This window comes from Zingiber officinale, chromosome 2A (genome assembly GCF_018446385.1).
Source record: "Zingiber officinale cultivar Zhangliang chromosome 2A, Zo_v1.1, whole genome shotgun sequence".
Lineage (NCBI taxonomy): Eukaryota > Viridiplantae > Streptophyta > Magnoliopsida > Zingiberales > Zingiberaceae > Zingiber > Zingiber officinale.
In genome coordinates, this window is record NC_055988.1 from 139575588 (window position 1) to 139633433 (window position 57846).

Here is a 57846-nt window from a genome sequence, read left to right on the forward strand (position 1 = left end):
TTAAGTTTACAAAATCATTTTTCCTTAATTTTGAAAATTGAATTTTTTTTGAAAAATAAATTTCAAAGTTTTAAAACTTATGTTTGAAAAGCGTTTCAAAGTTGAAACTTGTTTTGAAAATTTAAACTTGATCTTGAAATTTAGAACTTATACAATTATGTTTGAAAATCAGATTATCTAAACTTAGCTATTTTTCTAAACAGCTAATGCTTTAAACAAGTTTTCAAAAGTTTAACTCCCCTAGATTAACTTGACATTATTTCTTACTTTGTCTGAAGTCTATGTTGATGCTTACTTAATCCATGCTTATTTTTTGATGAATGCCAAAGGGGGAGGGTTAGGTGGTTAAGTTAGCTAAACCAATTTGACCAACTTGAAAATACAAACTAACTTTAAAACCACATAAATGCATGTTGTTTCTTGCATATGTTTTCACTAACTTAACCAGGTTGTCATTCCATCAAAAAAAGGGAGATTGTTGGTGCGGTTAGCACTAACGATTTAACCCAGGTTTTGATGAATGACAAATCAGGTTAAGTTAGTCTGTTGTTGTCTAAACACTCTGATCGAGTGTGCAGGAGAAGTCCAGACAGGTCGACGGGCTGACCGGATGTCTGGCACGAAGCCCAGCTAGGTCGACGGGTTGACCGGATAGCTGGCGAGAAGTCCAAGCGGGTCGACGGGCTGACCGGACGCTTGGCGAGAAGACCAGCTAGGTCGACGGGCTGACCGGATAGCTGGCGAGAAGTCCAGACGGGTCGACGTCTGGCAGGTAAGTCACTGGAGGGGAGTGACTGCGAGGACGTGTTCCCGGGAAGGGAACATTAGGCGTCGATCCGGCTTAGATCCATTTCGGATATCTAAGTCGAGATCGTGACTAGATTCCGGTCTCGGAAAGACGGAATCTAGGTCATACTCTGTTTTGCTAAGTCATACTTCTTATACTAAACTCATAAACTGTGCTAAACACTTTATTTCGAAGGGATCTATTTGTCTCGGACTAACCTTGTTTTGCAGGAAAGTTGTTCGCTGGAAAAAGGTGGTCCGAGCGCCCGGGAGGCACCCGAGCGCCCTGGAGGCAAATTTTATCCTGACCGCACGTCGCCACTTGGAGCTCACTGGTTGGACTTGCCACGTCTCACCAGGGCGCCTGGAAGGGATCCAGGGCGCCCCGAGCTTCATATAAAAGATGGGGCGGAGGCAGAGATCAAAATCAACTCAGAACTCTTAGACTGCTTGCTCTACTGCTCTGCGCTCCTGCGACGCTAACGAATATCCGACAATACGCTCTTTTCCTCGTCTTTAATTCTTGACGGTATTTGTTTTATTTTCATTAGCATTTCTGTACTTTAAATTGTAATAATATTTGAACTGCTAGTGATTGCCCAACAAAAGTACTCAAGGAGTACGGGCCTTCGAGTAGGAGTCGTCACAGGCTCCGAACGAAGTAAAAAACATCGTGTTCATCTGTCTAAGCTGTTTTATTTCCGCTGCGCTTAACTCTTTTATACTCGTTGTTTTTCGAATCGATATTCACCCCCCCTCTATCGACGTTTCACGATCCAACAGCTTTGATATCTAATAACTATGCTCACGACAAAATAGATATCCAGTCTCGTACACAGCATTGCATACATTAGGCTTCCCACAGCCGAAGCATAAGGAACTGCCTTCATGTCCTTTATCTCCTTTGATGTCTACGGAGACATTTCTTTAGATAAAGTTACTCCATGCTAAAAAGGTAAGAAACCTTTCTTGGAGTTTTACATGCTTAAAATGAGCAAGGAATTTTTTTCGATATATGAAGCTTGGGATAATTAAAATATTCTTTTCTTGCGATCCCTTATTACTTTGATCCCAAGAATATATTCATTCTCCCAAGTCCTTCATATCGAATTGTTTGGACAACCATACCCTTACTTCTGACAATATTTTGATATTGTTTCCAACTACCAAAAATGTTATCTACGTAAAGTATAAGAAATATCACCACGTTTCCATCACACCTTTTGTATACACAAGACTTATCCGGTTACTAAATAAATCCATAGGTCAGGATTCCTTTGATAAACCGGATGTTTCAAGACCTTGAAGCTTTGCCTCAGTCCATAGACTGATTGAGCTTGCACACAAAATGCTCTTTGCCCTTTGCAATGAACCCTTCTGGTTGTTTTTGTATGGATGCTTTCTTCAAGACTTCCATTAAGGAATGTTGTCTTGACATCCACTTGCTAAATAGATAAAATAATCCGGATAGACTTAAGCCTGACTACCAGTGAAAAAGTTTCCTTTTTCATCAAGCCTTGCTTTGAAAGTTTCCACCTTCCTGTCTATCCATCTTTTCCTATTGTAGACATATTTTTACCCAATGGCTTTTACACCATCTGGTGGTTCTACAAGCTTCCAGATTTGATTAGAATACTTATATTCTAATTCTGTATTCATTGCTTTTTGCCAAGATGTTGCATCTTTATTTTGGAGTGCTTCATCATATTTCCGGGATCAGACTCATGTTCATTTGGGATCAAGTCCAAAAACTTTCCCAAAACATGAATCCTTTTGGTTGTTTGACAACCCTCCCACTACGATGATGTACTGTCTATAATTGTCTATCAATTTTGATACGTGTTGCAATTTCTTGTGATATTTCATCTTGTACAGTTGGTACTAGATTAGACATGTCCTTTATAATTTCTTTAAGAACAAATTTACTTATGGGCTTGTGGTTTATTACATAATTCTTTTCTAAAAATCGATCATTGATGCTAACAATGACCTTCTGATTTTTAAGACTATAAACCTACTTTCATTTCTCTAGGATAACTTACAAACAAGTGAATTCCTGTCCAACTTATCATTGTCTCTCTTCAGCATATGTGCTGGACTACCCGAATCCGAATATGCTTCAAAATAGGCTTATGCCTATTTAACAATTCTATATAAGTAGAGAGTTCTGACTTTGGAAGGTACTATGTTCACTTCTGTTTCCAGAGTATATCCTTAAAATGAATTTGGTAATTTTCCAAATAACTCATCATCAATCTACTTATTTCCATAAGAGTCCTATACCTTCCTTTTTCTACACCATTCTGTAGGGGTGTACCAGGTGCAGTTAGTTTGGATTGAATCCCTACTTTTGATAAGTGACTCCTAAATTCTCCCAAGAGGTATTTGCCACTACGATCTCACCGTAGTGTCTTGATACTTTTACTTTGACGTTTCTCCGCATCAGCCTTGTACTCTCTAATCAAAGTACTTAGTCTTGTGGCACATTAAGTAAATGTATTTGTATCTTGAATAGTTATCTATAAAATAGATGAAATATTCGATACTACCTCTTGCCTGGATAGTCATAGGATCACACAAATTAGAATGAACCAATTCCAACATATCTTTGGCTCCATACCCCTTAGACTTAAAAGCTTCTTGGTTATTTTTCCTTCCAAGTAAGACTCGCAGGTTGGAAAGATTTCCACTACTAATGAACCCAAAAGTTCATCAGCTACCAATGAATCCTACTTAAGTTAATATAACCTAACTTTAGATGCCAAAGATATAATTGGTTCATTTCCGAAGGTTGCTTTCTCTTAAAGTTAGAAGATGTGTTACTAATTTCCATTTGTTGCATCGTGGGAGTTATTGGATTATAAATTGTCAACCAATATACCAGAATAGATAACTTCCCTATTTTTCTTGATAACAACTTTGTTGTCAAAATAGACACAATATCTATTCTATAATAGTTTAGAAACTGAAATCAGGTTCTTTCTAAACTTAGTATGTAAAGACAATTTCTAATAATCCATATTTTATTCCTATTAGAGAATAAACCTCTCCCACTGCTACTTTTGCAGTAATGCCCATGTGGACGGTGTTTTTATTTTCATTTAGTTGTCGGGTTTCCTGGAACCCTGCAATGAATTGCAGACATGATTAATGGCATCTGTATCTACACTCCAGGTTCTAGTAGATAACACCACTAGACATGTTTCAACTAATGAATTAAATACACCTAAATTGTTCTTAGTTCTAAGAAGACAGTCTACCTTAATGTCCAAGTCCTATTTCCAATCATTACAATTGGGACTACTAAGTCTTTTCTATAGTATAACAACTAGGGGATTGACAAACATTTTAAATCTTAAGAATCACAAAAATATTTGGTCAAGATCAATTCTTTTAAAATCCCTATGAATTTTGTATGCCACGATAGTGTGGACGTATACAAAATCAAAAGAAATTTTATCCATTAATTTTATTATCTCGTCAACTTTACTTTATGATGAATAAAATTAATAGTTGATCTGTCTTTGATCAAATATTTGGTCAAAACTTTTTGAATTTAAAATAACATTGATTCCTCAAACAATATTATTTAAATTCACCAACACCTCAAACACCGTGAATTTTGCATGCCACGATAGTATGGACGTATACAAAATTTAAACATTTGTAAGAGGAGGGTTTTACCCATTAATTATCTTGTCAATAAATCTTTATGACAAAATAAAATTACCTCAAACACCGTGAATTTTGTATGTCACGATAGTGTGGACGTATACAAAATCAAATATTTGTAAGAGGAGTTTTTAATTTTATTATCTTGTCAACCTATTTATTTGAAAAATTAATAGTTGGTTTTCTTCGGTCACACAAACAATAGCAGTGACTCCGATGGGGAGGATACTATTAGACGTGCCTAAGTGTATACCATTACTTGACACTAAGTCCATTAATAAGATTGTGCCCCTTCCGATGGGGAAGATCACACGCTCTTAATTAACTTCCTATAGTCATCCAAAATGGAAGTTTAAGCTAGTGATATGCAAACAAGCTCATCCGATATGGAGGAAGGCACTCAGAGCCAACGCGCAAGCTTGTTGCATCACTTATAAACCAGTAATGGAGACCGTGAAATTTATTTAAAAATAAATCCCTCTCCCACTTAGTTATTTAAAGTGAGGAATTTTGACTATGCTAGCCTACTTAGCATGCATACTAACAAGCACACACAACACAACATAAAAATCAATAAATAGAAAAATTAATTTTCAACTATTATGACTTTTATCTATTGCTGTCCTCCGTGTGTCGCCAACCCTAGCTGCTGTCATCTTTGGCCACTGCCACCGGGTCTAGTTGTCGCATCCATCTTGCTCCTTGTTCCACTACGCCTCTGGTCCTCAAAAGGTTCCACGCCTTGCAAGATTCGATCCGCGACATAAATAGAATTTTACATTTTTCGATCCTATATTCCTCGAAGGAATGTACATGTAAACTAGATCGAACATAAAATAAAATTTACATTCATCGATCCTATATTCCATAAAAGGATTGTACATGTAACTAGATCAAAAAATAAAATCCTAATAAAACTAAATACAGCTCCTGCTGTATTTTATAATACAATCATGCACACAGAATAAAATGCCCTTGACATGTCCAAGGGTCCAATCACACACATAATAACTATAAGCCATAATAGTTGGATCCTGCATCCACAAAGTTAGCACATCATACTATTAACTTGCCTAAATTATGTATGACATGTGCATAATTAAACTAATACCAAATACACAGAGGCAAAACCCTAGCTCTGATACCAATTGTTGGATGCTACTCGGAAAACCTAATGGTTCCACTGTACAAAAATTTTGTACAAAAATCTGAACCTTTTCCTAGCTACCATATGTTCTTTTAAATTAAACTTGGATCGCCTGCGGAACTTAACACGTTTGATCCAAAGTTTAATTTATTTGTTCTTTTAGGTGCAGACTTGGATCTCCTGCGGAACTTAACACTTTCGATCCAAATCACCTAGGTTATTAATTCTATTAAATATTAATTTCTAAAATTGGCTTCCAGTACTGACGTGGCGAGGCACATGACCTTCTTGGATATGGGAGCAACCACCACCGACTAGACAAAGCCTTTTAAGGAAAGCTAATATTTAATTTCCTTAAATAACTTTAGGTCAACCAAAAAAAAACAATCAAATCACAAGGAAAAAGAAAAACAAAAGAACATAACATCGAAAATAAATTCGAAATACTAGAATCGCATGCCTCTTGTATTTGGTATTTTTACAAAGAAATAAAACTAGCATGATGCGGAAAAACATTACTAGTTATACCTTTCTTTTGAAGACAAAGACCTCTTGATCTTCTACCGTATTCCTCTTCTAACCTCGGACGTTGTGTGGCCAACGATCTTCCGAGATGAGAACCACCTTTCCACCTTCCTTCTTTCTTCTAGATTTCGGCCACAATAAATTTCTTCAAGGATGAAGAATTTCGGCCACCACCAATGCTCCAAGAGATGCTAGAGACGAGGCTTGCTTTCTCTTCTTCTTCTCCTTCCTTGATCCGGCCACAAACAAGAGCTCCACCAAGAAGATAGGTTTCGGCCAACAAGAGGAGAGGAGAGAAATAGGGCCGGCCACCAAAACCAAGGAAGAGAGGGAGGAAAAGAATAGAGGTTGTTCACCCATGAAGGCTCCTCTACCTCCTCTTTTATAATCCTTGGTCTTGGCAAATAAAGAAATTTTAATAAAAACTTCCTTAATTCTTTTACCATGAAAAGGAAAAATTTATTTAATTAAAAATAATTTTTCTTCTCATTACTATAATGGTCGGCCACACCAAATCTCCAAGCAAATAAAAATTTTAAACACAAATTAAAACTTCCTTATTTGCTTCCGAAAATTTTATAAAAAATTTCTCCAATAATTTTTATCCCTTCATGATTGGTTAAAAGGAAATTTTATAAATTAAATCTTTCTTTAAACATGTGGATAATTTCCGGAAAGTTATCTCTAAAAATTAAAATCTCCTTTCAATCTACAAATAAGGAAAGATATCAAATCTTTTCTTAATCTTTTGTAGAAACTAATAAAAGAGAATTATTAATTTTTTAAACTTTCTTTTAAATCATGAACATGGTTAAAAGGAAAGTTTTTACCAAAATTAAAATCAACCTTTTAATCTACAAATAAGGAAAGAGATTTAGCTCTTCTCTTAATCTTTTGTAGAATCTTATAAAAGGAAAGATTTAAATTTTTAAACTCTCTTTTAAATCATGTTATCCACATAAGAAAATTGTTAGGACCAAAAGTAGCTAGAGGGGGGGGTGAATAGCTCGTCGCGTGCTCGTTGCTCGGTGTTGCTTGTTTCTTCAAGAATGCGCAGCGGAAAATACATAAACAAACACAAACACGCTAACACTAGGAGTTTACTTGGTATCCACCTCCAACGGAGATGACTAATCCAAGGATCCACACCACGCACGCACCCTCCACTATGAAAACACTCCTTTTCGGTAACTACCGAGGGCGGAGAAGCCCTACAAGACTCTCAGTACAAGAAGAAGAAAGGGTAGTAAAGAATAAGCAAAAGCTTACAAGAAATGCAGTAAAAACCCTAGCTTCTTCTTCTTCTCGTTGCAACTCGCCTCTTGACTTGGATGAACCTCCAAGAACCTTCAAGAACTGGCGGTGAGGAGCTTAGAGAGTCTTGGGAGGAGCTGTTGAATCTGGAATGAATCGGTGAAGGAATCGCACGCCAACAGCTATAAACGACGCTAACGGTGAATCCCAATCGATTGGATTGCTCCCAATCGATCGGGGGCTTTGGATCGATCCACGGATCGATCAGCTTTGCTACGAAACTTCCGGATCGATCCACGGATCGATCCGGCGCTTATCGCGCGGCGGCGTCCCAATCGATCCAGCGATCGATTGGGACCTGGATCGATCCACGGATCGATCCGGAGGGGTTGCGAGGACTCACCGGATCGATCGGCGGATCCATCCAATCTTCCGGATCGATCCACCGATCGATCGATCTTGATCGATCCACGGATCGATCCAAACCTGCTGGATCAATCACGGATCAATCCACGGATCAATCCACGGATCAATCCAAACCTGCTGGATCAATCCACGGATCAATCCAAACCTTGGTTTTTGCCCAAAACCAAGTCCAAAGCCCCCTAAACCAACATCTAGTCAACCATGACTTGTTGGTACATAAGACCTAGCATCCGGTCACCCTTGACCAGCTAGGACTCTCTCACCAAGTGTCTGGTCAATCCCTTTGACCCACTTGGACTTTTCTCTTCTTGCCAAGTATCCGGTCAGTCCCTCTGACCTACTTGGACTTTTCTTTCTCGTGCCAAGTATCCGGTCAATCCCTTTGACCTACTTGGACTCTCACCAGATGTCTGATCAACCTTGACCCATCTGGATTTCTCTTGCCTGGCTTCACTCACCAGGACTTTTCAAATTGCCTAGCTTCACTCACTAGGTCTTTCACCTGGCTTCACTCACCAGGATTTTCCTCCTGCCTAGCTTCACTCACTAGGACTTCCCAATTGCCTAGCTTCACTCACTAGGTCTTTCACCTGGCTTCACTCACCAGGATTTTCCTCATGCCTAGCTTCACTCACTAGGACTTCCCAGTCAAGTATCCGGTCATCCTTGACCTACTTGACTCTTCTTCAATCAACCTTGCATTGTCAAACATCGAAACCCAAACCAAGACTCAAACTTGGTCAACCAGGTCAACCTTGACTTGAGGGATGTTGCACCAACAATCTCCCCCTTTTTGATGTTTGACAATACCAACACTATCACTTACAATACCACATGTAAGTTAGGCTAATCCCATAGCCTAAACCTTCTTCATGCCACTAGGTAATGAATACATAAGTTAAGCCCTTCATTCTCCCCCTAAGAGGGCAAACTCCCTCTAGGTAATGAAAGCCTAACTTACTCCCTTTCATTCTCCCCCTATTGGCACACATCAAACCATCTTTGAGCACACATCAACCCGTGCCTCAATTTTGGGCACTCTTCAACAAATGCCCCATTGTTGAAAACTCTCCCCCTGAAGAGTTGCTCATCGTTGTTCACAACTTCACTCGTTGTGACCAACACGATAATGAATGCCCCATACCCTTCATTAACCTTAACCCTACATTCTCCCCCAATGTAGGCAAATGCCCATCCTTGAGCATTATCCACTTGAAGCCACTTGAACAATGAGGATATCCACTCCCCATTAAAGTTCAAACGCTCAACCTTGAGCATATTCTTAACGGAAGGTTGACCACCTTCCAAGGTTCATGAAAAATAATTTTCATGTCTTTAAAGAGTCCCTCCCCCTAAAAACATGGTGGTAACTTCTGTCATTGCACCAACAATGACTTGGAATCCCCAAAACTTTAGGAAACCCAATTTTAGAAGTTTTGAGGTTCAAATATTCAAAATTTGAAACAAACCTCAACCTAAACTTCAACTTAGCCTTCCTTAACCAATCCATCCTTGTTTTCACATGAAAACACCCTTTCTATGTATACACATGTATTTTTAGGGGTTTAGAAAGGTTATCTAGACTAAATTAGGTTTAAGGATGCTGAAATCAGGCTTTCCCAGCCAAAATCAGCAACTTGGATCGATTGGAGTTGGGTTCCAATCGATTGAACCTTTCTGAATCGATCCACTGATCGATTCAGTCTTCTTTGATCGATCGGCTGATCGATCCAGCGAGCTTCTGCTCGCGAGAAATGCCTTTTCAATCGATCGGCTGATCGATTGAGGCACTCCAATCGATCCACTGATCGATTGGAGGCCTGAAATTGCTGAAATTCAATTTCAGCCAATTTCAGAAACCCCTAGAGAATTCTACAAAATTCCAAAAATCGTAAAACTTTGTGTAGACATTATTTAGGGTATAATTTATCATGGAAAAATAGTTTTCTATGAAAATACATCATATTTTCAAAGATTGACACAAACTTGAGAACTTGCAAAAACTTTAGTGTTTTCTTCAAGTTTGTGTCTAACTATTCAATGGTGATTACTATCAAAAGATAGCCTTCACCAAGGTTTTCCAAAATTATTTTAAAAACATTTTCAAAACCAATATCCCACCATGTTCCTTGGGCTTAATGCACATGACTTGTACATTAGCTTTCCCAATGATGGGAAAACACATAACTATGTGTTTTGATTAACCTAAAACTCAGAAGAATGCACTAAATCAACATCTTGAGTTTTGTTCATCTTCCTAACATCTCACTTGTATCTAATGTGCACTTAAACACATACAAGTCACCTTATAGTCCTTGTGAGATGTGAGATTTTGGTTTTAACCTATTCTAGGGATCATGCATATCTATCTAGGCATTTTAAAGATATTAAACATCCACCTAGGATGTCACTTGTTAATAAGTGATGTTAAATGTCATTTGTCCTTAATTTACAAGGAATTAAACTTAATGCATGATTATGTTATGGCATACATCAAAAGGAAATAATTTTCAAAAGAAAATATCCTATAACTACATGATGTATGTATGGCATGACATGGTATTTTTGTATTTTTCATGATAAGTCATGAATGCAAAATACAAATAAGATAAAATATGATGTCATGGCATATTATGAGCAAACAATCATGGCAAGGTTTAGCATAAATAAAATATACCTAGATTACCTATCTAAGTATCGTTAATCTTAGCTAATCCTAAAACTTAAATCCTAGATTGCCCAAAGTGCTTCAAGAGAGTGCCAAAACCTAAATGGGCATTTCTAATTCTCTTGATTAATTTATGTCAATTGAAATTAAGCTTATCCTCAAATGTTGGCATATTCCATTTTTTCCTCAAGAGTAATCACATAAATCAAGGCCCGGAGTGCCTTAAAATTTCTAAGAGAATACCAAAATCCCAACTTGGTATTTCTCTAGGTTTTCCCAATTTATGTCTTTTTAAGATAAAATCAATTTTCCACCATTAGGCACATTTTACTCTTTCAAAGAGTAAATAATAATTCCATTTCATTTTCAAAGGTTAACAAAAACCTTGAAAATGCTCCTTGAGTGTCAATTTCCTCAAAGTTGGGTTAACTACCCTTCTAATCGGAGTTGACACTCTCTAACCCATCTATGGGGTAGAGAAGATGCTCCTAGGAACCCAACACCTATTGGTGCTCCTTGGATGCTCTAGGTATTCACTAGGGATAACTTCCCTAGATACCTTCCTAGTGACCTTGTTTGGCTTCTTGGAAGCCTTGGTCACATTTTCTAGGTCAACTCTAGGGATAGCCTCCCTTGTAACCTTGTTCGTGACTTTCTTAGACTTCTTAGAAGTCTTAGTCACTTTGGTTGCAAAGATACTTCTAGGGATATCTTCCCTTGTATCCTTGACTTGACCTCTAGACTTAGGATTCGTTCCATAACTATATGGAACCCTATGATAACTAGGCACATCCTTCTTAGCTTTTGGTTTGTATCCCAAACCTTTATGGCCATTGGATGGCTTTGATTTTCCTAAACCTAAGTTATGCTCACTTTGCCCTAATAGGATATTTTCCATCATTTTTAGGGTCTTCTCCATTTTATCAAGTCTTAACCTCAAGACTTGATTTTCTCTCACTAAGTCCTTAGTATTTGATCCATGAGCATTTTTGTTTCTAGGCTTGTATCTTAAATCCTTAGAGTTATCGCCTAGGTTTTTACCTACATTCCTAGCCTTAGGATAGTAGTTTTGGCATGTAGGCCACATGCTTTTCCTTAAAGCCCTCATGCTTCCTATTCTTATGGTAAATCGCATTAAAATGATAAAAATTTGACCTAGCATGCTTTTTACCATTTTGCAAGGGAATAGGCTCAATGAAAGTTACCTTCCTTTTTACCTTGGAGGCTCCCCCTTGACTAGTGCCTCCTTGAGCCTTGACCATCTTCTTCCCCTTGGGGCATTGACTTCGGTAATGCCCTTTTTGTTGACACAAGAAGCACACAATGTGCTCCTTGCTCTTCTTTGTCCCGGGGGTGGTCTCCTTGAGCTTCTCCTTGCCCTTTTTTGCCATTTGGCCCTTCTTCTTGGCTAATTTAGGGCACTTGCTCTTGTAGTGCCCATGTTCCCTACATTCAAAGCATATAATATGATTTTTATTATTAATTGAAATATTTATACCTTTGCTTGTAGGGGTGGCATCTTTTTCTTTGGATCCGGAGGTAGAAGCTTCCTCTTGATCGGACCTTGATTCTCCTCCATTTGATTTTTCTTGACTTGTGGAGGTAGAATCTACTTCCTCCTCTTCGTCTCTTGACCCGGATGTAGAAGCTTCTCCTTCTTCTTGATCCGGCGTCACCAAGGATTGCTCCCCCTCAATCCTAGAGGTGGAGGCTTCATCATCTTGAACATGAAACAAGGAGTATGCTCCCTCCTTGTTCCCTTCGTTGCATTCCCTTGAGGATGAAGCTTCTTGGATCTCCTCTTCTTCGGAGGTTGAGCATCTCTCAACCTCGGAGCCCTCCTCTTGGTCTTGCTCCAAAGAGTCACCCTCTCTGGATACTTCTTGCTCTTGTACAGTGGAGGGGATCTCTTCATGAAGCTTGGCCAATTTGCTCCATAGTTCCTTTGCATCTTCAAATTCTCCAATTTTGCAAAGGATGGTGCTTGGTAATAAATTGACCAAAAGCTTGGTCACTTTGTCATTGGCCTCGCACCTTTGGACTTGCTCTTGGCTCCACTTGCTCCTTTTGAGTACTTTGCCCTTGGAATTTGTGGGAGCTTCAAAACCTTCCATTAGAGCAAACCATTGCTCTATTTCCGTCATAAGAAAATTTTCGATTCTTGATTTCCAAGAATCGAAACTTGTAGAAGTGTATGGTGGAGCCACCCTTGTATCAAATCCAAGTCCATCTTGGAATTGCATCTTGAAGTTGAGCTTCTTGAATTCTTTGACTTTGATGAATTTGCTCCAACTTCTTCACCCTCTAGCTTTTCTTGATATGCTTGACCCTTCCGGCGATGATTCCGGTGAAGAGCGGCCTTGCTCTGATACCACTTGTTAGGACCAAAAGTAGCTAGAGGGGGGGGGTGAATAGCTCGTCGCGTGCTCGTTGCTCGGTGTTGCTTGTTTCTTCAAGAATGCGCAGCGGAAAATACATAAACAAACACAAACACGCTAACACTAGGAGTTTACTTGGTATCCACCTCCAACGGAGATGACTAATCCAAGGATCCACACCACGCACGCACCCTCCACTATGAAAACACTCCTTTTCGGTAACTACCGAGGCGGAGAAGCCCTACAAGACTCTCACAAGAAGAAGAAAGGGTAGTAAAGAATAAGCAAAAGCTTACAAGAAAGAAAACCCTAGCTTCTTCTTCTTCGTTGCAACTCGCCTCTTGACTTGGATGAACCTCCAAGAACCTTCAAGAACCGGTGAGGAGCTTAGGGAGGAGCTGTGTTGAATCTGGAATGAATCGGTGAAGTTCTGCGAAGGAATCGCCGCCAACAGCTATAAACGACGCTAACGGTCGAATCCCAATCGATTGGATTGCTCCCAATCGATCGGGAGGCTTTGGATCGATCCACGGATCGATCCGCAGCGCTGTGCTCGGAAACATGCCAGGATCGATCCACGGATCGATCCGGCGCTTTTCCCAGTATGTCCAATCGATCCAGCGATCGATTGGGACCTCTGATCGATCCACGGATCGATCCGAGGGGTTCGCGAGGACTCACCGGATCGATCGGCGGATCCATCCAAATCTTCGGATCGATCCACCGATCGATCCAGATCTCTGGATCGATCCACGGATCGATCAAACTCTGGATCAATCCACGGATCAATCCAAACTCTTGGATCAATCCACGGATCAATCCAAACTCTTGGATCAATCCACGGATCAATCCAAACCTTGGTTTTGCCCAAAACCAAGTCCAAAGCCCCTAAACCAACATCTAGTCAACCATGACTTGTTGGTACATAAGACCTAGCATCCGGTCACCCTTGACCAGCTAGGACTCTCTCACCAAGTGTCTGGTCCTTTGACCCACTTGGACTTTTCTCTTCTTGCCAAGTATCCGGTCAGTCCCTCGACCTACTTGGACTTTTCTTTCTCGTGCCAAGTATCCGGTCAATCCCTTTGACCTACTTGGACTCTCACCAGATGTCTGATCAACCTTGACCCATCTGGATTTCTCTTGCCTGGCTTCACTCACCAGGACTTTTCAAATTGCCTAGCTTCACTCACTAGGTCTTTCACCTGGCTTCACTCACCAGGATTTTCCTCCTGCCTAGCTTCACTCACTAGGACTTCCCAATTGCCTAGCTTCACTCACTAGGTCTTTCACCTGGCTTCACTCACCAGGATTTTCCTCCTGCCTAGCTTCACTCACTAGGACTTCCCAGTCAAGTATCCGGTCATCCTTGACCTACTTGACTCTTCTTCAATCAACCTTGCATTGTCAAACATCGAAACCCAAACCAAGACTCAAACTTGGTCAACCATGTCAACCTTGACTTGAGGGATGTTGCACCAACAAAAATTTTAAAAAATAAAAATCCTTTTATTTTAATTTGGGCCGACCACACCAAGCTTAAACCCAAGCTAGGGCTGGCCACCTTGAAGCACCCATGAACCAAACTTTGGCCGGCCCTAGCTTGGTCTCCAAGCTAGCTTGGCCGTTGGGATGGGTAAGAAGGTGGGTATAGGTGGGTATAGTACTCTATAATTAAGAGACTACGATAGGGACCGAGAGGAGGAATTGGTTTTGGTCTTCCGATAAAATTAAGCATCCCGTGTTCGCCCCGAATACACAACTTAATTTTATCAATAATAATTCATTCCACTAGAGAACTATTATTGAACTACCGCACCAATCCCAAATTACATTTTGGGCTCCTTCTTATTATGAGTGTGTTAGTCTCCCTGTGTTTAAGATAACAAATGTCCACTAATTAAGTAAGTTACTGACAACTCACTTAATTAATATCTAGCTCCAAGAGTAGTACCACTCAACTTCATCGTCATGTCGGACAAAATCCACCTGCAGGGTTTAACATGACAATCCTTATGAGCTCCTCTTGGGGACATTCTCAACCTAGATCACTAGGACACAGTTTCCTTCTATAATCAACAACACACACTATAAGTGATATCATTTCCCAACTTATCGGGCTTATTGATTTATCGAACTAAATCTCACCCATTGATAAATTAAAGAAATAAATATCAAATATATGTGCTTGTTATTATATTAGGATTAAGAGCACACACTTCCATAATAACTGAGGTCTTTGTTCCTTCATAAAGTCAGTATAAAAGGAACGACCTCAAATGGTCCTACTCAATACACTCTAAGTGTACTAGTGTAATTATATAGTTAAGATAAACTAACACCTAATTACACTACGACCTTCCAATAGTTTGTTCCTTTCCATCTTGGTCGTGAGCTACTGTTTATAATTTATAAGGAACCGATAACATGATCTTCTGTGTGTGACACCACACACCATGTTATCTACAATATAAATTAATTGAGCAACTACATTTATCGTAAATGTAGACATTTGACCAATGTGATTCTTATTTCTAGATAAATGTTTATACCAAAAGCTAGGCTTTTAGTATACATCCTAACAAGATCTAGGGTTCAAACCAAGGTTACAAGGGAGGTCATCCCTAGAGTTAACCTTGAGAAGACCAACGTGACTAAGACTTCTAAGAAGCCTAAGAAAGTCACTAATAAGGTCACAAGGGAGGTTACCCTAGAGTTAACCTAGGGGAGTCTAACATGACCAAGTTTTCTAAGAAGCCTAGGAAGGTTATTAGGAAGGTATCAAGGAAAGTTTTCCCTAATGAATACCTAGTACACCCAAGGAGCATTAATCGATTTTGGATTCCTAAGAGTGTGTTCTCCACACCCTAGATGAGTTTAGAGAGTGTCAACTCTATTGGAAGGATAGTTAACCCAACCTTAGTGAAGTTGAAACTTAGAGCCATTTTCATGGTAGTTGTTGTAAAATACCGGAAATAGGCGAATATGAATAAGGGAATTTTCCAGAATTTTTGGACATTTTTTGTGAATTTTTCGGAGCTCGTATGGACGAGTTAACGGGGATGAAAACGGGGCCGGAGAAAAACCTATTTAGGCTACCCATTTAAGCGAGGAATTGTTTCTTTTATAATTCCTTTTTACTTTTTCTTATTTCTTTTCCTTATTTCTCTTCCTCGCCAAAACCCGCTGCCCTCATCCGCTCTTCCCTTCTCCTCTCACGCCCGACACCTTCCTCCTCCCTTGCCCTAACCGCCGGCCCGGCGGTTTCTTCCTCGACGCCACCACAGCGACGCCGTCTGTGCCTAAATCCCCTCTGCCGCCGGCGACGAGAGCCACCGCCGACCCCCTGTCGCCCTAGCTGTGGAGATACCGAGCACTAGCCGATCGCCTCTGCCCTAGTTGAGCAACACTACTGCCGATCGAAGCCTCTCTTCATCTTCCTCCTCAGCCTAGCATCGGTTGTTGTCCCTCTCTGCCCTAACGTCGTGATCCTTGCCCTCTCCACTGCACAGTGCCGACGCCGACCCACCTTCACTGGCCACCAGGTTCAGCCGTGCCCTAGGTCTTTCACCGGCACACCTCTGCTCAGGTGGTTTCCGGCCAGGAGCAAGAAGGGTCAAGTCTTAGTTCTTCCTGCTTGGTCCGATTGTTTACAGTAAGGTAAAAGATTAGGTGGTCAGGTGGGTTGTGGTTTGATTTGTGGTTCCATTTATTGAACTCAACATGATCTCAGTGGGAAGGATTTCAGCAGGGGGATTCGATTCCGTGGGGACTTCGTTTGGTTCTAGTAGCACTCCAGTGAGCAGTTCCCTTTGTTCCAGCATCAAGAGGGGCTGTGAATTGAGGTATCGTGTAAATTTTGATACATGATGAATTAGGTTTATGTATAGAATTGGATTTGTTATTGAATTTAATCCATTGCTTGTTTTGTTACATGGGATCAATCCATTTCTAAGGAAGGATAAGGTTATTAAATGGGTTGGAGATTTTTATTTAGCTATATAGCTAAATACATTATCTGTTTGATAAACGCAGGACTCTGATTCGAGAGCGTATCTCGACGGGTATCTTGATTACCGGATTGGACCATTTTATCGGAGGCGGGTACTTTTGACTTATGTCATTTGATATACATAGTAGTGAATTTAACAAGTTGTATTAATTATGTCCTTTATTTGTTTCGGCTAGTCACTACCCAATATCTGATACATGATTGATTGATTGCTTGATTTCCATCCCATGTATACTTTATTTATTTATACATGCTTATAGGGGGTAGTGATATACCATGCTTCACCATGTTCAGGACCTAGGTTTTATACCTTCTGTGTACCTTTGATTTGATTTGATTCGTTGACCTATGATGCACTTTTATATACACATGAATTAGGTCAGGATATTTTATGGTTATTGCCATGCACCATTTGCATGATTGCATGCTGTGCGATAGTCCGCTCCATTATTGTTGAGCACATCGCCAATTACATGGATCTGCACACACCATCACTCATGGGTTAGTGGTCGATTCAGGCAGAGTGTGTTGCAGCAGGGACTCTGTTAGGCACCGTTGGTCCGCTCATGGGTAGTGTGACACAACGTGTTATCCGGCAGGGATTCCTCTCCGTCATCGTGTACCGGGAGTTGAGAGCATTGCGCTCCCCCATTTATGATTTGGGGTAGGAGGATAGGTGTACTCCGACAGCATCCCGTCCACTCGGCCACTCATCAGGAGTAGTGACGACAGAGTGCACGGTTGTCACAGCCCTACCCACTCAGCCTCACTATTCTATGAGATGATCGACTGGAGTCAGGGGTGACCAGGACGCATCATTGGCATCATATGCATGATGCATTTATTGCTTGTGTTTGTGTTTGCTGCATTTATATGCTGCATATTATTTGGATACCTATGTTTGACATGCATACAGGATTTCCCTATCTCTCAGACTGTTTGACCTTATACTCAGGTCCTGGTTAGTACAGTTTCTCTCCTGTTTACTTCAGATGCATTTTTATCTTTCTTATATCAGGAGACTGTACGCATGATTAGTGCTAGGTGTTATTTCCCTACTTTGTATATCAATTGTACCTGCTGAGTGTTGGACTCACCCCGCCTCCATTGTTGATATTTTCAGGTTGATGCTGTCAGGAGAGAGTTCCAGTTGCTGTCCCTGCATACCTCGAGGATATGATTGGTTTTCTTTTGGTTTCTTTTCTGTTCTAGACTGTTTTGAACTTGTTATGTTTTCGATTATTTTACTTATGGACTTTGTATGGATTTTATTATGTCGATGGATTTGGATTTGGATTTATTCTACTACATGCCTGCCTGGACGGCAGAAGAGGTGAGTTCATCGGATTTGAGCTTTACGAGTGTAGTGGAGTAGGGTTGATTTCGAGTCAGGGTATTATCTTTCTGTTTACTTGTTATATAAACTACGTGGAATGTGTGGTTGTGTTATATTTACATGTTATTATTCCAGCCGCATGTGGCTGAGGTATATGTGGATATGTAGAAAGTTTCAGATTGTCCGCCGTACAGGGGAGATGCTGCCGAAATTTCTTCGGACAGAGACTCCTCCGGGGCGTGACAGTTGTAGTCCTTGAAAATGTGATGGTTTAATTGGTTAATCTAAAGAGTAAAATGTTTCAGAACTTGAGGAAGTAGACTTAATTTAAATTAGCACAAATAAGAAAAGCAAAAGAAATGCCAAGTTGGGTTTTGACATTTTCTTAGAAGGAAAATGGAGCAATCTAGGATTAATTTTATATTAACTAATACTTAGAGATACTTAGATAGATAATCTAGTTATATTTATTTATTCTAAATTGCCATGATTGCTTGTCCATCCTATGTCATGACATCATCTTTACATTCATTCTTGTTATGAAAAATATAAAAATATCATGTCATGTCATACATACATCATGTAGCTAAAAAAGTTTTTCTTTTGAAAAATATCCATTTTGATGTATGCCACAAATCATCATACATTATTTTAAATTTCTAGTAATTAAGGACAATGACATTTATCAACAAGTGATATCCTAGGTGAATCAATTTAACAATACCTAGATAGATATGCATGATCCTTTTGTTTAGGGAAAAATCAAAATCAACATCTCACAAAGACTATAAGGTGACTTATATGTATTTTTAGTACACTTTGGATATAAGTAAGATGTTAGGATGATGAACAAGACTCAAGATATTGATTTAGTGCATCTATTTGAGTCTTAGTTTCATCAAAACATATAGTTATGTATTATCCAATCATTGGGAAAGCTAATGTACAAGTCATGTACACTTAACCCAAGGAATATGGTTGAAAATTGATTTTGAAAATAATTTCAAAATACTTTTGAAAAACCTTAGTGAAGATTATTTGTTGATAGTAATCACCATTGGAAAGTTAGACACAAACTTGAAAGAAACATTGAAGTTTTCAAGAGTTTCCAATTTTGTGTCAATTTTTGAAAATAAGATGTATTTTCTTAGAAAATTATTTTTCCATGATAGTATATGCCTTAAATAATGTTTACAAAATTTTTCATAATTTTAGAATTTTGTAGAATTTTTAGGGTATTTCTGAAATTTGACTGAAATCGATTTCAGAAATCAGAAATGGTAATCGACTAGGTTAGTCGATTACCCATCTTAATCGATTATGGCAATCGATTAAGGTGCAGTTTTACGAGCACATATGCTCACGGAATCGATCACTATGATTGATTAAGAGTCTTAATCTATTACAACAATCGATTAACACTCAGTAATCGATTAAATCCCAACTTTAATCGATTACGGTCGGTCTTAAATGATTAAGAGCTTTGTTTAAGCACTTAAGACCCTCATTTCAGAAGTTTATTTAAGTTGAATAAGTTGTGTTTAGTCGTGTTAACCATTCCTAACCCTAGAAAGTGTTTAGATAAGTATTTAAGGATAATTTTATTGTTGAAACAAGAAAGGATTGGTTAAAGAAGAGTAAGTTAGAGTTTAGGATGAGGTTTAGTTTCAAAGTTGAATGTTGAACCTCATAACCTAAAATTATGGGTTTCGTAAATGTTTAGAATTTTCAAGTCATTGTTGGTGCAATGATAGAAGTTTAGAGCATGTTTTGAGGGAGAACTACTCCTTAGAGACATGTATTTATTTTTCACGAAACCATGAAAGGTTGGAAACCTTCATTGTGATGAATTCTTAAGATTGAGCATTGGAAAATAATGAAATATTGAATATCTTCATTGATGGAGTGTAAATGTTCTCGGATGAGTATTGAATAATGAGTTACTACTCAAGGGTAAGCATTGGGTATAATGAAGGGTATGAGACCTTCATTGTGGGGTTGTGAACAACAAGTAAAGTTGTAAACAATATATAGATAATTATTCATGGGGGGAGTTTTGATGTGTGCCAAAGGGGGAGAATGTAGGGTTTAAGTTAGACATTCTTAACCAAAAAGGGGGAAGTTTGTCATCTTAGTAAGGGGGAGAATAAAGAAAACTCTCATTCATACTTTGACGTGAAAAAGAAGTTAAGGCTATGAGATTAACCTAACTTAAATATATTTTCAAATATTAAAAAGGGGAAGATTATTGGTGCAATTTCGCTAGATCAAGGTTGACCAGTTTGACTAACCTTGAGTTGAATCAAGCTTAAGTCTTAATGTTTGAGTTTTGATGTTTGACAATGTATGAAGATTACAGTTGCAATTGTCCGATTGGAGAGATTGTTAGTACAATTCTCCAATGGTCTTGGATTGACCAATTTGATGAGAAGAAGAGTCAAGTAAGTCAAGGTTGACTGGATACTTAATTGGGAAGTCTTAACTGGAAGTTATGCAAGGGCAAGTCCAATGATAAGGTTGGTAGAAGAAGAAAATCCAAGTGGGTTAGTATTGACCAGACAATTGGTGTGGAAAGTCCTGGTGAGTAAAGTCAAACAGTTGGAAAGCCCTAGTGAGTGCAACTAGGCAGAAGAAAAATTCTATTAAGTAAAGCTAGGTAGAAAGCCCTAATAAGTGAAGCTAGGCAGAAGGAAAATCCTGGTGAGTGAAGCAAGTGAAAAACCCTAGTGAGTGAAGCTAGGCAATGAGGAAGTCCTAGTGAGTGAAGCCAAGCAGTGAAAATTCAGGTGGGTCAAGGTTGACTAGACACCTTATGATTAGAAGTCCAAGTAGGTTAAAGGTCTGATTGAACACTTGGTGAAGAAGTCCTAGTAAGTCAAGGTCGACCCGATGCTAGGCAATGAGGAGTCCTAATAGGTCACGGTTGACTAGATATTGGATAAAGGATCCTTAGACTTAGATTTGGAAGTTAGGGCTTGGTAATCGACTAGGTTAGTCGATTATCGAAGCTGAATTGATTAAGGTAATCAATTAAGCAGGTTTCGCGAAGTGCACAGAGAGGTTCGTAATCGATTAGGTCAATCGATTACGAATGCTTAATCGATTACGACAATTGATTAAACCTGGATTTCGCAAATGCACAGAGAGTTTGGTAATCGATTAAGCGGGAAAGCTTGATCGTTTACGAGTTGTTCTCGTGTGAACAGAAGCATGCCTAATCGATTAGGCTAGTCGATCAGGCATGCGTAATCGATTGGAGTAATTGATTACAATTAGAAAACTAGCCGTTGTGTTCCCGATAAAAGGATTTTGCTTGCACTGTTCCGATAGATCACTCACAGGTTTTCTTCTCCACTCTCTTCATCGAGCTTGACAATTCTTGAAGTTTCTTGGAGATAAGTGTTGCTGCACTTTCAAGGTCAAGAGACGTTCCCAAACAAGAAGAAGCTAACTAGGATTTCATTTGTCTAAATCTTGTAAGATTTTCTTTGTATTTGCTTCTTTCTTCCTCTTGTTATATTGAGAGTCTTGTACGAGGTTTTTCCACCTTCGGAGTGTTTCCGAGAAGGAGTGTATTCTTAGTGGATATGTAAGTGAGGGTCGGACTCTTGGATTAGTCACCTCTTCTTGAGGTAGATACTAAATAACTCCTTTTGTTAGCATTGGAGAACTTTTGCGTCGAGTTTTATCCGCTACAACATCATCATCGACAAAACGTAAGAAGTTATTCGCCCCCCTAGCTCCGAAGTGTTCTAACAAATTTTAATGGAGCAATTGATTGATGGTGATAAACAGTAGACTAATAGACAAAAATAAATCTCAACTTAAAGGTTATAAAAGAAGGATTTAGAGGATGTTTTCAATATCAGTTCTTGAGGATTTTGGAGACAAGTGTTACTCCATACCTTAGAAGATAATGCAAGAGCTACAAACAACGATCAAAGCAAAGCTTCTTAGTGTAAATTATTTCATTTGAATTCCTTTTGATACCATTTGTATTTGCTTGTAAAGAACATGACTTCTCCACCTTCGGAAAATTTCCTGTAAAGAGAGTTAGTTGAGTATTACTAGGAGTAAGCCATGTAGTAGAAATTGGGGATTCTTTACTACATAAAATCTCATATCTCCTGTGCTTATATTTTTATTTCTTGCATTTATTTCCACTACATACTAAGAAATTATAGATGAGCACACGAGAAAGATAGAACAAAGTGAATCAGTATTCATCCTCTCTAGCGATGCCAACCGTCCCAACAATCATCAGTCCATTAGCACGTTGACTTTCATTCTAAAATACCTACGTCTTAGTTAAATCTTCACCTAAATAAGGAAACTATTATCTCTTAAATATATGTATCTCACTTGCCAAAAGATTACTTTTGAACTTTTCCCATGCAAGGCATTCTTCATCCTCGATCTACTGGAATTTTTTGTTTGCTTAGAGGCTTTGTCTTGGAGTCTTCCTTCATCTATCAGGTATCCAATCCATCTTGTATCCCAAAACTTCATCAACTAACACCTGCAAGACTTTCTTTGCAAAATGTTCAGTTAGCATTGACCTGCTAATTTCTAACTGAAAATGAAGGTGATCGGACAAGAATGATGCTCAATTATTACACACCAAGAGATTTCTCCGACATTAGATTGGTGAAGAGATTAGCGATGATGGAGCTAACAATGGAGAGATTTCTAATTTAGTTTTATATATATATATATATATATATATATATATATATATATATATATATATATATATATATATACATTAAAATTTAAAATAAATAAATAATTATTAAATCATTCATTTTTAATAAAATTTAAACGCATTAAAAAAGTCAATTATAAATAATTTATTTTTTCTATTTTTAACATTTTATATAAAAAAAAAAAAATCTTAAACCAAACAACACCTTTAATTTCCAGCAGACAAAAAGGTATTTGCATTTTATGAATTTCACATAATCCCAAATGAATCTATTTAAGCTATTCGATTTGCACACCATATTGAAATTGAATTACAAACTTCAGGAGCTAACACTAATCAAATTTGATGACCTAAACAGATGCAAACTGACGGAGTCAACAAGACACAATGTTGCTCCAACACTACAAGCATTTCTGATGGTTATTCAGATCATAAATATCTTACATCCCAAAACTGAGCGAAAACAAACTCATACTGAAGTTTGGTTCTCAACAGATAAGTATTTCATCCAAACAGGAGGAAATAAGAATCCCAAGTCTGATGTGAAGTGATGTGCGATTCATTAGATTATAAAATTTGAATATACATTTTGGATTTCGAAAAGCTTCACTTGCATTATTTGTTTTGTCAGAGAGCACCTACTTATATTATCTACCATAAATTTAGAGTAAGGTGGTAACATTTTCATCCCTATTATGATGGCAGTCACAAAATAAATGCCATGGGAAAGAAAATGATGAACAATAGTCAGAACAACCAAGTTCACGAAAACCATCTTCTTTCCTTTTTGGCAGATTTAAGCTGCATTACCAGCTCTTCACGTTCAGCCGCTACTTCTGCATATTGGAGGCTCATATGAAGATACTTCTCTCTTATATCTTTTAGTTCAGACTCCAAAGAAGAGATTTTATCTGCATGGTCGTTGATAACTTTCTTGAGGGCTTCAACGTCTTCAGATTGACTCTGAGAAATGCCTCTGCACAAAGTTTATCATAAGTTAGGAATTTGATCATATCGAAGGATGCTTTAACAACCATTTATCTTGATTAACGTAGCATTTATTTCCTGCACAAGTTAAAATTGGAGATAAATAGTAATAATAATAATAAGGAACTTTGGATGTACGGACTTGTGCCTTTTTCTATTTGCTATGCATGAGAACAAAGGCCTCCATTTTTCTCTCGGAAGTCTAAATGAGAAGTAAGCAGTTCTACTAGTCCAACGAGTGTTATCAGATTATAATTAAATATTTTAGTCATATAAGATAATATGCATTTAAGATCCTTAAGTTTAACTGAGAGGGAACTTGTATATAAGGTGGTTCAGAATTTTTAAATTCACTAATACTTGTAAGAGTACCCTTAGCTCAACCAATTTTATGATGAGTTTTTTCTTTGAAAAAGTGTTGCACCAGACAGAACACGGGCATGGAATAGGAGGCTCTTCGAACCACATTGAGTACCGAGATTACTATTACTTATCTCCGTTGCATATTTAACACATTAACTACATAGCACACACATGCACCTGAATCTAATTAATTAATTTGAGTTCGTTGTTGTGAGATTTTTTGACTGGTTGTTGGTTCCTTTCTAGTTGGTCCTTCATGGTCCTATAATATTATGAAATGATACATAATATATAAGTTGGATCTTACATGTATGAGGGACTAATTAATCTTTTGCTTTAAGTGACTAATTTGATGTTATAAGTTAGTTTTTATGGAAAATTAAAAAAGATAATAAGATTTTTCTAGAATGAAGGATAAATTCGCTTTAGTTCTGGAAAATTGAGTTTCTATTTGTCTTAACAACGCAATGAATTAGAATCATATGCGACTTCAGCTCAAACTAAGCTCAAATCAAGGCAGAACAAGTAAAATCAAAGTGAACCAAGCAGTTTAGATACACCAAATCAAACTCTTTAACAAGGAGAAAGAGAATTTAATTAAATTTAATCCGCACTTCTCCCAACTGCACGTGGTCATTCCTCCCTGCTCACTTTATTCCGCTTTACAATCTTGTTATCCTTTTCCTTTCTTGCATGGCCATTGGTCTCCTCCCTCTCCCCTTCTAATTTGAATGGCCAACACCATCTTCCTCTAAATTTGGATAGGGAGGAATTTCATCTCTTGATTTGGAAATCCAACAATAATCCTCTTTATTTTGAAAACTCACTGCTACCTTCCATCTTTATAAGCTTCTTCCATTTGCCTAATTTGGAAATCTTTATAGTTATCTCTCTTGATACGTGAAGATTATTGACGATATTTAGGAAGAACTGCCATGCTGCCCACAATTTGGGGAGTTTGAGATAGCTATCTAAATCCTTTACTTATACAATTACCCTCCCCAAGCTATAGACCATGTTTTTTCTTCTTCCACTCCAAGTATTTGGAGTTGATCCCCCTACTTGGTTAGTGTCCTTTTGTCTGAAGCATATTGGGACCTCACTAATGGTGTGGTGGCCTTGACAATGAGAAACAAGCATTAGCGAGCCAAAAGTTGTTTACTCCTTATCCTTCTTTGGCTAAGCTTTCACCTTCTAGTTGTCAAGGGACCAAAAAGTTGGTGTTTTTTTCATTAATATTTTTCCACAAGATTCGTTCAATTTGTTTTATGACAACAAAATTACAAGGAGATAAAAACATCATTTTTAAATCAATATTTCATTGTTGACAAACCCTCTTTTAGAGCTAGATCCCTACTTTTTTAGAAGCGTATATGTTGCGCTAGAGGATTAAGTGAATAGCAATGAGTCATTGGGAAGGATTGATCAAAAGAGACAGTTTTTAGTGCGTTATATCACCACAATCAATAAGGAGCTCCACCCAATCATGTTGTGAGGGTCAATTTCCTTATCTAAGGCCTTGTAGGTTGGTTAAAAGGTGTATATTGAGTGTGCATGGTGTTTGATTGTACCAATGGTGGGGATTATACAAATAAGAGAGATTGTGAGTAAGCCCTAACGTTACCATAGGAGTAACAACTTGTACGGGTACAAGTTGTAATGTTACTCATTACCCTTTCAGCTCTTTCACTAGTGTCATTCTAAATAGTTGAACAATAACATTTATACTTATCTTCCTTACCATTTACTTGATCTATGCTTAGAGTATCTTTATTATTTTAGGTGATGTTATATATGTTGTGGTTGATAATGCATGCCGAATACTTCCTTTTTCCTAATGATAATGCATGTCTATCGATTTTTATTATTACACGATGTCATACTTAACATGTTGTACAGGGACATGTTGCCCTAACATGATGACTCGGTAGTGTAATTGTTATACGAAGGGCACGAGATGAGTTATAGTCTAATGGGAGGAGTTACATTCTTTTTTAACTAATCCATGAAGATTTAACCTAGTGATTAGAATGCATTAGGTATTGGCAAGGCAGATGACTATTTGTACCTTTGATTCTAATTGAGGTTCATCTATCTTTAAGAATATGATGGTGTGTGTGATGATAAAGGTTAAGATGTCTAACCAAGGTATCATAGTAATGTCTTACCACGGTATCATAGATTTCAAGGATTTTATGAGATATACAATCTATTTGAGTTGTTAATGCCTATCTAAGTATCATGTGACTTGAGCAATATTATAGGCATGTGATGGTTTGGGTTGTTGATGGCTAACTAGAGTATTGCACGACTTTAGGAATATGAAGGGCATATGACATTTAGGCTATTGATATCTATCTAAGGGAATTATGTATCTTTAGAGATGTTGACAGGCACAAAATGATTCAAGTTGTTGGTGCCTAACTGGAATATCATGACTTAAATAATATTTCGAGGCACATGACAATTCAACTCATGTTGCCTAACTAGGGTATCAAAAACTTCTGGAGTATTACACATGTAATGGTTCGGGCTATCAATTTCTAGTTGGAGTGTGACAACAATGACTATTGATTCCTAAATTGGGATCACATGACTTGACAACAAGTGGAATATTAAGCATAGAGTTGTAAATGAAGTATCGATTGAATCTTGCATGATTATAGTGATGGTCATCTAGGCATCTTCTATTTGATATATAATTTATCTTGATACATGTTTAGAGTATCTTTATGATTTTGCTATTGTATGTTAAGTGATGTTATTCCTATTGCTAAAGTTGGTGAATGTTTAATTGCTGCCCTTTTGCTAATAATGGTGCATATCTAAAGAATTTTGTTGTTACATATTACTAGACATGTGGTACGGATACACATTACCCTAAAATGAAGAAGCTATAATATAATTGTTATACTTGAACCATGAGATGAGTTAGGGTATGATGAGAGGAGTTATATGCATTTTGGATTTATCTGAGAAGCTTTTAACTTGGTTAGTGAAATGCCTTTGAGCATTGATGGAAGGGCATAAGACTATCAGTGCCATTGATTCCTATTAAAGATCATGTGACTTCAAAAATATTAACAGGGCAGTCATATGACGATTCAAGTCATTGATGCCTAACTAGAGTATCATATAAATTTGTGAATATTTTGAGGTGTGTGATAGTTTAGCTCGTTGATGGCTAACTAGGAGGTTATTGGTGCCTAACTCAAGGATTGTATGCTTTACTGATGACTTTATGCTAGAGATCCCTTTAGGTCATTATGGTATTTCACTCTTTTAATGATGATTATGAGTAATTTGCATCGAGCATGGAGTATTACATGATGTACAAGTCAAACATTCTATGACTATAGTGATGGTTGGGCTTGCAATATATGAATATATCAAGGTATCTCTATTTACCTTATATATTTGTTCTCTACCCGTTGCTTGGACATCTTGTGAAACCCTCCTACCAACTCATATCATTTTCTTATGTTTGCCTCTAAATTAGACTTATGCAGGTGATAGGGAAGTCCAGTTAGGATATTAGGCAGCTATTATCTTTGCTCTGGATTGTTGCTATGAGTTTTAAAGTTTTGCATGATTGGAGAGTTTCAGTCAATGCATTGCTATTTATTGCTTGCATTTACTTATATGTTTATAGAACTTATTGTACTTTGTCTTTTTGCATTAAACCTTATGACTAATTTGATGTTATTTTAGTCATATACATTGTAACATATCATTCTTCTTCATTATATACTTCTATGTGTGTTGCTCTTGTATCCATAATTGTTGAATGTCGATATATCATGAGCAATGTTTAGTGCTTCAGTGTTAGAATCTGATGAATGACACAAAGCGCATGCCGATAGAATTGTGCATATTTGGAATGAGTGTTCCCATCCTTAAGAAGAGGGGTCAATTGAGGTGTGATCACTCCCACGTCCTCCTCATTACAATACACCTTTGAGCTTTACATTATTGCAATTGATGAGGACTAGGCTAGGTACTTGATGGTAATTGTAAGGGAACTATAAATGACACCTAAAAGGAAGACGATGATGAACATGGTGATGTCAAAGAGAGCTATTGAAGGAGTTCTTATAGAATATGGGAAGTTTGATGTTGCTCTCTCTCCATTTCTGCAAGTAGCAAGTAGCTACAAGCAACAAACTTGAAGTATAGAAACTTGGGTCGGAGATAGAGATTACAAATGAAAATATTTTGTCATTTTCATTTCTTTTTACTCTCCTCTTTTCCACTCTCTCCAAAGAAATAACTTCAATAAATTGTACCTCTTAGTAAAGTTTTACTCGTGTTGGTCGCCATTGGTAAAATTTATTATTCCACTCGTCGACCGACACTGGCATCGGCCTCATAGTGGACTTGCGAACTCGCAGTGGATACCATCTCCTAGTGGCTGCCTTTGCGAGGTCATGATGGATGTTGTGACCTTGCAGACATTTTTTTTTTTAAATTTTAGACTGGATTTTTTATTTTTTTAGCAGGTAATTTCTTTCCCTTGCTATTTTTTCCTTCTTAATTTTTTTGCCTCTTTCATCTATCTTTCATCCATTAATTTTTCTCCTTGTTAATTTTTTCCTTCCTTTGTTCATTAATCTTCCCCCCTCTATCCATCCACGAAGGTAAACAAAAGAAGAAAAAAAACTTCTTTAACCTCTTTAAGGATGGTTAATTTATTTTCACCTTAATCTCTTCATATGGTAAACATAAAGAAAAAAAAAATCTTTAAGGATATAAGACACAGATTATTAAGAAAAATAAATATAATATAATTTTTCACTTTATAAAATATACTACTAATGAACTAAATTATTTAATATATTAATTCAGTTTAAGAAGGGGAGTCTTGGCGTAACGGTAAAGTTATTGCCATGTGATCAAAAGGTCACGGATTCGAATCTTGAAAACAGTCTTTTACAAAAAGCAGGGTAAGGCTGCGTACAATGGATCCTTCCCTCGGACCCCGCATGGCGGGAGCTTCGTGCACCGGGCTGTCCTTTTTTTTTTTATTAATTCAGTTTAAATTTAAACTGTTCAAAATATATTCAAATTAAATTAAGTTTAAAACCGCGTGTCATGTTTCCTTGGTGGACTTCAATTTACCTTAAATTAGCTTTTTTAACTAATATATTTTATATTTAAAAAAGTACTAACATTATTTTGGTCATTAATCGAAACTCGGCACGCCTTAAAATTTTAAATCGTGCCTCTTACCTTCCTCTCCAATGGTCATTATTCCACTTGTTGAATGAATATAACTTTAAACTCACTTTTATGAGGAAATAACCCATTGGATGATGAAGACAAAGTGATTCTTCAGTTCATGGCTCACTTTATAATGTGGTAAAAGACGAGTTGCTCACTCCTAGCGCTCCTAGGTTCACAAATCTAGCACATCTGTGAGTCGAGCCAGTCATCCTAGGTTTAATCATTTTTTTTAACCTCTAGATTTGTTGTGACATTATACACATGTGCCAAGGTTTCAACATTTCTCAATGCCATGTCTCCACGGGCCGATTCATCTCACCCAAAGGAAAAGCATGTAAACCATGTTGAAAGTATCAACTGATCTTCACCCATTACTTCTAATCAAAATTTGCCAATGCAAGCCAATTTAAAATTTCCATGCTAACTGTATATTCCTAACGTCGATTAAAGACATTCTTTTGCTAGTTCATTTGCTCAACTCCTAAGTTCAAAACCTTAATTTTTGAAGGGTTTAAAGAGATCAAATTAGCATATTCCTTTTTACTACCTAAAATTGCTTAGGTAATCTGCAAATATAGCATAATGTAGGGAAAATAGGCCATAAGAAAGAGTGTGAAACTATGAGGAATTAATTGGTCAACAATTTACTATAACCAATTGCTAAATTTCGTTCTTAGGTGCTTACACTTGAACATTAAGAACTATTAATTACAAAATGATGGCAAACAGAGATGATTCCTACAGTGAAAGACCATATAGGTGCAAAAACTTGAACCATAAACTAACTATTCAGAAAAGTTTTGCCTTGATAGTCATAGGCCCTTATATACAAAACTATATGAAATTATCACCTATAAGGAAACAACATGGTTGATTTGCCACCAAAAAGCTCAATAGAGGTCTTATCTGCTAGCACAATCAACCTCTAGGTGATTGAGATCAATCATTAATTTTCATGTTTGAATAAATAGTTTAAATTAGGATCATTCTATTTAATATATTATTTGAGTCATAAAGGACTTAAAGAAATACACAAGGAAACCACTTGATGCGACCAAGATCAATTAATGACTTGAGGTCAATGACACATTGAGCTGAGGGCTCGGGTGCATCCGAGGGACAAGTAGCATGACGAAAGATGACCTCAAGGAACAAGTATAACTCTTAGTCAGTTGAGTGCTAAGAGAACATATACCTGGGAGAATAGATCTCAACATAAACGAACTCAATAATTAGGATGGTTGTATTCTATGTATTAGTTAACTAAAGGGTGTCTTCAATCAATTGGTGGCTAAGTCAACTCAAGGGCTTCAACTAAAAAAAAAAGGGCAGCCCGGTGCATGAAGCTCCCGCCATGCGATGTCCCGGGGAAGGATCCATTGTACGCAGTTTTACCTTATTTTTTGCAAGAGGCTGTTTCCAAGATTCGAACCCGTGACCTTTTGGTCACATGGCAACAACTTTACCGTTGTGCCAAGGCTCCCCTTCAACTCAAGGGCTTCAACTATCAAACAAAATGCTTCTATTTGTCTTGTGGTAATAGCCATTGACTGATTTGGGATCATCTGAAATTGACTATTGCTACAATAAAAAAGATAAAGAGAGTTGTTGATGGGAACAAGTTGTGTGACAATGGTCAGATTGGCTAACGACTATAGTGCATCATCAATTAGTTGATAGAGCATTATAGTCGACTGATCAATGTTAACACAGAAGAACAATCACAAACAAGAGATGCTAGATGAATAAAGGCTACAAAATGCAGGTTAAGGAGATTGTTTAAGAGCTAACTTTCCTAGATATATTGCAAGCATTCTGAGCCTCCTTGTAACTCTTCTTATGCCCATTTTAAAACCAAGAGCTTGTAAGATGTTTCTCCACCTCTGGAAATTGTTCGAGAAGGAGAAAACATAGTGGTTATTCGGGAGTGATCCACCGATGAATCATAAGGCATAAAATAGGAGTCTAGAAGTTATTGAACCACATAAATTGAAATGTTAGCTTTTTCCTTCTTGTTATATTTATTTTTGTTGCATTTTAGATTAAATTTACCTTGCCAAGGAATTAGCAAGATTCTTTTAGCTATAAATTTCAAAGACATTCACTATTCACCCTCTCTAGCTCCTTCGACTATATACCCCTCACAATCACAACATCAACATCATTAACAAATCTACATATCCATATTGATATTTGTCCTTATAAATTCTATCAAGTATTAACCATCACCATTACAGGCTTAAACAACAATTTCACTAGACTTCCTTTTGTACCAAAATTGTATTAGAAATGTGAGCCCTTGGTGATTTCAATTGGAACAAAAGTATTTTTATGGCTATACTTAAATGTGCATGATTTTGTTGAAACTACTTATGTACTCCTAGAAAAGTTTGCACAAATAGCCAAAACTAGTCACCCTTTTACAGATGCAATTTGCTTTGAATGAAAAAAAAAATGACAAGCATGCTTAATGCTTTGAAAGAAAAATAATGACAAACATGCTTAATTACAAAGTGCTATAACAGTGAAAAACATCATTGGCTATCTTGAATCTATGTTTTTATGCACTATTTGGGGCAATCAGTGACACTATTTGTGTAAACCCTGCAAGTGTTGTATAGAATATTTTTTGATATATGATAGTAGCTATTCGAATAAGAATTGATTATCATGGCTAGTTGAACAGCATCCTGAGTGTCTAGGTATTTTATTAGTTAATTTCATTATGAAGGAATACATCAGATTGGTAAATAACCACTAAACAGTATATCAAACAATATGAAAGCAGGAAATTACATAATTTCCAGAAAACAGAGGGGTAACACTGCTTACCGTATAAGTCCATCTTTGTGTGTGTTATTTGCCTCCGAAGACTCAGTTTGTCCTTTGGCACGTACAACTTTATTACTGGCACATTCCCTTTGAATATGGCCTGGTGAGACTTTTTCATTCTAACAAATGCAAATAGATCATTAAGTTATTATTCTTTACCAAATATAGTTTTCTACAAATAATATTAGTTAGCTTCTTTGCCTATGAGAGACCATTATATCTATTAACCAAGTGCAAGATGTTTCTTAAGCTTTATCCCTGTTAGTTATGGTAGCTCAATAAGTCAGCTAGCTACATTCCTATCAACAGTTTTGAAGGAAAAGGGTCGAAGAAAGAATAACCAGAAAATGTCTACTCAATCTAATTCTATTAAACAAAGATTTGGACTCCATAAATTGCAACAAACTAATTTGCAAAGTTGTTGATGCTATTGAGTGAAAAAAATAAAGATACAAATAAAAAAAATTATTTGCTATCAACAGAAACTAATAGAAAAATAATATTTAAAAAAATTATCCCTCTGTTTGAAAGCATGTAAAGATAATGAAAATAGTCTGCTTCAAAGGTTAATGTTCTACATTAAATTGCTTGCAGACTGAGGATTAATGGTATATCTGAAATAGGTAAATATTTTCAGAATATACAAAATGAGATACACAAAGTTTGTCATTTCAAACCATGGGCAAGTTTGATTGGCAAAAGAATAGCAGTACAAAGTTTCCATTTTTGTAAGTGAAGTCTCAGTCATCTTAATGATCAAATTGTACCAAATTTGTTTCAAGAGATTTATCTGGTTATCACTACTAGTTTTTATCTTTGAAAGAGTTCTACCATCAAAATTATAAAATACTGTTAAGCAGAGTCACTATACATTTACCAATCAAAGGTGTAGGCATCTTACGTTTTCTTAATCCTAGTGTGACTGAGGCAGATTGGATTGGCTGGTGGCCCATTAATGTTTTTCATTGACCCTCTATCATATCATAAAACACTGCGCTACCTAAATCTGACCAGAACATTGGTAGAGAGTACAAGAATACTAGCGAACCAACCAGTCATCTTGAACAGTTCAGGTATGTGTAGATAACCAAACTGATTAGATAAACACATGCAAGTAAGGATTTGGTGATGTGAGGTCAAACAAGAACTGCATCTTAGTTGAAAATATAGATGAATTCCAGATTCTAAAGTGAAACAGGTCACTGAAGCTTGGTCATTGTTTCTTTCATTTTGACTTTTTTTTTTATATATTTTCCTCATTGTCTGCAGCATATTTCTAGCTCCTATACTCATTACAGAACACTTAGTGTCAAGATGTTACCCAAAAGTTTTGTTAATGCATTCAAATGCAATCTTATATTTACAAGTTCTACAAAATCAGTTTAGAGTATAACTGGGCCACTGTACTAATTCCGTCTAAGTCAAGCTAGCTTCTTTCTAGAAATAATAATTTTGTGAATTATATTAAAATCTACTTCAATTAAAGAAAGTGTTTCTCTAGGTTAAAGTAAATATTCAGAGTATGATGGTGAAGTACATGCAATACCTCACTATTAGTAATTTCATCTTGAGACTCCATCGACCGCACTTTGTTCGTCAACTCAAGATTCTCTTCCTCAAGATTTTGAATCTTTCTGTGGTACTCACTGTTTATTCGCTTGAACTGATTAAGTTCATTTTTCAGTTCCACTTCTGTTGAACAAGATGCATCTTTAATTGATAAGAGATTCTCAAGCCTCATAAGTTGTTCTTGCAAGGCAATCCTTCTTCGCCTATCATCTTCACTGTCACATAAAGTCTTATCCATGTTGGAAATCTTTTCAGTCAAAGAGACTTTCTCTGACATCAATTCTTCATGTTCTTCTGTTGCTGACTTCAATAACTCCTTCAGTTTTCGCTTTTCACAGTTTGCCTCATCAAGAGAGTTTTCAAGAGCCAAAATTGTATTCTGAAGATGAGACAGTTTCTGCAACTGAAACTTTAACTCGGAAATTTCTTCCATTGTCTGTTGTTTTTCATATTCCAAAGTTTTGTTCTTCAATTCTAAATCATATACTATTTTTCTATGTTTCTGTTCATTTGATTTGGCATCCCCCAGTACTTGTTTCATTTGCTCAATATCAGCCATTAACATCTCCTCACTCTGCTTAGAAGCATTAAGCAAATCAACTAACCCTTGAATCTTACTCTTGGACTCTTTCTGCACTGCCTGTAAATCAGCCTCATAAAATTTAGCTTTTGAACTGATTTCCTGAAGACTACATTCAAGCCTCGCTTTATCTGCACAAAGGACGGATGCTTCATGCACTGCATCTAATGCTAGATTTTCTCTGTCATCCTCACTCACTGACATTTGTGAAGTAAGATTAGTTATCTCTTTCTCAAGATTCTCAACTTTTAGTGTTTTCTCTATTTCAATATGTTTTAATAAAATATTCACATTACCTACTTTTTCTTCATGTTCCTTGAGATCATGAAGAAATCGATCAAGTTGCAAGAGCAGTGCCTTCTCCTTAGATGCTATTTCTTTTTGCAGAGAAGAAAGTTTTGATTCTAAAACATCAACTTTGTCATGAAAATCAAAATTCTTGTTTCTTGATTCACTTAATTCAACTTCAAGATGTATAATTTGTTGATGCAATTCCGTCTTTTGTCTCTTCAAGTCTCCAATTAGTGTCTGAAGTGTGCGGCACTCTTCCATAAGATTCTCAATTGTAGCTGCCAATTTTGAGTTTGATCTCCTTGAGACATCAGACTCCTCCAGGGCTTCTGATAACTGCTTTTGTGTCTCCTGAACCTTTTGTTTTAGTTCTGATTTCTGCATCTCCATTTGACCTTTATGTTGTTCAACATCATCCTTTAAATTCACAACAAGTGATCTAGTATCCTCCAGCTCTAATCTGTAGGATTCTTTCTCATTTGTTAGAAATCTTAGTTGGGCTTCTAAACCAGCTACACGTTCAGATAATTTGATATTTTCATGTTCAATCTCAGAATTTTGCAACTCTAGTTCCATTTTGCAATTTTGAAGTTCCTCTGTTTTTTTCTCAAGATTCTTATTAGCAGAAACATGAAATTCCATGCTACCGGTAATCTCTTCTAAATCATTCTCCACATCTTCCAAAAGTTTAGACATTTCATCATTTTGCTTTTGTAAAGAAGTCAAATCTTCCTCCAGTTGAAATTTCTCTTGCTGAAGGATGGAAATAAGATCTTCAAGCTCCTTACTAGAAGATTTTAATCTATCTATCTCCTGTTCTTTTAGCAACAAGGTAGATTGGATCTCATCCTCTCTATTTCCATCACTTTTAGTTTCCTTTTTCTTTAGTAGCGAATTTAGTTCAAATAAACTTTTAGTGATATCCTCTACCAGACTCTTCTGACTCAGAATATCTGAAGGGTTTTCATCACAGTTACAATCAAAATCCTTATCTGCAATAGAGCTATCCTTCAAGTGCAAGCTTTTTGCTTGAGCTAAAGCAAGACTAACTTGGTTATTCATTTCAGAAAGCACAATTTGCATACTAGAGTAGTCATTTTCAAGATTTAGTTTAAGCTTTTTGTGTAGATTGGATATTTCAAAGTTCTTTTCTTCTATTTCCTTGTGCATTTGACAAAGATTTGCCTCAAGGTCACTTGTTTTGTCCTTATAATGTTGTAGTTCTATCTCAAGATCAGCAGAAACATTCTCAAGGTCTTTGAACTTAGCTGACAATGTTGCAGTTGTAGCTTCCTTCCTCTTGAGCTCATCCTCAAGTTCACGTGCTCGAGATTTAAGCAAGACATTTCCATACTTGCAATTGTCATCTGAAATTTCATCACGAGATTCTTTAGACCTACAAATTTGTGATGGACTTCCTTTCCCAGCATCCTTCAACTTGTACATCATATCTAAGTTTTCTTCTGTTAGCTCAGCACAATCTGACTCTAACTCCTGTATTTTGTTTTTGAGGGTCTCAATTTCTATTTCTAGATTAGAGTTACTTGTTCTAATACCTAGCATCTCTCCCCTGCATTCAGCCTCGTTGTCCAAAGACTTTGGAATCCTATCGTGTTTTTCTTGTCCATCTAGACAGCTCTGTTGTGAAAGACTAGCTATCTCCAAGTTCTGTTTCTCTGTGATCTCTTCTAATTCTTGAAGAATTGAGACAAATTCAATGTTCGAATCTTGTGCTTGTTTCAACTGTTGAGCTAAATTAGCATTGGATTCTTTGTGAAACTTCAGCTCATCCTCCAATTCCTTCAGAGCATGAGCAGAATTTTCATTTTTGAAACTGCCAATATTTGTTTGTTTTGACATTGAGTTCTCAAGTGCCACCTTCAGTTGTTCAACTTCTTTCAATAAAGAGTCACGCTCCCTTTTTGTAGCTGAAAGCTGCTTATCCAGGTTTGCCTGATGCATAGCTTTCTCAGAAATTTCTTCCTTTAAACTCTCAAGATCAAGTTTCAACTGTTGAGACTGTCCCTCCCACATCTTAACCTCATCACGGAGTTCCTCAGTCTCTTCAGCAGTTTGAAGGAGATCCTTTGAAGAGTCAGATGGCCTTGATGATCCCATCACTACTCTTTCAGAAGTATGTGCATTCGTGTCTTCCCATTGATTATGCAGTGAAGAACTTGAGGCACTGGAGCTGAAAGATGATTGATTCGATCTTAAAGATTCATGCTGACCACAGGCGATGAGGTCTAGATCATCAGGTTGAGGACAAAATATCAGATCTACATAGGAACTTAGTTTAAGCAAGAGTTCCAAAATATGATTACCTGATGAGAGTAAAACAAGAAATACTAAGTTACTAATACCAGTTTTAGTCAGAAAACTTACCATAGAAATTATCAGTGAGAATGTGTAAGAATAAGAAATTTGCTGTGACAGACATAGAAAAATCAGAAAATAACATGTAGCATATATCTTATATTGATTTATCTTATTCTCAGTTATAAGAACAGGATTAGGCACAGATTTTTTCTTGATGTTTCAGACATAAATAAGACCAGGATTATCTTTGATATTAGAGAATTGAATGGATAACTACCCAACTTGTCATGCATCTCAATCATGGTTTCAAGTGTTCATCAATATAAATCAGTAACGAACAAAATGCATCGATAGCCAACAAATATTGATACCGTGTTGGCATAGCTAAATATCATTGTCTACCCATGCCAACATAGTTTTGATGGAATCGACTGAGAAAGATCTTGTCTCAGCTAGTAATGTTCGAAACCAACAAAGATAGCAAGATTCTGTAACAATGAATCATCCTTTAATTCCATCTACCAGTCATGAGAAGTAGATAAAACATTAAAAAAAGGAGGGGAAGTGGGCAACTATTACCTACTGTGTAACATGTGGTGAGATGTAAAGAAGTTATATTGTAGATCTAGGATGAAAATGTGGTAAGATTGTAAATGACTGGTGATTAATAAGTGTGACAATTGATGAAATAGTTAATAAAAAGTAATTAATTTTGGATGATTATTGTTGCAGCTTAGTAGGCTTATTTATACTGATTGTCCAAATGTTATATGGAAAAGTATTAACTATTAAATATGATAAACAATTATAAAATCAGTAAGAATCATAGTGTTTATGATTATAACAGTGAATATGATAAATCCACAGATTAAAATCAATTTGAGATCATTATCTTGCAATGGTATTTTTGTTATCATTACCCCGACAAACCCAACAAGATTTCTTGGATGTTGAGTTTGATTGTCTGTTTGTTAAATCACTATTTATATAATGGTTTGGTAAATATGTCAACAATTTTATCTTCAATAAAAAAAATATGAAATGAACTACTACATGTTCTTGGACAAAATAAAAATCAATCTCCACATGTTTTGGTATGAACATGATTTGCAACAAGATATGTTGCTCTATAATTGTCACATCAAATTTTGGGTGTAGCACTCATGGAAAATGTCCTTTCGAAAGACAGGATTGGAGCTAAGTAATTTTGGATATTGCATTAGCTATAGTTTTTTATTCAGCCCCAAAACTTGAGTGATAATGTAGGCTGCTTCCTAGAAAGCCAAGAAATAAGGTTACACCAAAAAAATATTGTATACCCACTAGTAGAAAGTCTATCTTTAAGAGATCTACCCAGTCTCCATCACTATAGACATTTAATTCTAACGAGAACCGGAAATAAAAAAAAAAAAAACAATGCAAAATAGTGCCTTTGAGATAGTGAAGAATCCTTTTAACACCTTCCATGTTCAGTAAGAGCATGCATAAATTGACAGGAACAATTGACGATAGAAGCAATGTTGGATTGCGTGATGGTGACATATTTTAAGGCACGAATAGTGCTTTGGTAGATTTGAGGGTCAGCTATAGCAGGGTAGGATGAAGGTGTAGAGAAACCACCTTCAACAATCAGTATAAAGATGGGATATGCACTATCCATTTTAGCTCACTGAAGAAGTCCACTAATATATTTGCTCTGAGAGAGGAGATAACCTTTGAAACATGAAAGAAGCTCAATGCTAAGCAAAAAGCGAGCATTGCCTAGATCTCGAATAGAAAACTAAAGATGAAATAAAGCAATGATGTCTTCTTGATTACTATATTAGAATATCATCCACATAAATAAGAAAAAAAAATTATAAATTTTTCATTACATTTGTAGAATAGTGAAAAGTTACTCGGCAAAGAATCCCTCAGTGTGAAATCATGCACAAGATGCTTGCTAAATACCATATATAGATTTCTTGAGTTGACAAACATGTATTGGAAGTTATGGGATGATGAATCCAAGTTATTGTTCCATAAACACAGTTTCATCAAGCTGAGTGTGAAGAAAGACATTAGAAACATCTAATTATAGTATTGGCTAATCGGAGGTAACAACTATAAATAGTAACAATCTAACCATCATAACTTTGATGACTAGACTAAATGTGTCAGTGAAGCCAATACTCGGTTGTTGACTAAAATCTTATGCCATGAGGCAAGCTTTATAACGTTTAATAGTCATTGATACTAACTTGAGTCGGTAAACTCATTTAGAGCCCACAACATTTATAGAGGGAATACACGAAACTAAGCTTTACGTTTCATTGCGAAAAAGAATATCAAATTATGTAGCCATTACAGCACGCCAAATTAGGTTATTGACTTCCTACATAAAATAAGTTGGTTCAATAGATCTTGAAGAAACCATTAGAGTTCGTGGGAGAAGATATCGAGTGGCAAATGGTGAAGACTATGCATAAGTGTCACTTAGAGGAAGTATGTGACGAGGAGTATCATATGAGAATTCAAGACTAGAGAGTGGGTCATTATTAGCAGTTGAGTCTATATAAATTAGTAAGGATGGAGCAAGACCTAAACCCCATTGTATTTTTAGGAGCAACTTATGGAGATTCTAGTGTACTATTCAGTGGTATTAGAAAGTTGCCCCTATTCTTAGAAGGGGTGCCTAAGGTAGCTGGTGCAAATGGAATGTGGTAGCTAATGCAAATGGAAAGACAGACTCATCAAAAATGTATTAGGTAATATATATCCATGCCAATATATGCAAGCAATAGTACCCATGATGCAAATTGCTATAACAAAAAAAAAAACACATTGTTGAGAGATGGGTTTTAACTCGTGCTTAATGTAAGATTGTAATGAGGGATAACATATGTAACCAAAGATACATAAGAACGTGTAATTGGGAGGGTGGTTATAGAGTTTTGGGTGAGTAAATGATTGATAAGTTAGACTGAAGTTTGGATGGCATCGTCCCAAAATTTAAGTGGGGTTCTTGCATGCTAGAAGCAGTGAGTCATGAAGGGAAAAAGTAACTTTATTCCTAGTCTGACATGGTTAAGTAGTGTGATGCTCTCCTAGCCATGGGTATGCTTAACTATTATAGCGGTCCTCCATCCAAGTGCCTTGGCATATTGGATTGGACTAGTATCCCAACTGCACATTTTGCATTATTAAAAAGTTCAAGATGCTAATTAGTAAAGTTCAGCCTGACAATAGGAAGAGTACTTTTAAATAGAGTATTAATTCAGGAAAAGGATCATCTAGAAGTCTCTATAGATGTGTCGTGAAGCATTGTAATGACTCAAGAAAGATGCAAAGTAACATAGAGGCAAGTGAATGGATCTAACTAATATTCAAATAAAAAATTACAGTATTTTTATAAAAAGTCAAAAGTAGTTCTTGGAAGAAGAAGATATTGAGAAACAACTATTGCTTTTCAGTTGTGGGCTGAAGTGTTCAAGCATGTAAACAATTAATCTTCTTCAATGAACAAAGTGTTTGCCATAAACCTTACATGCTCTCTTATGGATGGCACACAGACATTCTTGATAGACAAGCACTTGATTTGGAGAAAACAGGCTAAACGATAAACAATGGCACATAAAAGTTCAGAAACTGAAAATTCCTCATTTTGAAATACCTTAAATTTAAGCACATTTCTCTGCCATTTCCAGGTTCTCTTCTAAAGCATGGTTAATTAATTTCCTTAAGAAAATTGCCTTCCCTTCTTTTCTAGATAGGTATAGGTTAACTCTTTTAAGAAAACTACACCATAAACATTGAGCATGAGAATATTACCCTATTTCCAATATCATCTGCATAGGTGTAGCCCAATTGATTCCTTGAGGAAGAATTGGTACTACTATGGATTATATTGTCAGATCCATGCTTGCTATCCAATTCAGCGTCATTATCTTGCTCTTCAAAATGAGAAGTTTCTTTCAAAGATTTCCCAACCCTACATTAAATATATAGCATCAGGAACACTTGAAGTGACAGTGGGAAATAAAGCAAAACATCAATACACCTGAATTTTGATATCGGGGAACAACTCTGAACCTTGACCTGCACATGCGATAGAAAATACTGTAAGTTGAAAATAAAGTAGTCAGTTTCAACCTCTTTTCAATATCATATGGGAAACAAGAAGCCTCTGACTCGATTAGAAACTTCTTCCATTGAAGCGAATTGTAGCATGTAAATGAAAAACAGAGCAATCAAAAGAGAAAATACAAAATAGTTGTTGTTGGTCAAATATATACATTGATGTTAAAGTTAAAACATATACTGATTCATAAGTTCCTTGGTCATCAACTATAAATCAACAACAGTTATGTAATATTGTAATGAATGATTCATCTTGCCTTCTCCTTCAACTGATGAATTATTGTTTTGCAAGGAAAGGTATACAACCACCACAAGCAGCAGTGTGGCCCAACTATTTGGGATTGGCAGTAACAATCTAATCTAGTTTTTGAGTTTTATACAAGGCTAGACTGATAGTCACAGATATATCATCCAACCTAGTAGGTATCTCTCTAAAAATAATGGGTATAATTAGATTTGATTTTTATACAAAGGGATGCAATTTCAATACCATAATACAACAAAACCTTATTTCTGAATTTGGTACTCAATACTCCTTTCAATCTCTCAAGAATATATGAGAAAGATACAGTGAGTAGCTCTAAACTCACTCCAGAAGAAAAATAGCTTGATGAAAAAAATAGTTTGGTGAGGATAAAGATACAAAAAATCCATTATCATTGAGTACAAATGGAAGTACACAATTAATTAGATAGCAAACTATATCTCCCGAATATTATTATGGTACACATACATAAACCATCATAATAAGTGTAATATCAAAAAGTAGATTCTTGTGTTCATCAATATTATTCTACTGAGAGGTTTATGCACATGCAGATTAGTGGATAATGCTGTGTGAAGTTCAAAAGCAAGTAAAAGCTGGTTCCATTTATTGATGAACATTATAAATGCATAAAATTTTAATGAAATGTAAAATTGTGTCTTTATTTTATCAAAAACGATTGGAATATATCAAAGACCTAAACACGAGTTCTTAGCAATAATACTCATGTCATACATGTCTAATCATCAATAACTGTAACAAAGTCTACCAATTATAAATACAATGATGGGAACTCCATATGTATGAGTGAACTAGCTAAAAGGAGAAACCCATACATCCTAAGAGGAAATGATGCAAAATGAAGCCTACCAAACTCCACTTACTTTACAGTGGAACTCAGTTAGTGAAGGTGAAATACTAAGAAGCTCTTTAATTTAGTCAAAAAAAGAATGATCAATCCAACAGTGCTACTAGTATAGAGTGATATTGGCAGTAACAAGAGCATTGGAGGGAGGTGATCGGCTAAGTAGTAGAGTCTATTAGATTCATGGCCTTCACTAATCATTTTCTTCATCAAAAGATCATGAGAAAAATGATGGGTAGTATGGAATGTGACAATAATTTGAAGATTATGGAAGTGTTAGTCGATAATAAGTTCGTAGAAAATTTTGGAACATAAAAGCTTTATTCTTTAACAAGTATATGAGAACCATTAATGGACAAGTGTTGAGGTGGAAAGATGAAGATTAAAAACAATTTGTGATTATCTCTCACATCTGAAGATTACATATAAATCACATAACAACAAAATCTTAGATTTTACCACCTAAGCAAATACTAAATGTTACTTTTAAGTTTTAATTAATTGTGATCAATTAGAGGCACTCTTTAGTAACTTTAATTTTGAACTTGTTTATAGACTAATAGTTACTATTATTGATGCTAATGCAGAATGAAATAATAATGGGTCTAACAATGTGTTACAGTCATCTAAACTTATTGCAACATCAATTTGATGGATGGTTGGAGTGATGCCAATGGTCGTAAATATGGAGTATGTTGTATCCATGACCTTGTTCTGTACATAGATATTATTTTGATATTTCAATGATGGTGACAATGATAGTGCTATAATTTATGAAGTTAAAGTTAAGTATTAGCGCCACTAATGCTAGTGATATTGGTTTGATAGCCATGCGACCTAACTGGTATTGAACCATTGACTATTAACACAATGGAAGTGTTAAAAGAGGCATGATGATTCAATGGATGGAGAGGTTGAGGCAGGGAAGGGTGCTGCAAACATGGTTTGAAATCTTGTATCGTGCCGAGCAAAACTGTCGAAATATATTATTTGAGTAAATCACCGAAACTAATACCACTTGCCATCAAGGTTCAAAATCTCGAGTCGTGTTGTAGTTTCAGTCTTTAACTATAAAGATACTATTCTAGTATTGTATCGACGCTTTGATGCATGGTGTCGGTAACAAATTTGAGGTTACAGGAAGGAGATGAAGCAAAGAAAGGAGACATTGTTTGTACTTAGTGGTATGGAATTTTGATAATTTACCGGAATAATATGTTTCGATTATTCTGTTCGACATTGTATAAGATTTAAAACCATGTTCAACAATGTCTCCTTCCTATATTTTATCTCCTTATTCAACTCCAATCCATTACTGACACCAAGCATCGAAACATTGGCATGATACCAAAACAGTATTGTTCCAATCAAAGATCTAAATTTTGGGATAGCTTGAGATTTTGAACCTTGGTTGCAATAGGTCTAATATTATAATTATAGAAGATTAAAAGATTAAAGCTTTAGGGAGTGGTGTGTTTCTATAAGGAGGATACCAAAAGGTAAAGTAAAAGGAGGAAGCTTTAAGAAGAATTGTAGTTGGTACTTGCTTTAGCTATGAGATGGGAGATAAGGGATGATTTAAAGAGGATCAAAATTAGGTGGGTTAATTTCTACTTTTTTGGTTGTTTAATTTGATTATTTTATTTTTATACTGAAGCAAAGTTAAAAATCTTATTCTATGTTGGAGTTTTAGTAGTCCACCAAAACAAGACTCTTTCAATACCATATTGGAGTGCCTACAAATAGTGTCGGTGAAGAAATGAAGTGGAGGAAGAAGATGAAAACAATCAGCATACATAAAAGAGCTACTTTACAACTTCTTCCTTAGACAATAGAAGGTGTTGTAGATTCTAACCCTTCCAAAGCTATTTTTCAAGCTAATGAAAATGGTAGTAGAGCTCATCAATTCTCACGGAACTATTCATGAGATCACAAATTTATATCGCTTGTTTTATGGTCCTCACAGAATTGTTCATGAGTCCTTGTGGGGCTATATTGGCTCTTCATAAAGCTTAAGAAGCTTCTTCACTTGTAGAATGCTCACAAGTTGAGCAGAGCTAAATCCTCTTACTTGCAGAAGATATTCGTAGAATGTTCACACATCATGAAAGAAAAGCCAAGTTCTTCTAATCTTAACCCATGTCAGTCAACAAAATGAGATAATTTCCCATGTTGCCCAAAATAGAATGATAATTCAAACCATGTATTGTAGTGCATCAACGAAATGAGATAATTTCCCATGTTGCCCAAAACAGAATGATAATTCAAACCATGTCAGAGATTGGTCGAAAGGATATGATTTTCTAACATGAATTCCACAACTTTTTCCCATTACTCACCTCTCTATCCACCACCATCACCCTCATTGTCACTATCACTTCATGAGCATAACTTAAATAACTTAATTACTATCTACTCATTTTTTAAATTCTTAAAGTTATTTACCCCCTCTAGCATCGATTTCGATCCTACAGAAGATAATATAACTATATACCTAAGTTCTAACATCTAACTTTATGTCCTATCTAGAATGGTACAATTTTGACAATGCATTATATATAAAAAATAACAAACATTATTTCAATTCATTTTGACGCATTTTATAGCATGTCAAAGGGTGTTGGGTGGATTGGCACAACAACATAAAATAGATCATGTGTGTTTAGTATTGAGTTTTGAAAATTTATTAGAATGATATATTTCGACCGTGTCACTTGGCAGCTACGATATTTCAAACCATGGGTATTTTAACATTTTTGAAAAGTTTAGGGTATTTCAAAATAGGCGAAAATGTTTGGGGGTATTTTGAAATTTTCTCCATGGAAAATTAGGTCATGCAGGAGGACAAGAGTGAAAATTTCGACGTTTCCAATAAAGACTAACCTATGCACGATAAGAGGATTTTAGGTTCTCCAGTGGACAAAATAGGAGAAACCTTCGAGAGATGAGACTGGATCTTGGCCAAACTAAATGTTTGACTTTTGGTAGACAAAATAGGAACAAAACGACACAATCTAACTTAATCCTAGCCTTATTGAATCAAGTAAAGAGAGGTAGAAGGTATGTAAAGTTCCTATGAACAAAACAAGCATCAAGTAGTGTTAGACGACATGGTCTTGGCATGTGTGAGTTGGGTGGAGGGGAGAGTACCAACATAGGAATGGGACAAAGGGGGACCTCAGTTAGCAATAGAAGAGGAAGTAAGAGAAGAGCTAACATGACAAGACTAGGTACACTAGCAGCAAGCTCTAATATGAGAACTACTAGATATACTTCTAGGAATTCAACTCATGAATTTATCTAGGAAATAACGAAGGGGAATCAGGCTAGATAAATTGATTATTAAAATTTTTGCTTATTCCATCTAACAAACTTGATTAGAATGTAGCAGTCTCAGTATGCATCAAGAATTTTCATAGTTTCTATTGGATGCAAATTATACAAGGAAATGAGGTTTTGTTTCATAAACAGAGTAAGCTTAACCTGTAAAGTTGTCCCAGAATCACACTTCTGCAAAGGAAGGAACAGAGGACCAGTGTCACCTGCACTCAGAAAATCTTCTAGATTTAAGGTGACCTCACCTATGATCACAGATCTAGCCGAAGCCTGTTTAAAAAAATCCATGTTAGCATCATAGTCTCAGCTTTAGCTTTTCAGTGCAAACTACTTGATATCTTTGTGGCATTTTATCAGAAATTAACATGACAATGCATACATATATATAGCCATATAGAAACATAATGAAGTTTGAGTCGGACCGGTGAAATGACAATCTTAATCTGGCTTTCTTCAAGCTCTTTTGATGTATCATCTTGAGACACCCATATAGATTCTGCCTCTGTCCACTGACAGTTTCCACTTCTCACAGTAGCTTTGCCAGTTTTAGCAATTGTTTTTCCAGACTCCACTGAAACAATAGAAAGAAAAAGCTTGTCCCATCCTTTAGGAACCTGCATGACAAAATGAAGGTAACTCTTTGGAGACCAATCTTTGTACATACATGAATCCTTATTTTATAATATAAACGAGTGGAACAAAATTCAATAAAAGAAGGCAAACATAAAATGCTATGTGAAATAAGACAATGAAACCATGAGACAGGAAACAGTAGAAGAGGTGGAGAACATTGAATACCAGTCTGAATATCTATCTATCTGGAAGCATAGGGCTCAAATCTAATCAGAGTTCATGAGAAAAATGCATAGCCAAACAATTAAGATATGTATGTTTTCTTGACTCGCCCTTGAGGAATGAATTGAAAAATATGAATATCTACCCACACATTTAAGTCAACAATGCTGAAGATCTTACTGGTACCAAGGTCAAGAAATATTGTTATAATAGGAAGAATAATTGTAAGGAAGAAAAAGATAACACGAATTAAAGGGGGCTTATGAACTAAGACAGCTTACTAAAATTTGCAAACTATAATTTGCAGGCAGCACACTATCAAAAGTTCTACAAGATGTCAGCATTTTAGTTGCCATGGTTAACAGCATGGCAACACCCTCAATAGCAACAAGCTACTGTGCATGCATTCTCCATCAAAATAAATGAAATGCAAGCAAAGTTTCTAAACTTGAGTATTTAATTTGGTCATCTAGATGGCAAAGCCAATCTGGCCCTTTTGCTGAGATGGAATGACACATGGAATTTATACTGAAGTAAATAGATGGGTTTTCTTGAGATGGTCAGCCTAGCTAGGTATTAGGGTTGAGGAAAGATTCATCAGTGCAAAAAGGGTATAGCCAACTTTAAGGTGTTCACTATATGAGCTCTCTCCTATGACAAGATTACTTTTGTTCGACTATTTCCTACTGTTTTAGCCAGTGCAATTTTTAAAGATCAATATTTAGAAATTTGTCATTTGTTGATTGGTTTTTTCATTTGTAATGAAACTCAATAATAAGCAAGCCTGGTCGAGGTACATTTTGACTCAACTTGCCTCATATAGATCACTAGGATCATATGTAAGATTAATTCATGTTAAATCAAATGATCTACTTAGAAACTCAAAAGGACATATTATATACAATTTTTAATTTTAAATAAAATCTATGGATGAATTAATATTGATATTAAAAAAATGACTCAATTATATTTGTCAGTGAGAAGCAAAAGAATATTTATCAAATGGTTGTTGCTAAGACAAAAATATACTTTAGTTATCAAAACCAATTAAGTACTTAAGTAAAGTACTAAATCAAGGTATTATATTAGTAATATTGTGAAAAAAATGAATCGTCTAATAGTAAAAGATCATATAATGGCATGATAAATTATAAACTTATCATTTCTAGTCATGATAATGGTATGATAAAAGATCATATAATGTTCAAGCCGGATAAAGTAGGAGGGTTGCATTAGGTTGTCAGCCAGCATTAAAACTAAGGCAAATGTCAATGAATTGATCCATTAAACTATTATGCTAATGCTAGGTTGTTCCCTGTAAGGAACGCATTGCAGTGTCCAACTATAACATCTCGGCAAGGACTGCAACATCTCTAGAACTCGGGTGTATGCTAAATGTGGAAAATTAATCTTGGCAGTAAAATCAGTCTTGGAAGATTTATTACATATATATTATTTATTGCAAATTTGATTTTATTTGATTTTCTTGGCAGTAAAATCAGTAAAATCTCTCTAATTAATTAGAAGATTTTGATTCCTTAAGTAGGATTATGTGATTTGTATATAGAGGATATATGGATATTGAAATAAAGAAATATATTTTCTTGAAAACTTTCATGGTATTAGAGCCACCCTAACCCTTAATCTAGTTCTGCCCAACCATCACCACCCGCTTCCATCTCTTTTGACCAGAACATCTCTTCCTACAGCTAATCATGTCGGACTCCGAGCAGATTTCAGCGAGCTCTTCCATAATCAATTCTGCTCCAAATCTCCCCATGATGTCTGGATTCCCAACTCAACCAGAAACTATCTCTAGTTCAATTACCATTGACAAACTGAATGGCCACAATTATCTTGGTCACAATCTGTAATGATGTTCATCAGTGGACAAGGAAAAGATGATTATCTCTTAAGTGTTCCAAAACCAGGAATAAGTAGTTCGAGTTGTAACACACCCAATTTTTTTTTTTAAAAAAAAGTCCGCATAAACCACATACATGAAGAATTTAAATGTGCTAAAATAATTTAAATAAATGATTTAAATAAATATTTTATTTAATGGCTCAAAAATATGTTTATTGAAATATGAAATTTTCTAAAAATTTATAGGTCTCCTATTTAATTACAAGTTGATGCTTATTTTATGTTAAGAATCGATTTTCGACAAATAAAGCGACTTCTTGTAGACTAGTCAAATAATTTCAAAAAATTTAATATTATTAACATTTTATACAGATTGTATTTGACTTTAATTTGGCCTAATTAACTAAGGTTAGTAGGCTTAATTAACCCTAAGTTTAAATACCCAGAACCCTAGTCTCCTTAGGTATTATTTTCGAAAAACTCATCATCAAACCTAGGGTTCTTAGAGGGGTTGTAGCCGTGGAATATAGCAGCAAATAACAGTGAGAAGAATGTGATTTCAGAGGAGGAAAAGTGAAGCTAAGTCTTCCCCCGATTGTGCACTCCGACTCCTCTCGCCGATATTCGAAATTCGAGCGTTTTAAATGCAAAGGAATGTTTTTTTAAACCCTTCTTTTGCACCATTCAATCCATATTATGTATGTTTTATGTAATTATGCATGCAAAATGATTATGTTAAAGTTTTATAAGTGTTTGATGTATTTTTACAAAGTTTTGATGTTTTTATCAAAGTTTGAGATTTGTTGTGGATTGCTAGGGACAAGGGCTGCCATTAAGGAGGAAGGGGATGGTGTCTAGTGGTCCTAAGGGCGCGTTTGGTTCAAGTCATCATCTATAACCTTGGTTATGTGATTACCAGGTAATCATATAACCAAGGTTATGGGAAATATAATATAACTTATTAGGTGTTTGGTTCAACTGAGATTATGCAATTACTTAGTTTTACATTTACTAATTTACCCTTTACCTTTTTGAATTAATTTAATTGAATGAAAATCTTTTTATCTCTTCTCTGCCGTGACTTCTTCTTCCCTGCCGTGACTTCTCTTCTCTCCCGTGACTTCTCTTCCTCTTCCTCCTCCCCTGGAAAAAGGGCCGAGGCCAGGCAGTCGCTTCTACCCCTCAACATCCGTAACCTAGCCGCCCTCTCGTCCGTTCTCGGCACCGGAGGGCTCGCCAGAGCCTTGACCTATGAGGAAGCGCTAAACCAAAACCCTTATCTTGATCCCCAGCGATCAAGATAAGAATACCCAAGGAGGCGACGGTGGATTTGGGGTCGAGGAGGAAGCCACAAAGGAGGACCATGATCTCATACCACCACCACTCCAGGCACACCGAGATAGCGCTGGGAATCGCCAAATTGAGCAGAGAACGCCATCCCTTGAAACAGTCGATGGAGAAATCGAGCGCCGTAGTTTGTCGATGGACGCCGGAGAAATAGATGTACAGGACGAGGAGGAGGAGGAGGTTGAGATTGGTGCAGACGGATGCAAAGGTGACGCCGCGAATGCCGAGGCGGAGGTAGAAGACGAGGGCGCAGTTGAGGGGGAGGTGGAGGAGGGCGGCTGCTGCAGCGGCGTAGGTGAGGGGGAGAGTGATGGACTGTGAGCGGAGGAAGATGCGGATGGGATGGAGGAAGGATTGCAGCAGGAGGTCGGGGATGGAAGCGAGGACGTAATCGTGCGCGGCAGCCGCGATTTCATCATCCTGGCCGCAGAGGATACCTTACCCGGAGCGCCTCTTCGGCCAGCTCAACTTGTACGAGACTATCCGCAGCCTCCTACTCGAGCTCGACCCCCTGCTCTCCGACGGTTACTCCGCCGAGCTCCTTGGCGAGGTCGTCGCAGTGCACAAAGCACTCGGCGCACAAAGCACTGCGCGTCGATAACACGGATCTTCTTGTCCTCCCGTGGATGTAGGAGGCCCGCCTATTTGTGGTGGGTGGGTAATTTTGGAAAAAATAATATGATAACCCCGGAATCGTAGAAAACCTTAGGCTTTCAAGGTTTTCTGATTCCTTGTTGTATTCCCAAATTGCTGACGTGACGGGAATCACTCGTTACCAGGAATCACACATTACCTAAACCAAATAAGGTTTTTGTTGATAACCTACCAAGGTTATCAACGATAACCTTGAACCAAACGCGCCCTTAGTGTTTCTTGTATGCTAGAGGGGTCTAGACAGAGAGGGCAGTGGCTGAACACATGGCTAGGGTTTTTGAGCCATGAGGTGGCAGGTCAAGGGAACGAAGGGGAGGGGCCATGCATGGCTAGGTGCAGCGGTGGTTGTGGGTCATGTCAAGTCCAAAGGAGTCCTAAGAGAGGTGCTAACCGGTCTGGAGTCGAGGAACCATGGAGGGCTCAACTATGGGCTTGTTCTCCACCTTGGGCGCACGATTTGAGGGAAAAAGGGCGAGGACTACACATGGGTTGTGTGCAGGCTGGTTGCTGGTTTGTCGTGGTCTAGGAGGGTTCTAGGATGATTGTAAGAGTCTAGTCGAGTCGTGGTTCGAGTTGGGAAGGAAGTTTTTAAGGTTTGAGTCGAAATTTATGGTAAAAAGTCGAAAGGGTAAAGTTTAGAAGTTTATAAGTATGATAAAGGGTAAAATGGGAAAGTTTGTTTGAGGGAAAAAAAATAGAAGTCCTGGCAGTGTCCCGAGTAACCATAATAAATGCTTGAACAATTATATGAAAAGTTTTATAAGTTTTGAGGCTTTATGTTAAATGTATGAAATTTTCGAATGCATGCTTATTTTATGAAAATGAGAAAAAAGTCATTTATTTTTAAAAGAAAAGGAAAGGAAAAATGTTTTTGGGGAATATGATTTGACCATGACAAAGAGAATGTGTGAGGAATCCATCGAAAATGTGGGCGGTGAACTTACAAATAATTGATGGGAATACCACGACGGAAAATACCCCAGAGCGAGCCCGTTTATGAGAAAGACCCCAGAAGGAGTCAACATCATATTTCTATATTTAGATGCGACGAAGAAGTGGTCACTGAACTCCGCCGCCTGGTACCATGGTTCTTTTTATTTATAGATTGATCAATCGAACAGAGGATAAAGGAGTCACTTTCAATGAACAAACTTCACCTAAAATATTTATGATTAATGATGAGGAAAAAGTTATATGATGCTTAAAGTATTTTAAAGATTTATGTGAATGTAAATGCAAATGATTTTAAAGTTAAATGTATTTTTCTTAAAAGTATTTTTAAATGCATGTGAATATATATTTATGTATTAGTTATCATGGTTTGAATGTGCTGAGTCATTAGACTCACTAGGTTTGAATGGTTGTAGGTGATGATGAGATTGAGACAGGAGGCTCCGACTCTTGATTGGACCGAGTTGGGCAGTACACTCCCGAAGACCTTGCATTTCTACATAAAACTATGATTTATGATTTTATGAGAGGTTTCATGAGAGAATTAAATACTTTTTAAGTTAAATATTCGATTTTTATTTACTGGTTGGTTTTAAATAATTTTAGATAATATGGGTTAGACTGATGTTAGATGGATGGTAAATTCGGATTTTTATTGTAGTTAAGATTTATTTTAAAAATAATAGTAAATTAGCTTTTAAATATTATATTATATGTATAGTATTTCTCAGCCATATTCTTTTTCTTAAAAATAATTTAAGTAAAGTGGAAGTTAGGGTCGTTTCAAGAGTACTGAGTCTGGAGAGCCGAAAACAATTTGGTTATGTCATGGCTAATCAGTTCTATGAATGCATACATTGGAGAGAATTTTCTATTGCTAACAACAACCCAAGATATATTAGAGGCAGTTCGGGATACTTTCTCTAGTCAAGACAATATTGCTAAATTATTTCACATTGAAAATACTCTCCAAGACTTCAAGCAAGGTAACCATCCAATGACAACTTATTTCACAACTCTCACTCACTATTGGCAATGAGTGGATCTCTTTGAACCCCATAACTGGAAATGTTCTGAAGATCAAGTATATTTCAAGAAATTTGTGGGAACAAGAGAGTTTTTAAGTTTCTGATGGGACTTCATCAGTCCCTAGATATAGTAAGGGGTAGAATCCTCGGCACAAAACTGCTGCCAAGTCTTTGAGAGGCATTTTCACAAGTTCGAAGAGAAGAAACTCAGATGCGAGTAATGTTAGGTCGTCCAAACCCCGAAATTCAGCCTCTAAAGTCAACTGAAGGTGTTTCAACTGCTCGGAATCCCACTTACAACACAAATAAGGGACGCCCTTGGTATGGCTACTGTCGAAAGCAAGGACATACCAAAGACAAATGTTGGAAACTTCATGGGAAACCAACAGATTAGAAGTCCTCCCAGGACCATGAAGCAAAGGGAAATTCTATAGTCACACCCATGATACAGTGTGACAACTCAGTTCCTCTCTCTAAGGAACAACTTGATATTATTCAATAGCTCATTCAGAAGGCAAACATATTGCATCCATCGACATTGCATACATCTCCCCACTCATTTTGGATTGTGGATTCTGGCGCTTTAGAGCATATGACACGTGATAGATTACTTTTCTCTACTTTTTCATTAATTAACAAACCACCCCAATCAATGCGTATAGCAAATAGGACATATGCTAAAGTGGTTGGGACAGAACCGTTCATCTCGCAAGCACATTAACTCTCCATGCTGTGCTATTTGTTCCTGAACTTGATTGTAATTTTGTGTCTGCTAGTAGATTAAATATGGATCTCAAATGTGAAACTAAATTTTTGTCTAACTGTATTGCAGGACTTGAGCACTGGGAAGATGATTGGCAGTATTGAGTGTCATGCAGGCCTTTACTTTCTAAATGCATATCCATCCTAAGTCATTTGGCTAGTCAAAAATATTCCTAGTGATCGTAGTCAGTCCAATAAAGAAAGTGATATTATGATGTGATACTTTTGACTTGGTCATCCTAATTTTTCATATCTAAGGTATTTATTTCCCTCACTCTTTATTAATAAAAATCCAAGTTTATTTCAATGTGAAATTTGTCAAATTGCAAAACATACTCGAAACACTTACTCTCCAAGACTATATAAGCTCACACATCCTTTTTCTCTCATCCATGGTGACATCTGGGATCATTTTGTACTCTGAATCTCAAGGCTTGAAGTGGTTCCTCCTTGTTGGTTGACGATCACACTATACTATGTTGGACATTCCTAATAAAAGACAAATCAGAAGCCAAGTATATCTTCCAAAACTTCCATGTCATGGTAAAACCAATTCAAAGTTAATATTCAAATACTCAAGACCGACAATGCCAAAGATTTTTTCAATTCTGATCTTGGTTCATATCTCAAATCTCATGGAATTGTCCAACAAAGCTCCTGTGTTGACACATTGCAACAAAATGGTATGACTAAAAGGAAAAATCGCCACATTCTTGAGGTGGCCTGATCCCTACTATTTTAAATTAATGTCCCAACTACTTTTTGAGGAGAAGCAATCCTCACTTCTACATAACTTATCAATTGCCTGCCTACTTGAGTCCTCAAATACCGTACTCCATTGCAGACACTATAAAATATATTTCCCGAGTCTCACCTTATCTCCCGCCTTCCTCTCAAACTCTTAGGTTGTGCAACTTTTGTACACATTCATTCTCAATACGGAGGCAAGCTTGATGCTCAGGCTCATAAATGCATCTTTCTTGGTTATTCCTCTAATAAAAAAGGATACAAACTATGGATATTTTATTCTTTGAAACTATCCCTTACTCCTCTAATACTACAATTCAAGGGGAGAACAATACCAATGAATTACTGTATTGGGAGTGGACATCCCTTATTGAGCCATTATTCTTTGAGTCATATATTCAACCTTTCCCAAAAAATAGTAATTCACCATCCCGAAACCTTGATAGTCACCTTCTCATCCTCCTCTATAGGTGTATGAAAGAAGGAAAAATCAAGGGCATGTACTACCTCAACATTGCCAAGAGAATTCCTCAGGCCATGTTGAACTTGAATCACAACAAGAGACAATAGATTCTAGTCCACAGCTAGATTCTACATTAAATCTACCAGTTGCACATAGGAAAGGTATAAGATACTACACTCAACACCCTCTTCACAGTTGCATCCTACGTGAAACTATCACCATCATTTCATGCATTTGTAACTTCTTTAGACAGAATCAATATTTGTAACTCTGTGTATGAAGCTCAAAGTTTCTGAATGGAATAAGGCAACTCTCGAGGAGTATAATGCACTAGAAAAGAATGCTATATGGGTGATAACAAAGCTACCACTAGGAAATAAAATTGTGGGGTGTAGATGGCTATTCTCAATTAAACAAACTACAGATGGAACCATAGACAAGTACAAAGCACGCTTAGTGGCAAAAGGATATACTCAATCATATGGTATTGATTATCAAAAGACCTTTGTACCAGTAACAAAACTTAACACATTTCGTGTTCTACTGTCCATTGCTGCCAACTTGGAGTGGAAACTCTATCAACTCGATGTTAAAAATGCTTTCCTTGATGGAAACTTAACTTACATGGACATCCCAGCTAATTTTGAGACAAGTGATACACAAGGAAAAATATGCAAACTCAAAAATGCCCTATATGGGCTGAAACAGTCACCAAGAGTATGGTTTGACATATTCACAAAAGTCTTAAAGAATGATGGATACTCTTAGTCACAAGTTGATCACAGCTTGTTCATGAAGTATTTCTAAGATGGAAAAATCACAATTCTGATTGTGTATGTTTGATGACGTTACTCTCACAGGAAATCATGGTGATGAAATTAAAAGACTCAAGTCTCTCATGTCCAAAGAATTCGAGATCAAAGACTTGGGACACTTAAAGTATTTCTTAGGAATGGAGGTAGCACGAAGCAACAAAGGCATATCTATTTTCCAACACAAATACGTTATTGATCTATTGCGTGAAACCAGAATGAGCGGGTGCAAGCCAGCTGAAACCTCCATGGATCCCAATACAAAGCTTATGCCTATAACTCATGAATTAGCGGCGGATAAGGGGCAATACCAACAGTTAGTAGGTAAGCTGATTTACCTAACCCATACATGTCCGGACATAAGTTTCTCAGTGAGTCTGTTTCTGAGTAATCTATCTATAAATCACATGGAGGCAATGAATCGTATATTGAAATACCTAAAGAAAGATCCAGGGAAGGGTCTTATGTTTAAGAAATCAGGTAGCAGATCTTTAGAAGTATATACTAATGTTGATTGGGTAGGATCTCCAAATAATAGATGGTCTACATCAGGATATTGCTCTTTCGTCTGAGGAAACCTAGTGACATGGTAAAGTAAGAAACAAATTGTGATTGCCAGAAGTAGTGCATAAGCTGAGTTTAGACCACTAGCCTTAGGTATTTGGGAGGGGAATATGGCTAAAGTGACTGCTAAATGATATAAAAATTGAGACATCAAGCCCTATTCAAATCTTATGCAACAACCGGTCAACTATCGCAATTGCCAGGAATCCTGTCCACTAGGATCGTACCTAACATGTGGAGTTTGATTGACATTTCATCAAATGAGAAAATTGAAAATAAGTCAATCACCCTCAAGTACATTCCATCAAAGAATCAAGCAAACATTCTAACTAAGGCCCTGTTCAGACTTAATCTAAGTGAGATAAACACGATCCTTGCAAAACATCTACTGCCTAGATTGAGGGGGAGTATGGAAAATCAATCTTGGCAATAAAATCAATCTTGACAAATTTATTATTTATTACATATTTGATTCTATTTGATTTGTTGTAATTAATTAGGAGATATTCTTTAATTAATTAGGAGATTTTGACTCATTAAGTAAGAGTATGTGACTTGTATATAGAGGATACATGGATATTGAAATAAAGTAATATATTTTCTTGAAAACTTTCACTAAACTTACAAGAGTTCCCATTGTAGGGTCCGAAGGTAACGTATCGGCAAGGACCGCTACATCACCATGAGAACTTGGATGTCGTATTAAATAGGCCCTCGCACCATAAGTTGGATAAGAATAAATATTATAGGAAAATTAATAGTCTAAGATTTGGAACATACAACATAGGAACTCTAAATATGATGATTAGAAGAAGAATTAGTATTTGTGTGTACAAAAGAAAAAATGGATAGGCTAGAAGGTAAAAATGATAGAGAACTCAGATTTTAAGTTATGGTACATAGGAAAGAGTAAAACAAGAAATGGAGTGGGTATTATTGCAGATAGTTTGTTAAAGGATGAAGTTGTAGGAGTAGTTAGAAAAGGGGATAAAATTATAGCTCTCAATATATTAATGACGAAAGAAACTATAAACATAATTAGTATATATGCACCTCAAGTAGGATTACATGAAGCTACCAAATCAAAGTCTTGGAACGACCTAGATAAAGTATTACAAAATATTCTGTCAAAAACAGGTAGTTCGATGCACAAAGCTCCCGCCATGCAGGGTCCCGGGAATGATCCATTGTACGCAGCCTTATTCTGCTTTTTGCAAGAGGCTGTTTTCAGGATTTGAACCTGTGACATTTTGGTCACAAAGCAACAACTTTACTGTTGCGCTAAGGCTCCTCTTCTAATGAAATAATTTTAATAGGAGATGATAAAATATGAGGAATATAAGAGAATATATGAGATTATGGGCTTGAAATGAGAAATGAAGAAAGGAAAATTATATTGGATTTTGTGATAACATATGACCTTATATTAGCTAATATATTTTTTAAGAAAAGAGAATAACATTTAGTTAGGTTCAAAAGTGGGAATAATAAATTGCAAATTGACTTTCTTATGGTTAGGAAGAGAGATAGAAAAATTTGTAAAGATTGAAAGGTTATCCTTAGATTAAGATTAACTACCTAATATAGGTTAGTAATGTTGGATATACGTCTCAAGTATAGTATCAATACAAGGAAAATATATACAACTTCTAGAATTAAGTGATGGAAGTTAAAGAATGGAAAATAAGACATATTTAAGGAGGTGGGAGTAAATATCCGGTGACTAATATAATATGGGATAAGATGGTATCAAAGTTAAAAATAGTAGCTAAGAGTGTACACGATGAGTCAAAGGGACATGCACCACCAAGTAAAAAATCTTAGTGGTGGAATGAGAATGTACAAGAGAAAGTAAAGGAAAAACAAATAGCCTATAAGGAATTATATATTTCTAAGAACGAGAAAAACATAACAAAATATACAATAGACAAGAAAGTGTTGGTGCGATCAAACCTAAGTTTTGATTATGACAAAGGATTCAAAGTTAAGGTTACTTGTTGGCTAACAAGTGTGAATGAACTTGTAAGAAAGTCCCAAGTGTTCTTAGGCAAAAATCCTAGTGGATTCTAGGCAGGTGGAAAACCCTAGGGGGAGGTAACCCTAAGTCCTAAGGGGAGGTAACCCTAGATCCTAGGGGGTGGTAACCCTAGGTCAGCGAAGTCTTGGCGGGTTGAGCACTTTGGGCGAAATCCTAGAGTC

General features: G+C 36.6%; 1 protein-coding gene across 1 annotated transcript; it reads right to left on the reverse strand.

The window, feature by feature from the left end:
* Nucleotides 1-23526: 23526 nt before the first annotated feature.
* Nucleotides 23527-50456, reverse strand: LOC122044036 (myosin heavy chain, skeletal muscle-like). The gene is made up of 10 exons (XM_042604582.1): nucleotides 50443-50456; nucleotides 50175-50307; nucleotides 49630-50086; nucleotides 48114-48238; nucleotides 46081-46272; nucleotides 45806-45928; nucleotides 37118-37181; nucleotides 33861-37033; nucleotides 32315-32433; nucleotides 23527-23885 (listed from the first exon to the last, which is right to left on the reverse strand). The coding sequence occupies exons 1-10, from the start codon at nucleotides 50454-50456 to the stop codon at nucleotides 23672-23674; spliced, it is 4614 nt and encodes a 1537-aa protein (XP_042460516.1). The 3' UTR covers nucleotides 23527-23671.
* Between the last annotated feature and the right edge of the window lie 7390 nt (nucleotides 50457-57846).

Bases quoted from the DNA above. Each gene is read 5' to 3' on its own strand.
- LOC122044036 (XM_042604582.1), bottom strand. The intron at 45,929-46,080 runs GTCCGACTCAAA...TTTTTTAAACAG, and splicing joins TTAAGATTGTCATTTCACCG to GCTTCGGCTAGATCTGTGAT. The intron at 32,434-33,860 runs GTATTGCATGTA...TGCATTTGTTAG, and splicing joins ATGAAATTACTAATAGTGAG to AATGAAAAAGTCTCACCAGG.